This window comes from Coregonus clupeaformis, unplaced genomic scaffold, assembly GCF_020615455.1.
Source record: "Coregonus clupeaformis isolate EN_2021a unplaced genomic scaffold, ASM2061545v1 scaf2425, whole genome shotgun sequence".
Taxonomy (NCBI): domain Eukaryota; kingdom Metazoa; phylum Chordata; class Actinopteri; order Salmoniformes; family Salmonidae; genus Coregonus; species Coregonus clupeaformis.
Genome location: NW_025535879.1, coordinates 1 through 72089, shown reverse-complemented (window position 1 = coordinate 72089; position 72089 = coordinate 1). Strand labels below are relative to the sequence as shown.

At 46.5% G+C, this 72089-nt stretch overlaps 1 protein-coding gene and 1 long non-coding RNA gene across 2 annotated transcripts; both read right to left on the bottom strand.

Moving 5' to 3' along the window:
* Positions 1 to 21969: 21969 nt before the first annotated feature.
* Positions 21970 to 23243, bottom strand: LOC123488677. Its single transcript, XR_006660249.1, has 3 exons — positions 23126 to 23243; positions 22869 to 22988; positions 21970 to 22670 (listed from the first exon to the last, which is right to left on the bottom strand). It is a non-coding gene; the product is annotated as an uncharacterized LOC123488677 (long non-coding RNA).
* Positions 23244 to 23303: 60 nt separating this feature from the next.
* LOC121565099 (tripeptidyl-peptidase 2-like) lies at positions 23304 to 68575 on the bottom strand. Its single transcript, XM_045219526.1, has 9 exons — positions 68465 to 68575; positions 68217 to 68354; positions 58825 to 59069; positions 57642 to 57720; positions 37880 to 37918; positions 37407 to 37588; positions 37015 to 37111; positions 35785 to 35915; positions 23304 to 23493 (listed from the first exon to the last, which is right to left on the bottom strand). The coding sequence occupies exons 2-9, from the start codon at positions 68271 to 68273 to the stop codon at positions 23304 to 23306; spliced, it is 1020 nt and encodes a 339-aa protein (XP_045075461.1). The 5' UTR covers positions 68274 to 68354; positions 68465 to 68575.
* Between the last annotated feature and the right edge of the window lie 3514 nt (positions 68576 to 72089).

Here is a 72089-nt window from a genome sequence, read left to right as displayed (position 1 = left end):
ACACTTTAGACCAGAGCCCTATGACACCCTATGTTCTATCTCTGAGTTCCATGAGCTCATTTCTTTAGCCCCTATTGGCTGAAGGCGTAGGTAACCAATCAATGTGTCCATTACGGCAGAGGCTGGAGCTTTCTACATTAGTTGAATTTTAACTTTTAGATTTTTTATTATTTTAAAATCAGATTTGAATTATTAACCACGTGACAATGATTTTGAGAAATAAATCGGAATTATTTAAATGAAAATGTAAATATATAAATAAAAAAAAGGCCTCCTGTAGCTCAGTTGGTAGAGCATGGCGCTTGCAACGCCAGGGTTGTGGGTTCGATCCCTACGGGGGCCAGTACGAAAAAATAATAATGCAGCTCACTAACTGTAAGTCGCCTCTGGATAAAAAGCCTACAAATTACTAAAATGTAAAATATGAAAATCATAACTGTTACGTAGAAATGGCGGGATAAATCCATAGCTTATGAAACCCACACGCCGCATGACGCTCTATTTCAGCTATACCCAAGTTTGGCGAGGCGTCCGGTATTTTGGAAAAATGCAGATGGTATTTCCTTCTTCGCCATGATTAGCTCAGATCAGCTGACCAATAGGCCTACAACCCTTTGAAATCTTTAGTTATCATGACAATTTATCCCACTGAGTAAAACTCCAGGACAAGCAGTCGTGAGGAGCCTAATTCTATTCCATAGTCTGGGGGATTTATTATTTTTATAATTGATGGGATGACTAACTTAGAAAGAATGCATTCTTGACTGGGCTAATGTAGGTTGTGTCACCTGGCAAGCTGTGATTGATGTGAAGAGCTGTTTTAGGGGATAAGATAAGATAATAATTTATGTCTCCAAATACTAGACAATACTGGTCTTTGTGATCTGTGAACCATCCTTGGACGTAGGAATGGTGTTTTAGGGGAGCTGGCTCTTCTCACTATGACAGGTTGTTATGATAAACGTATGCCTGGAAACAGAGGATGCGCTAAGAGGCGGGGGATAGCCTGTGCGCCAACGGATTGGCTGAGTAAGTCTAAACCACCTAAGCCGCTACCTGATTGGCCAGCAGAGAGGTGGGAACTCTCTCTACTGTCAGAGTATTTGAGGAAGAACATGTAACAATGGATTTAGTTCTTGAAGTGCCCGCGAGGTATTTCAAGGAGCCCGTATATACAAAACATCATATTTACCATTGAAGGTTTTTTGCATTAATTAAAAATAACTAGTATATCTTAGAAGTCGTGGTTGACCTCTTTGTTCCTAATGCCAGATTTGGAATTGACGCAATTTGACAATTGGTGACTTCCGACGTGATTGGTAGAAGGGACTTCGCTGGGTACTGTCCGCCCATTTGGTCACCTCCATTGGACTGTATGTTTCACAAAAATCCGGACCACTGAAAAAGGTAAGCAGAACACCTATTGTTAAATAACAAAAGATCTGGCACATTGGCTTTATCCAAATTAATTTTGTGAAACACCTGTCTGATGTAAGTGGAACTAAATTATGAAACTATTATGAGATAGATAAAGCACAATATTGTGACAAACAAACCTTTGGTGAATGTGATGTTAAACCATTGTACCAGAGAGAGTATTTGTTCCACCGGCAAGGTCCTATAAGGCTAGGTTCAGGAGACAATACTGACATCTACCGGCAAGAGTCCTATAAGGCTAGGTTCAGGAGACAATACTGACACCCACCAGCAAGGTCCTATAAGGCTAGGCTCAGGAGACAATACTGACATCTACCGGCAAGGTCCTATAAGGCTAGGTTCAGAGACAATCTGACATTACCGCAAGGTCCGTAATTGCGACAATACGGCTAAGGTTCGGAGATACAGGGAATAATTGACTAAGTAATTGCTATGGGAAGGTTCGGAATCCACGTGGATACGGCTAGGTTCGAAGAATTACACCGCAAGGTCCATGACTTAGGATAGGGCTGGGTTCGGCAAATTTTAGATAATACTGGTGACTGGCAAGGTCCGTGACTTAGGGTTGCGGTTAGGTTCAGCAGAGTATTTTGAAGAAAATAGAAGCGTTGTGCCCAAATAGATTGTGTGTGGAGTGTGTCATTTGTGACTGTGTGACATATTTGACTGTGTGATAGGATTATGACTGTGTATTGTGAGTGAGTGCGATAACTGTGTACCATTTTTTGGCTGTGAATACAAATAATATTTTAAAACAGTAAATAATGAGAATTACAATTAGGAAATAAGGTTTAAATTGTGCAAACGCTAACAAAAGACACCCATAGGAGGTACTTTAAAAGTTAGACAGAGTGTTCGTATGCATGAGAGTGTGAATGATAAACCTGTATACCTTGATAGAAAACTAATTGGGAATCAAAAGACGCTCTGTGACTGTCCAAACTGTATAATTTGGAATATCTGTTGGATTTGTGGTTACTTAACCGTGATAATCCGGCCAGTGACAATCGAAAAACATAAAATGTAAAGTGATGAATGAGTGTGACTAAACTGAAAACGCTTGAACTGATATACTGAATTGTAATGTTTGGACGTTGATAGCATAACACTGGTATTAAATAAGTAAATTGAAGTGATATGGTGTGGCGCTTGATTTGATATAACAACCATTGGTTAAATAATTGAATCACTTGGGTTTATTTGTTTTGATTTACCATTTGAGTGTGGAACTGTAAGAATACTGCTTTCAAACAATAGACTGAAATAATTCGTATCGCTTAAATATAAACGTGCACCAACTTTAACTAATTAGGTGGGAATTATTTGATTTAAATAAATAGACTAAAGTACCTTAATTAACGCAGAATATTGGAAAACACTAAAACAATTAACAGCTCCTCAGAGGACACGGAAGGTAGAGTTGCGAGGGGAGGGGCTGGAGAGAGCAGTGTGGCTTTTGGAGCCAGGAAAGACTGGGAGTTGGCTGGGAACAGCCACACGGGGTGATTATTTGAGAGGTGCATGTGGGTTTCCGACGAGAGATGTTCTAAACTTGCTCACCCGAACGAGACGCACGCATGGTGAGAAAGTAGAGAATATTTACATTTGCATTTTTATTAGACGCTTTGTCCAGGCGATTTATGGGAGCAATTGGAGGTTGAGTGCCTTGTTTAGGGCACATCGGCAGATTTTTTCACCTGATCGGCTCGGGATTGGAACCGGCGACCCCTCGGTTGTTGGAGCGGCGCTATTGGTCACTAAGCTGCCTGCCGCCCCATATGAGTTTAAGGCTGTGGCGTTGTTGGATCGTGGATGGTGGAATAAACGACCTACTAAGTTTTGATGTAATGTATACTATAGTACAAAGCAAATAGAGGGTTCAACTGAACTAATTATCATGGTAGAGCTAACGTAGTACAGTGGAGGGAACTTCATTTTTGTGTCAGAGGGTAAGATGAGAAATCATTAACGGTGCTATTGGTGGAAATCTATCTATCATTTCAAGGCATGGAGTAACAATCTGCATTTATGAGTGTAACTTCCACTGACTGATGTGTTGATTGAATGGGTACGATGGAGTATTTGGTTGGTTAATGCTAAATGGAAGATTTGGAGCGTGGCTAAGATGTTAAAAACTCACGTATTCAATAGGGAATGGGTGGAGAGAGAGAGAGTTTTACGTTTAAAAGTTGCACAAGATAGGCTTTAGTAGTAGGATTTCTAGATAGGTCCATGAAAGTATGTTACAAGTACGAATGACATTTATTTCCTAAGAAGGAAGTTGGGACATTTCCCCCCTCCCATAATGTAGGAAGGAGCAGGAGAGGGGGAGGAGGTGTAAGAGACAGTACATAGTTCAGATAATAGGAATGTCATTAAGTGTATGCTGATCACGATAGCAAGTATTTGTTTTATTAATTAGGCCTAATCAGAGAGAACAGTTAAAGAAATTGAATAGCGAACTGAAATGGGTTGAAGGGAAATTACAAAAATTGTTGGTACATTCTAGAACAATAATTTATTTTGGTTACGGGGATGCGAGTATGCATTGGCTGTTGTGCTGGGGAAATATCGCCAGCCTGTGGTGGGTTCTGGATTGGTGAAACAGGGGGGACAGGGAACAATAGAAGGGGAGATAGATTTTCTAGGGGGTTGAACAAATAATTGATAATGGATATTTGAGATGAGATCACATGTAGCAGAGTTAGGGTAATCAATTAAATAATCATTGTATACTCTAGGAATTTTGAGTGATTTAATGGATTAGCTAGAGGAATTAGATTGATACAAACAATTATTGATGGGTTAAGACTGGGGGATATCTGTATCATGTTTTGTGTATACTACCATCTTTAGATTATAACCAGGAGAAAGAGATTAGCTCATCTCAGGTAGGCAGTATTTAGGTCATAAAAGTGAGCTACCAAATTAAGTGAGGCCTGGCTATTTGTGGTTGTTGTTTTTCAAATTGGGTAAAATGGGTTCACATAGCCAGAGGCTGTACAGAGAAAGGTGGGGCCCCCATGTTGCCTAGTGAAAGAACTTCAGAGGAATGGTTATCACTAGGTAAATGGATAAAACAGGGGAAAAACATTACTCACTGGCAGAATATACCAAATGGGGATCAGTATGGCCACTCCACTGGGAGATATAGAAGAAAAGTTGAATTGGAGAGGCAAAAACCCCTGTTGGGTCCACCTGGAGATAAGTTTTAACGGATGACAGGAAGAGATTTTCTTAACTCAGGAACAGGAGGCTGAGTTAGCAGCAATCCCTGTTCAAATTATGGTCACAAGGACCAGCCGATGTAGGACTAACTAAGGGGGTAGCTCCAGTACAAGTGATTCCGATCCGAAATAGACCATACCAAAACAACACCCATGAAACCAGAAGCAATAAAAGGGATAACACCTACATTTCAGCATTTACTTAAGGGAGGGATGATAATTCCTGGAGATGAGGCACAATGCAACTCTCCAGTATTTCCTGTTAAAAAAGGCGGCACCTAGCGCCGACTGGAGGATGGTCATGGACTTGCAGGGGGTTAATAGAAACATAATTCCCAGAGCTCCATGTGTACCAGATCCACATACATTGCTGAACCAATTGAAACCAGAGAACTCCTATTTTACAGCGATAGATTTAGCTAATGCTTTTTTAGTATCCCAGTTCATCCGGGATAGTTAGTGGTGGTTTGGCTTACTTTTCAGGGGGACGGAAATGGACTTACGCTAGGATGCCTCAAGGCTACTCGGAAAGTCTTACAATCTTTGTCAAGGCTATAACTAGGAATTTGGGAAAGCTTGAACCTAGGGAAGGAAGCCAAACGTTAGCTTATGTAGATGATATTATATTGGCTAATTCCCACTTAGGAGGGATGTAAGAGGGATACAATCCAATTGTTAACCTTTCCTAGCAGAACAGGGACACAAAGTGAGCAAAAAGAAACTTCAACTTTGGCAGAGCGAGGTCATTTACCTAGGACACACTATAACTCAGGAGGGGCGAATGTTAAACTCATCCAGGAAAACTGCATACTTGAAGCGCCGAAACCGTTAAACAAAAAACAAATGATGAGCTTTTTGGTAACTGCTGTAAAGCTTGGGTACTCCATTATGTACTGCATACTGGGTAAATTAAGTGATCTTATCTATGGGAAGGCAATGGCAGCACATGGTAAAATAATTTGGAACTCTAAGGAGGCATACATACTCAGGGATGTTATCCAAATGGTAGAGAGTAAAGAGGGATATGACATTGGTCGTGATTTAAAAAATGATGAGGTTTTTTTTTGGTGGGCTATTAGATATAACTGGGCTAATCATGAACATAGAGGTTTTTATTCTTTGTTGCTAGACAGAAGACTTAGGCGACCTAAATATGGACTTGTCATGTCCAACAATCAGTCTTAGGTCAAGCCCGGGAGAGCCTGGGTAGAACAGAGTTTGAACTAAACATAAGTGTTTTTACAAGATAAGAGATTGATGATTTGATTACTAATTGATTCTGAACTGAATGAAAGTCGAATCTAGCTGCCATAAAAGACAAAGGAAGTGGGAGGAGCAATAAAGAAGCAAAAAGACAACCTCAAAAAATGAAAGGCATGGCAATTGGATGATAAATTACATAAGGGATTGTTTAGGTAGGAGGAAAAGATTGACACATGGGCAAATCATGTGTCAAAAAGGGGGAGTGATAGGATTAAATAAGAAATATATACGAAGGAGAGGACAAAATACTTTAAAAAAAACAAAACAACAACAATAGAAATTGAGAGCTCAACATGTATGTGTGAAGATAGTTTATTAACCACACCCGTATGTCAGAGGTTTTAGTGCCCCACAGGTGAACTAAAGGAGAAGGTGACCCACTCTATCTCACCAGGAGACTGGGTGTGGATCCAGTCCCTAAAAGAAGAAAAACTGGAAGCAGGCCTGTTGGGAAGGGCCCTATCAAGTCCTATTAGATCCACCTGGGTGCATGTCACACACTGCAAAAAAGGTAAACCCAGTTACACCTGATGAACAAACACAGAGTTAGGGAGAAAGAACCGATCACCACTAGGGCTCGGGGTTGGCTCCTTAACGAAGATTCCCTTACCCTGTCTGATCATCCCTGTGTGAGTTCGATAGAAGGTGAAGCAATGGGTTGGCGTCTGACATGTTCTCAGGGCGAGGGTGGGGATTCACAGGTCTCCTGACTTTGTAGGTAGCTGTCTGATTGTGGGGGCCATATTCCTAACACACTCAGACCCTCCTGATCAGCCAGAAGTAGTAGTTAACCTAACACAAGTTGATAAAATAATACCTGAGCACAGTCTACGAAGGCATAGGAGACAGCTAGACGTAGGGAAAGGGGAAGTACTAGGGACTTTAGGGAAGGACATCACCATATGCATGTCACCATGTACATCCTGGGATTATGTAATTGCTCATACCGAGCGGGGGGGGATATATAAATCTCCATACAAGTTTAGGGACAGGTGTAGTATTGTGAAAGTAGGGGATTACCAGAAATGGCAGTGCGACCCATAGAAGGGTAGGTACTGTCTGAAAGTCTGAAGTACGCAAAAACAGGTTTATCCTCCAGCAAGCCACCTGGGAATGTGGTGAAAGAGTCTTTGTAGTAACTTGAACTATCTGTATCCCCCGATAACAAAGTCATTCCGACTAGGTTGCCTACGCTTGAAGTCTCAGGGGATTCTAATTGTTTTTCTAGGACTAGTAAGACAGGATACAGAGTAGGGCATCTTAGCTCCTGCTCCCACACAGAGAATATCACAACTAAAAGAGACCATGACTAATCTCTCCTCTTTGTTGCAGCCAGAGGATTTTAGGAACCAAAACCAGGCCCGTGATGACATCTGATGGTTGTGTGGTGATAACAGATTGTGAACTCACCTACATACGCAAACAATCAAACGTGTCAGAGACTGGTGAGTTGTCACATAGAAAGTAGGACCTCCTCCCGGGATCCTTTGATGAAAGGATATATATTGATGGGATAGGAGTACCTCGAGGGGTTCCAGAAGAATTCAAAGCTAGAATCAGATCGCAGCTGGGTTTGAATCAAGTATTTTCTGGTGGTCAATGTTACGGATACAGGTATCCTGTGTTTTTGTGTGTTTCTCTCCTTCTGCCCTAATCACAGGTGTCCTGTATGTTCCTGATTGGTGGTCGTTGAGGTGTCTGGCTGATTGACCAATCAGTGAACATTCCTGTGCATTGCACCACCTGTTACTCGTTTGTTCAATCACACATCCCATTGTATAAAAACCAGTCTTGTGTTTGTTGAGAGAGGGAGAGAGAATATTTCCAGTATGTGAGTATGGACACGGTGGTGTCCTGTTTTTGATTACTCACTAAGTATGCTGTTTACTATGATTGGTAATTCTGTTAGACTACTGTTTTGTATGTGAGTAATGGATACTGTGATGTCCTTTGTTTAGAGTACTCACTAAGTTGCTGGTTACTCTGTTTGGTAACTATTGTGTGTTTCTGGGAAAAGGGGAGTTTGAGCTAGCTGCCCTTGGGCATACATTACCCGTAGAAAGAACTGTCTATAAACACTAGTTAGACCTGAGCGGACCACCCACTGTATTTTTGTATGGTAGCAGTAGCCTAGCGGTTCTTGAGGCAGGCAAGATCAGTTTAGGGGTGTTTTACACTATTGTTTCATTTCTTGGGTCCTGTTTAGCCCTTTTTTCCCAATCCTTTACCGTGTGTTCAGAAATAAACCATTTGTGTTTGACGGTAGTTCATGGTAGTTGTGTCATATTTGTTCTCACTGTTCCATGCCACACTTATAATTTACATGCATTATGTTACGGGTCTCATGTCCATCACCCTAGACGTTCAAAGCCACGGGGTTCTAACATAAAGTGGGGGCTCGTCTGGGATATATCCCATGCTACTCATGCAAATTAGTGTGTCTGGTTCAGTGTTGAGCTTGGCAGCTGTACTACCTGTTTTTTTTTGTGTGTTCAGTAGTCGACGGCTCGTGGTTGCTAGTAGGATGGCTACTTTTGAGTTGGAGGCATTTTTGGAAAACCCTACGTGGGAGGTTTTTGAGAATTGCCGTAGAGTGGATCTACAGGTTTTGGCTGACCACTTTTCTGCACCCATACCGAGGGGTTTAGTGAAAGCAGAAGTTAGGGAAGTAGTGCTAGCGATGTTGTTGAACGAGCGAGTGCTTGAGCCGCCGCCTGAGTCTGCTGCTCCTGTAGGGGAGGTGGTGGCTGTTCTGTAAGCCCATCAGTGTCTGAGGACGAGGCTAAGGCTCCAGCCAATTGCCCCGTTATGACCCACTCTCCCCACTGACGGACAGTGATGCCAGGATCGATGTCCGGGCTCGACACGGCTCCAAATGGAGGCGGAAGAGCGGGCACAAATCAGGCAAGACAAGCTGGAGACGCGTAAGCTAGAGGCAGAACAGGAGACTCGTAAGCCAGAGGCAGAACTGGAGACGCGTAAGATGGAACTGAGATGCGTAAGATGGAACTGGAGGTCGTAAAATGGAACTAGAGGCAGAAACAGCGAGGTTAGTCTCTGCAGTACTGCCTGCTAGTGAGCCATCCTCACCAGCTGTGTCGGCTGCTACGTTTGATATTAGTAGGCAGATCACCTGGTACCTGTGTTCAGGGAGTCAGAGGTTGATTCCTATTTCGGTGTGTTTGAACGGATAGCGGTAGCAGTTCCAGTGTGTTAGTACAAGGAATTGAAATGGGATTTGTCCCAGTGCCATTGCACTTTGTGAACGTACACTCTGAGTTAGTCAGTGGATTGTTCAGAGTGGGCGTACGTCCTATGTTGCCAGTAAAGGTGTGACATTTATAATGGGCAACGATATTGCCGGAGGAAAGGTGATACCCATATTGGAGGTATTGGATAAAAGTGACCAGTCTCTCTCCGAGGAGCTGGCACAGGGTTATCCAGATGTGTTCCCCGCTTGTGCTGTCACACGTGCTCAAGCACGACAAGTGGGTGAAGTGATAGATTTGTCGAACACGATTCTATTCGAGATGTGACCCAGAGGATAGTTCGGGTGCTACCTCTGGTAAGCCGGAGTCTGACCAACAGCCCAGAGAAAGGAAGAAGGATGTGGAACTTGTTGCTGAGGCCATACAGTTACCAGTTACTCGTGAGCAGCTGATCGCTAACCAACAGGTTGACATTAGCTCTGGCTAAATGTTTTTCTAGTGTTGTCTCAGAGGAGGAGCTAAAGAAGAAAAAACCTGACATACTTCATTGATGGTAATCTCCTCATGCGTAAATGGACATCCCATGTTGACGCTGGCGGAGATTGGAATGCTGTTTACCAAATAGTGATTCCTACAGCCTTTCGACAAAATGTTTTATCCCTCGCTCATGATCACCAGTGGTCCGGACATCTGGGAGTCACTAAGACTTATGATCGTGTTTTGCGACATTTCTTTTGGCCTGGCTTAAAACAAGATGTGGCTCAGTTCTGTCGGACTTGCCACACCTGTCAAGTAGTTGGGAAACCGAACTAGGTTATTTCCCCGCGCCTCTTTGTCCCATACCGCCATAGGTGAACCCTTCGAACATGTGATGGTTGATTGTGTTGGACCATTACCAAAAACAAAATCTGGTAACCAGTTTATGTTAACAATTATGTGTGTGGCCACCAGGTACCCAGAGGCCATTCCTCTGCTAAGGATTACTGCTCCGGTGGTGAGTAAAGCTGCTGATCAAATTCTTCTCAACTTTTGGGTTACCTAAGGTGATACAAACTGATCAGGGTACGAATTTCCTTTCTACACTGTTCAAACAAGTGTTAAAATCCTTGTCAGTTACACACCATGTGTCAGGCGCATATCACCCAGAGTCTCAGGGTGCGCTTGAACGCTGGCATCAGACCCTGAAGTCTATGCTGCGTAAATATTGTTTGGAATCTGAGAAAGATTGGGATGAGGGAGTTCCTCTAGTTTTGTTTGCTGTCCGTGAGACAGTACAGGAATCCCTAGGGTTCAGCCCAGCTGAACTGGTGTTTGGACACACCATGAGAGGACCTATGAAAGTCCTTAAGGATCAGTTTTTGTCACAAGAGTTGTGTGTAAAGAAAATGTGTTGGACTACGTTAGTCGCTCGTGAGCGCCTACATGCTGCCTGTGCTCTAGCAAAGGAAGCGCTGTCTTCCCCTCACAGAAACGGATGAAACGACACTATGACACACAGGCTGTTTCTCGTTCACTGCAGCCAGGTGACCGAAGTTCTTGTATTGTTGCCTGTGCCAGGAGCGCCATTGTCAGCACGCTTTCTCTGGTCCTTATGTCATTGAAAAGAAACTAAGTGAAACTGACTACGTGATACAGACTCCCTGATAGAAAACGCCAATCTCGTGTGTGCCACGTTAACATGTTGAAGACATACCACACCAGACCCGTCACTCAGGTAGACAGTCCAGAGAAACTGGCCGAGTCGGCTGTCTCTATTGCTGCACGGCTGTAGTGGGGAGGTCATGTTAATGATGGGACGGAGATGGTTTGGAGTTGCGCAATACTCAGCAGCAGTGTGCTAGATTGCCCAATTCAGAGATGCTGCTGTCTCTCCCGTCAAGCTTGATTCATTTAACGGACAGACAGTCAGATGATATTGTGAGACTATTACACAGCTTTCCATGTCTTTTTAATGATGTTCCTACATGTACAAATGTGTTAGAACATGACATTAATGTTGGAAACGCTGCACCTATCAAGCAACATCCTTATCATGTCAACGTCTCTAAGAGAAAGATAATGAGGGGTGAGGTCGGTTATTTGCTGGAGAATAACCTGGCTATGCCAAGTTCAAGTCCTTGGAGTTCTCCGTGCATTCTGGTTCCTAAACCTGATGGGACATCCAGATTATGTACGAACTATCGGAAGGTCAATGCTGTCACAGTGCCCGACTGTTCCCGTTACCCAGACTGGATGACTGTATTGATACTGTTGGTGCTGCTACTTATGTAACCAAACTAGATCTTCTAAAAGGTTACTGGCAGGTGCCGTTAACCCCACGTGCCTCCGACATCTCTGCCTTTGTGACCCCAGATCACTTCCTACAATATGCTGTCATGTGCATTTGGGATGCGGAACGCACCAGCCACTTTCCAACGCCTGGTTAACACAGTATTGGCTGGAGTTCCTAATTGTAGTGCTTACCTTGATGATCTGGTAATTTATTCAATTGAGTGGTCTGATCATGTTAACACTCTAAGGGTAGTGTGTGAACGTCTAGCAACCGCTTCTCTAACCCTGAACTTAGCAAAGTGCGAGTTTGGGAAGGCCACTGTTACTTATCTTGGTAAACAGGTCGGCCATGGTCAGGTGCGCCCTGTAGATGCCAAGGTCTCAGCTATAAACGCATTTCCCGCACCTACCACCAGAAGAGAGCTACGCCCGCTTTTTTAGGGATGGTTGGCTACTACCGTAGTTTCTGTAAAAATTTCTCTGCTGTAGTTGCTCCATTAACGGATTTGCTCAGTCCGGCAGAAAATGTGTATGGTCTGAAGATTGTCGTACTGCTTTCAACACTGCTAAAGCACTCTTATGTAGTACTCCTGTTCTTGCTGCGCCAGATTTTGAACGACCGTTTAAACTGGAGGTAGATGCAAGTGCCAGAGGTGCTGGGGCTGTTCTACTGCAGCAAGACCAGAGTGGAGTGGACCATCCTGTCTGTTATTTTTCACGGAAATTTAACAAATGTCAGACAAACTATTCCACCATTGAACAAGAAGCTCTAGCTTTGTTGTTAGCTCTGCAGTACTTTGAAGTTTATGTTGGTTCCAGTGCATTACCAGTGATAGTTTATACTGACCATAACCCCTTAGTTTTTCTCCACCGGATGTCTAACCAGAACCAACGCCTTATGCGTTGGGCACTCTGTCGTGCAAAATTATAATTTGGAGATCCGCCACAAAAAGGGGGTTGATAATGTGTTGGCAGATGCTTTGTCTCGTGTGTAATGATCTAGGTTTTTTTTTTTGTTATCCCGCAGGATGATTTGTGAATTTGGGTGTTGTGATAGTATCGTGTGTCGCAAAACCATTGTGGTTTGCTCTTTTAAGGGTGGGAGTGTTACGGATACAGGTATCCTGTGTTTTTTGTGTGTTTCTCTCCTTCTGCCCTAATCACAGGTGTCCTGTATGTTCCTGATTGGTGGTCGTTGAGGTGTCTGCTGATTGGACCAATCAGTGAACATTCCCTGTGCATTGCACCACCTGTTACTCGTTTGTTCAATCACACATCCCATTGTATAAAACCAGTCTTGTGTTTGTTGAGAGAGGGAGAGAGAATATTTCCGTATGTGAGTATGGACACGGTGGTGTCCTGTTTTTGATTACTCACTAAGTTGCTGTTTACTATGATTGGTAATTCTGTTAGACTACTGTTTTGTATGTGAGTAATGGATACTGTGATGTCCTTTTGTTTAGAGTACTCACTAAGTTGCTGGTTACTCTGTTTGGTAACTATTGTGTGTTTCTGGGAAAAGGGGAGTTTGAGCTAGCTGCCCTTGGGCGTACATTACCCGTAGAAAGAACTGTCTATAAACACTAGTTAGACCTGGAGCGGACCACCCCCTGTACTTTTGCACGATTAGCAGTAGCCTAGCGGTTCTTGAGGCAGGCAAGATCAGTTTAGGGGTGTTTACACTATTGTTTCATTTCTTGGGTCCTGTTCAGCCCTTTTTCCCAATCCTTTACCGTGTGTTCAGAAATAAACCATTTGTGTTTGACGGTAGTTCATGGTAGTTGTGTCATATTTGTTCTCACTGTTCCATGCCACACTTATAATTTACATGCATTATGTTACGGGTCTCATGTCCATCACCCTAGACGTTCAAAGCCACGGGGTTCGTAACAGTCAACAATTAATAAAAACGTAGATTGGATAAATTATATTAACTATAACCAGCAAAGATTTATAAACCACACTCGTGATGCAATAAAGGGATTGGCTGAGCAGACAGCGGCAACTAGCTTAATGACATGGCAGAATAGCTTTAGATATGCTTTTGGCTGAGCGGGGCGGAGTTTGTGTTCTGTTTGGATCTATGTAGCTGTACTTTCATCCCCAAACAATACAGCACCGGACGGGCCCGTGACCAAAGCGTTTCAGGGACTAAACACGCTGGCGAACGAACTGGCTGAGAACTCTAGTATTGATAGTTCCCTGAACGGTTGGTTTGATAACATATTTGGTAAATGGAAAACTATTGTTGTAACTATTCTGGGTGAAGTTATAGCTTCTATGGGTATACTTGTTCTTATTCCCTGTGTCCGAGGATTGGTGAGCAAGGCGATGGAGAAGGCGGTTTCCCAACAGATGGTGAGATACGGCCCAATCCCGGACTCCGACCTAAGGAATGAAGGATATGACCTACCAGGCTTGGTTGAAGACGACGACGATCCAGTTTGAGACTGGATGTTTTCCTAGAACTATAAATCTCTAGTTTAAAAGTTATTGTAATGATCTTTTGTGTAGTAAAGTCTCGTTTTAAGTATGATGTACTAGTTACCATTGCTAAAAAGTAACGTTACGCTTTTAATCATGGGGTAACCCTGATGAACCTGTAATGTTTTTATATGCAAACCAACTTATATACTTCAATGAGTGTGATTCATTTCTATAACAACATATATTTTGTATGTGTGTAATATTTAGTCAAAGGGTGGAATTGATTGATTAATTATTAATGACTAATTATTACACCCTGAAACTGTGTATAATGTGTTAGAAATGTGTGAGTGTAGGACCAGTAAAGGCTATGGCATTGAGCCACTATTTAGCAATGTGAGTAAGAGTTAGGCCAGACAACAAAGACAACTGAGAAACTAAGATAAAGAGGCCTCCCAATTTAGGGAGGGGAGAAACTGTTATGAAAACATGGTGCAGAATATTGTGAGAACGGCAATAACTGAGTAATGCAGGGAGTAGGGTGTGTGTGTGTGTGTGTGTGTGTGTGTGTATGCATGTGTGTATATGTGTGTGTGTGTGAACTGATGGTCAGTAGAGCCGTTTTAGAGTGGAAAACTACAGCCCGCCTACAGAGGGGAGGGATTTATAAAAGATGGACTCTGAAATTGTGATGGCAGAATTCTCAATGAATAAATATCTCTGACTATGCAGACCGGGACTCTGGCCGTTACTTAAATCCCAAAAGACTTACAACCTTTTGGGAGACGCACAGAGAAACTGAAATAGTTTGTTAAATAATTCACTTAACAACAACGCTCTCCACGGCGTCTCCAGACTCTGTCACGTCTGTCACGTGCTCAGTGTAAACCTGCTTTCATCTGTGAAGAGCACAGGGCGCCAGTGGCGAATTTGCCAATATTGGTGTTCTCTGGCAAATGCCAAACGTCCTGCACGGTGTTGGGCTGTAAGCACAACCCCCACCTGTGGACGTCGGGCCCTCATACCACCCTCATGGAGTCTGTTTCTGACCGTTTGAGCAGACACATGCACATTTGTGGCCTGCTGGAGGTCATTTTGCAGGGCTCTGGCAGTGCTCCTCCTGCTCCTCCTTGCACAAAGGCGGAGGTAGCAGTCCTGCTGCTGGGTTGTTGCCCTCCTACGGCCTCCTCCACGCCTCCTGTTGTACTGGCCTGTCTCCTGGTAGCGCCTCCATGCTCTGGACACTACGCTGACAGACACAACAAACCTTCTTGCCACAGCTCGCATTGATGTGCCATCCTGGATGAGCTGCACTACCTGAGCCACTTGTGTGGGTTGTAGACTCCGTCTCATGCTTCCACTAGAGTGAAAGCACTGCCAGCATTCAAAAGTGACCAAAACATCAGCCAGGAAGCATAGGAACTGAGAAGTGGTCTGTGGTCACCACCTGCAAAACCAGTCCTTTATTGGGGGTGTCTTGCTAATTGCCTATAATTTCCACCTGTTGTCTATTCCATTTGCACAACAGCATGTGAAATGTATCGTCAATCAGTGTTGCTTCCTAAGTGGAGAGTTTGATTTCACAGAAGTGTGATTGACTTGGAGTTACATTGTGTTGTTTAAGTGTTCCCTTTATTTTTTTGAGCAGTGTATATATATATATACACACACAGTTAGGGGAAAAAAGTATTTGATCCCCTGCTGATTTTGTACGTTTGCCCACTGACAAAGACATGATCAGTCTATAATTTTAAATGGTAGGTTTATTTGAACAGTGAGAGACAGAATAACAACCCAAAAAATCCAGAAAAACGCATGTCAAAAATGTTATAAATTGATTTGCATTTTAATGAGGGAAATAAGTATTTGACCCAAACCAAAATATTGTTTTATTGCATCCTCAAAATTCACCCTGGAACACTGGAAGCTAGCTAGCCTTTTAGCTTCACACATCTCCAAGTTGGCTAAACCACAGACCGTTATAAATATATTGTTGGCTAAACACTGGAAGCTAGCTAGCCTTTTAGCTTCACACATCTCCAAGTTGGCAAACCACAGACCGTTATAAATACAGTGGGGAAAAAAAGTATTTAGTCAGCCACCAATTGTGCAAGTTCTCCCACTTAAAAAGATGAGAGAGGCCTGTAATTTTCATCATAGGTACACGTCAACTATGACAGACAAAATGAGAAAAAAAAATCCAGAAAATCACATTGTAGGATTTTTAATGAATTTATTTGCAAATTATGGTGGAAAATAAGTATTTGGTCAATAACAAAAGTTTCTCAATACTTTGTTATATACCCTTTGTTGGCAATGACACAGGTCAAACGTTTTCTGTAAGTCTTCACAAGGTTTTCACACACTGTTGCTGGTATTTTGGCCCATTCCTCCATGCAGATCTCCTCTAGAGCAGTGATGTTTTGGGGCTGTCGCAGGGCAACACAGACTTTCAACTCCCTCCAAAGATTTTCTATGGGGTTGAGATCTGGAGACTGGGCTAGGCCACTCCAGGACCTTGAAATGCTTCTTACGAAGCCACTCCTTCGTTGCCCGGGCGGTGTGTTTGGGATCATTGTCATGCTGAAAGACCCAGCCACGTTTCATCTTCAATGCCCTTGCTGATGGAAGGAGGTTTTCACTCAAAATCTCACGATACATGGCCCCATTCATTCTTTCCTTTACACGGATCAGTCGTCCTGGTCCCTTTGCAGAAAAAACAGCCCCAAAGCATGATGTTTCCACCACCATGCTTCACAGTAGGTATGGTGTTCTTTGGATGCAACTCAGCATTCTTTATCCTCCAAACACGACGAGTTGAGTTTTTACCAAAAAGTTATATTTTGGTTTCATCTGACCATATGACATTCTCCCAATCCTCTTCTGGATCATCCAAAGGCACTCTAGCAAACTTCAGACGGGCCTGGACATGTACTGGCTTAAGCAGGGGGACTGCAGGATTTGAGTCCCTGGCGGCGTAGTGTGTTACTGATGGTAGGCTTTGTTACTTTGGTCCCAGCTCTCTGTAGGTCATTCACTAGGTCCCCCCCATGTGGTTCTGGGATTTTTGCTCACCGTTCTTGTGATCATTTTGACCCCACGGGGTGAGCTCTTGCGTGGAGCCCCAGATCGAGGGAGATTATCAGTGGTCTTGTATGTCTTCCATTTCTAATAATTGCTCCCACAGTTGATTTCTTCAAACCAAGCTGCTTACCTATTGCAGATTCAGTCTTCCCAGCCTGGTGCAGGTCTACAATTTTGTTTCTGGTGTCCTTTGACAGCTCTTTGGTCTTGGCCATAGTGGAGTTTGGAGTGTGACTGTTTGAGGTTGTGGACAGGTGTCTTTTATACGGATAACAAGTTCAAACAGGTGCCATTAATACAGGTAACGAGTGGAGGACAGAGGAGCCTCTTAAAGAAGAAGTTACAGGTCTTTGAGAGCCAGAAATCTTGCTTGTTTGTAGGTGACCAAATACTTATTTTCCACCATAATTTGCAAATAAATTCATTAAAAAATCCTACAATGTGATTTTCTGGAATTTCTTTTCTCAATTTGTCTGTCATAGTTGACGTGGTACCTATGATGAAAATTACAGGCCTCTCTCATCTTTTTAAGTGGGAGAACTTGCACAATTGGTGGCTGACTAAATACTTTTTTTCCCCACTGTATATTGTTGGCTAAACACTGGAAGCTAGCTAGCCTTTTAGCTTCACACATCTCCAAGTTGGCAAACCACAGACCGTTATAAATATATTGTTGGCTAAACACTGCAAGCTAGCTAGCCTTTTAGCTTCACACATCTCCAAGTTGGCTAAACCACAGACCGTTATAAATATATTGTTGGCTAAACACTGGAAGCTAGCTATTCTTTTAGCTTCACACATCTCCAAGTTGGCTAAACCACAGACCATTATAAATATATCGTTGGCTAAACACTGGAAGCTAGCTAGCCTTTTAGCTCACACATCTCCAGTTGGCTAAACCACAGACCGTTATAAATATATCGTTGGCTAAACACTGGAAGCTAGCTAGCCTTTTAGCTTCACACATCTCCAAGTTGGCTAAACCACAGACCGTTATAAATATATCGTTGGCTGAACACTGAAGCTAGCTAGCCTTTTTAGCTTCACACATCTCCAAGTTGGCTAAACCACAGACTGTTATAAATATATCATTGGCTAAACACTGCAAGCTAGCTAGCCTTTTAGCTTCACACATCTCCAAGTTGGTTAAACCACAGACCGTTATAAATATATTGCTTGGCTAAACACTGGAAGCTAGCTAGCCTTTTAGCTTCACACATCTCCAAGTTGGCAAACCACAGACCGTTATAAATATGTTGGCTAAACACTGGAAGCTAGCTAGTCTAATATGCCCTGGCAAATATTGTTCTACTTGCCAGTGTAACCTACAACCTTACCCTGATTTGAAATGTTGATTCAATGTATTCCCATATCAGCTAAAAATAGAATGTCCATTTTTAGTCAAAGCAACAACTAAAAAGCACATGGCTGATAGACATGGCGATCTGTTTTTACATTTTAAAATAGCCTAGAATAATATTATCACTTCTAATCAAAATACATTTTTTGGGGAGATTCTAATGAAGGCAACAATGTTGTTTGGTTTATTGTTTGAACAGTCGCTGAGATTATATTTGGTTTAAATGCAAAATAGGCTGCTTATTTAATGCAGAGCTAAATCAAGACGGCGATCTTGAAGTTGAAGTGAAATTTTGAAGTTGGTTAGCTTCCCACATAGCCATAAAGCGCACAGAGAAACTTTCACAATGTGGGCTGTTGGCTGTCCCAGTTGGCTAGATACAGTTCCTTTAGAAAACAGACAACCAAATTCATCCTCCTCAATTTAAAATGGGAAACAGTCCCTAATCACTGCTAGCTTACTTTAGCAATTCATCTTTTTACAGTCTCTCAGCGTAACGATAGCAGTCTCTCAGCATAATGATAGCAGTCAACTCAGCGTAACGATAGCAGTCAACTCGGCATTAATGTAGCAGTCTCTCAGCGTAACGATGCAGTCTCTCTGCGTAACGATAGCAGTCTCCCTGCGTAACTGATAGCAGTCTCTCTGCGTAACGATAGCAGTCTCTCTGCGTAACGATAGCAGTCTCCAGCGTAACGCATAGCAGTCTCTCTGCGTAACGATGCAGCTCTCTGCGTAACGATAGCAGTCTCCAGCGTGACGATAGCAGTCTCTCTGCGTAACGATAGCAGTCTCTCAGCGTAACGATAGCAGTCTCTCTGCGTAACGATAGCAGTCTCTCTGCGTAATGATAGCAGTCTCTCTACGTAACGATAGTCTCTCAGCATAACGATAGCAGTCTCTCAGCGTAACGATAGCAGTCTCTCAGCGTAACGATAGCAGTCCAGCGTAACGATAGCAGTCTCTCAGCGCATCGACAGCAGTCTCTCAGCGTAACGACAGCAGTCTCTCAGCTGTAACGACAGCAGTCTCTCTCGCGTAACGATAGCAGTCTCCTGCGTAACGATAGCAGTCTCTCAGCGTAACGATAGCAGTCTCTCAGCGTAACGACAGCAGTCTCTCAGCGTAACGATAGCAGTCTCTCAGCGTAACGATAGCAGTCTCTCAGCCGTAACGATAGCAGTCTCTCAGCGTAACGATAGCAGTCTCTCAGCGTAACGATAGCAGTCTCTCAGCGTAACGATAGCAGTCTCTGCGTAACGATAGCAGTCTCTCTGCGTAACGATAGCAGTCTCTCTGCGTAACGATAGCAGTCTCTCGCGTAACGATAGCAGTCTCTCACGTAACGATAGCAGTCTCTCAGCGTAACGATATCAGTCTCTCAGCGTAACGATAGCAGTCTCTCAGCGTAACGATAGCAGTCTCTCAGCATAACGATAGCAGTCTCTCAGCGTAACGATAGCAGTCTCTCAGCGTAACGATAGCAGTCTCTCAGCGTAACGATAGCAGTCGCTCAGCGTAAGGATTGCAGCCGACAGGCAGAAAGAGGTAACCCGTCAAATTTTACAACGTGACGTCACGATCAGAACACGACCAGAACGATTGGGAACTATTTCATGCTGGTAAGATTTTTACATGACATGCTGCACTAACTGTTCATATATTCACAATTCACTAGTTACACTTTAAAAACTGCTTCAACCAACTAGTTCGTAACATTGCTTGCTTGAAGTTTCAGGAGTCCTTGTTTCTCTCCTCTCAATCGCGTCGGACTGTTGTCTAGCAACGGTCCGTCTCCCAAAGTATGTCCCACATACAACACAGAAACTAAAGTGGGTTCCACGATGTAATACTTCATATTTTTCCTTTCTTGGAAAGTTTGGATTGATATTATAATGTGTTGCACTTTGCTGTCTTGTTTCAGTTTCTACGGTCAAATAATAATGTGTTATGGATATAGGAAGTCCTAAGCATTCGATTGGTGGATCTGATAACTACATAAACACACTCATACAATTAATTCTTCCAAATCTTTTTTTATTCATTTGTGACATAATTCCATTAAGAGTTACTGTGTGATAACGAAACAGCGTGTTGGAACTTTTCCATATGTCGCCGAGGAAGAATACGGTTATAAAATAATACTAAGGTATATTTCCTTAACATCTTAATACATTCCGTAAAATATTGTCATTGATGGACTAAAGGTTTTAGTTATAATATAAATACAAGACATCCATCAATATTATTTTGACACCAGCAGAGAGAATGGATAGGTTGCCTCCCAAACAGCACCCTGTTCCCTATGTAGTGCACTACTTTCAACCCCCCCCCCCATAGGGCTCTAGTAAAAAAGAAGTGCACTATATAGGGAACAGGGTGCTGTTTGGGAGGCAACCAGAGCGATATTAGAGGTTGTTCTGACAGATCTGGAGTCAGTGTTGGGGAGGTGCGGACGGTCCTGTGGTTGATAAACGTTAAGGCCATTAGGACACTGTCATTGGCAAGGAGAAGACAGAATGAGATCGCTGAACCCTGAACTTCAGACCGAAACTAAAACCCCTAAAACCCTTTATTTACAGTACAGAGAAGGAAAGGAGGGAGGGGGAGGGAGGGAGGGGGAGGGAGAAGACAGAATGAGATCGCTGAACCCTGAACTTCAGACCGAAACTAAAACCCCTAAAACCCTTTATTTACAGTACAGAGAAGGAAAGGTGGGGGGGGAGGGGGAGGGACGGGGGAGGAGGGAGGGGAGGGAGGGGGGAGGGAGGGAGGGAGGGACGGGGGAGAGAGGGAGGGAGGGAGGGGGAGGGAGGGGGAGGGAGGGAGGGAGGGAGGGAGGGAGGGGGGAAGAGAGGGAGGGAGGGAGGGAGGGAGGGGGGAAGGAGGGAGGGAGGGAGGGAGGGGAAGAGAGGGAGGGGGGGAGGGAGGAGGGTGGGGGGGAGGGGGAGGGAGGGAGGGGAAGAGAGGGAGGGAGGGAGGGAGGGAGGGAGGGGGAGGGAGGGAGGGGAAGAGAGGGAGGGGGAGGGAGGGAGGGTGGAGGGAGGGAGGGGGAGGGAGGGGGAAGAGAGGGGGGAAGAGAGGGAGGGAGAGAGGGGGAAGAGAGGGAGGGAGGGAGGGAGGGGGAAGAGAGGGAGGGAGGGAGGGAGGGAGGGGGGGAAGAGAGGGAGGGAGGGAGGGAGGGAGGGGGGAGGGAGGGGGGAAGAGAGGGGGAAGAGAGGGAGGGAGAGAGGGGGGAAGAGAGGGAGGGAGGGAGGGAGGGGGGGAAGAGAGGGAGGGAGGGAGGGAGGGGGGAAGAGAGGGAGGGAGGGAGGGGGGAAGAGAGGGAGGGAGGGAGGGAGGGAGGGAGGGAGGGAGGGAGGGAGGGAGGGAGGGAGGGAGGGAGGGAGGGAGGGAGGAGGGAGGGAGGGAGGGAGGGAGGGAGGAGGAGTGAAAGAGGTCAAACAAACCTAGGACAGGATCACTGTAATCCTGACAATGATGGAGGCTCTTTCCAGGGATTCCAAAAAAGACGCACAGGGATAACGGACAACAACAACAACAACAACAACAACAAAAGGGGAACTCAGTTGGTAGATGTATCCTACAGAGTACATTTACATATTAGTCATTTTAGCAGACGCTCTTATCCAGAGCGACTTACAGGAGCAATTAGGGTTAAGTGCCTTGCTCAAGGGCACATCGACAGATTCTTTTCACCTAGTCGGCTCGGGGGGATTAGAACCAGCGACCTTTCGGTTACTGGGGCACAACGCTCTTAACCACTAAAGCTACCTGCCTGTCGCCCCAACTGAAGTCAAATGATCAGCTTCCAAACCAAAAACAGGTTTTACTCTAAAAAGACATCCGTCCATTTAAAATACATCAGGGAGAACAATAGCATGAGAAGTAATATTGCCTCTTTATAATGTGTATTATGATGCATGAATATACATTTCTACAAACCGGGGTTCATTCAGGAGGGTGAAACAGTCACAACGTTGAAAAAATAATAATAGAAATGTAACGTAAAAAAAAGATCAAAAAACATTCCAGAAACAAACAATCCAAGCCGTTCTGTACATCACATTTCTATCTACAACTGAGCAACAAGTGGAGGGTTTCACAAGAAAGATCTGAAACGTGGCTGGGTTGAAATCATCCACGTTGAGAGAGAGAGAGAGAGAGGGCAGATTGTTGAGGCATTCAGTCCGACTTGGTAAAAAAAAACGCTGACTGTTTTCAGATGTGTGTTTATGTTTGTGAGGTCAATCCATGACTCTGTGTGTGTGTGTGTGTGTGTGTGTGTGTGTAACCGTGAGTCTAGAAGGGAGTGTAGTCGGCAGGATACATGATGGGCAGCCAGTTCTCTGTGAAAGCGGCACAGTGCATCCAGCCCAAGGACCGCATTAGCTGAAACAAACACAGGACGTGATGTCACAATACAGGAAGTAGACCGCCTCCAGAAAGGCTGCTATGCGAATGTCTCTGAGCTTTAAGGCTCTTATGTTCAAGTGTGCTACCAGACACAGTAAAAATGCTATAAGAAAACTGCTAGTTTAAGTCTTAACAAGGTAGAAGATCTGTCACATAGTTGGACCTCTTTCTGACCTGGATGCAGTTCTTCAAGTTGTCTTTACTGGGTTTGTCTTCTGCGATCTTGGAGGCGTACTTCAGGGCTCTGCCGTACATCTTATTCACTAGTGCATGTTTGTAGGAGAACGTCAACACCTAGAGGGGGAGGGGATCAAACCATCAAACATTGGGGGGGAGAGAGATTGATGATTGATGGATTCACATGTAAGGTTACTGTTGCCATATCATCCACCCGAAACCAAACAAGGAAACAGCTAGCCACGCCTCCTCACCTTCGAGTCAGTTAGCTCCACCCACTTCTGCAGCTCCCAGAAGGTGTCGGTCAAGTCTTTGGCCCTGCCCTGTTGGGCGTCGTCAGAGCTGGTCACCTCCCCCTCTCCAGCCCCAGCCTCTCCCGGTCTCCACCCCTCCCCAGCCTCCCCAGCCTCCCCTAGCCTCCCGCAGCCTCCCCTAGCCTCCCCAGCCTCCCCTCCAGCCTCCCCTAGCCTCCCCAGCCTCCCTAGCCTCCCTAGCCTCCCCAGCTCCCCCAGTTCCCCCAGCCCCGTCCTGGGGTGTAGCCGGTAGCAGCACCAGGTCAGCCAGGGCACAGCCCTTCCTACACAGAGCGTCCAGCAGGGAGGATTTCTGCTTCTCCATGTCACTGTAGGGACACACAGAAACATACAGTTCTATTTGATATAAAATGCGTTACAAATTCTCTATACACTAGAAATTAGTTAAAGAAAGGTTAAAGGATATAAAAGGACTGACAACTGGTTGGAACCGGACTGTCTAAGGGTGCGTCCCAAATGGCAGCCTATTCCCTATGGGCTCTGGTCTAAAGTAGTGTACTATATGGGAATAGGGTGTCATAGGGCTCTGGTCTAAAGTAGTGCACTATATAGGGAATAGGGTGTCATAGGGCTCTGGTCTAAAGTAGTGCACTATATAGGGAATAGGGTGTCATAGGGCTCTGGTCTAAAGTAGTGCACTATATAGGGAATAGGGTGTCATAGGGCTCTGGTCTAAAGTAGTGTACTATATAGGGAATAGGGTGTCATAGGGCTCTGGTCTAAAGTAGTGCACTATATAGGGAATAGGGTGTCATAGGGCTCTGGTCTAAAGTAGTGTACTATATAGGGAATAGGGTGTCATAGGGCTCTGGTCTAAAGTAGTGTACTATATAGGGAATAGGGTGTCATAGGGCTCTGGTCTAAAGTAGTGTACTATAGGGAATAGGGGTGTCATAGGGCTCTGGTCTAAAGTAGTGCACTATATAGGGAATAGGGTGTCATAGGGCTCTGGTCTAAAGTAGTGTACTATATAGGGAATAGGGTGTCATAGGGCTCTGGTCTAAAGTAGTGCACTATATAGGGAATAGGGTGTCATAGGGCTCTGGTCTAAAGTAGTGTACTATATAGGGAATAGGGTGTCATAGGGCTCTGGTCTAAAGTAGTGCACTATATAGGGAATAGGGTGTCATAGGGCTCTGGTCTAAAGTAGTGCACTATATAGGGAATAGGGTGTCATAGGGCTCTGGTCTAAAGTAGTGTACTATATAGGGAATAGGGTGCCATAGGGCTCTGGTCTAAAGTAGTGTACTATATAGGGAATAGGGTGTCATAGGGCTCTGGTCTAAAGTAGTGCACTATATAGGGAATAGGGTGTCATAGGGCTCTGGTCTAAAGTAGTCACTATATAGGGAATAGGGTGTCATAGGGCTCTGGTCTAAAGTAGTGTACTATATAGGGAATAGGGTGCCATAGGGCTCTGGTCTAAAGTAGTGTACTATATAGGGAATAGGGTGTCATAGGGCTCTGGTCTAAAGTAGTGTACTATATAGGGAATAGGGTGCCATAGGGCTCTGGTCTAAAGTAGTGTACTATATAGGGAATAGGGTGTCATAGGGCTCTGGTCTAAAGTAGTGTACTATATAGGGAATAGGGTGCCATAGGGCTCTGGTCTAAAGTAGTGTACTATATAGGGAATAGGGTGTCATAGGGCTCTGGTCTAAAGTAGTGTACTATATAGGGAATAGGGTGCCATAGGGCTCTGGTCTAAAGTAGTGCACTATATAGGGAATAGGGTGCCATAGGGCTCTGGTCTAAAGTAGTGTACTATATAGGGAATAGGGTGTCATAGGGCTCTGGTCTTTAGTTTCTGAGGTAGAAGTTTTTGGTGAGGGAGGCCCTGCTCTCTCCTCTCCCAGATGCTTAGCTCATTTCATTCCGATCTCCTCTGCATTATTGTAGCCATTTGCTACAGCCTGTCAACTATGCCTCTGCCTATCCCTGTTCTCTCCTCTCTGCACAGGCTACACAAACGCCTCACACCGCGTGGCTGCTGCCTCTCTAACCTGGTGGTCCCTGCACGCACCCCCACACCTGGAGTTCCAGGTCGCAGGCAGCCTCTGGAACTGCCGTTCTGCTGCCAACAAAGCTGACTTCATCCCAGCCTATGCTAACCTCCAGTCCCTCGACTTCCTGGCGCTGACGGAAACATGGATCACCACTGAAAACACTGCTACTCCTACTGCTCTCTCCTCGTCTGACCATGTGTTCTCGCATACCCCGAGAGCATCTGGTCAGAGGGGGTGGTGGCACAGGAATCCTCATCTCTCCCAAGTGGACATTCTCAATTTTTCACCTAACCCACCTGTCTATCTCCTCATTTGAATTTCATGCTGTCACAGTCACTAGCCCATTTAAGCTTAATATCCTTGTCATCTATCGCCCTCCAGGTTCCCTTGGAGAGTTCATCAATGAGCTTGACGCCTTGATAAGTTCCTTTCCTGAGGATGGCTCACCCCTCACAGTTTTGGGGGATTTCAACCTCCCTATGTCCACATTTGACTCATTTCTCTCTGCCTCCTTCTTTCCACTCCTCTCCTCTTTTGACCTCACCCTCTCACCGTCCCCCCTACTCACAAGGCAGGCAACACGCTTGACCTCATCTTCACTAGATGCTGCTCCTCTACTAATCTCACTGCAACTCCCCTCCATGTCTCCGACCACTACTTTGTTTCCTTTTCTCTCTCGCTCTCCTCCAACACTACTCACTCTGCCCCTACACAGATGGTAATGCGCCGCCGCAACCTTCGCTCTCTCTCTCCCACTACTCTCTCCTCTTCCATCCTATCATCTCTTCCCTCTGCTCAATCCTTCTCCCTCCAATCTCCTGATTCTGCCTCCTCAACCCTCCTCTCCTCCCTTTCTGCATCCTTTGACTCTCTATGTCCCCTATCCTCCCGGCCGGCTCGGTCCTCCCCTCCAGCTCCGTGGCTTGATGACTCATTGCGAGCTCACAGAACAGAGCTCCGGGCAGCGGAGCGGAAATGGAAGAAAACTAAACTCCCTGCCGACCTGGCATCTTTTCACTCCCTCCTCTCTACATTTTCTTCATCTGTTTCTGCTGCTAAGGCCACCTTCTACCACTCTAAATTCCAAGCATCTGCCTCTAACCCTAGGAAGCTCTTTGCCACATTTTCCTCCCTCCTGAATCCCCCCCCTCCTCTCTCTCTGTGGATGACTTCGTCAACCACTTTGAAAAGAAGGTTGACGACATCCGATCCTCGTTTGTTAAGTCTAATGACACTGCTGGTCCTGCTCACACTGCCCTACCCTATGCTTTGACTTCTTTCTCCCCTCTCTCTCCAGATAAAATCCTGCGACTTGTGACTGCAGGCCGCCCAACAACCTGCCCGCTTGACCCCATCCCCTCCTCCCTTCTCCAGACCATCTCCGGTGACCTTCTCCCCTACCTCACCTCGCTGATCAACTCATCCTTGACCGCTGGCCATGTCCCTTCCGTCTTCAAGAGAGCGAGAGTTGCTCCCCTTCTCAAAAAACCAACACTCGACCCCCACTGATGTCAACAACTACAGACCAGTATCCCTTCTTTCTTTTCTTTCCAAAACTATTGAGCGTGCCGTCTTTAGCCAACTCTCTTGCTATCTCTCTCAGAATGACCTTCTTGATCCAAACCAATCAGGTTTCAGGACTGGTCATTCAACTGAGACTGCTCTTCTCTGTGTCACGGAGACTCTCCGCACTGCTAAAGCTAACTCTCTCTCCTCTGCTCTTGTCCTTCTAGACCTGTCTGCTGCCTTTGATACTGTGAACCATCAGATCCTCCTCTCCACCCTCTCCGAGCTGGGCATCTCCGGCGCGGCTCACTCCTGGATTGCGTCCTACCTGACCGGTCGCTCCTACCAAGTGGCGTGGCGAGAAGCTGTCTCCGCACCACGTGCTCTCACCACTGGTGTCCCCCAGGGCTCAGTTCTAGGCCCTCTCCTTTTCTCCCTATACACCAAGTCACTTGGCTCTGTCATATCCTCACATGGCCTTTCCTATCATTGCTACGCTGACGATACACAACTAATCTTCTCCTTTCCCCTTCTGATAACCAGGTGGCGAATCGCATCTCTGCATGTCTGGCAGACATATCAGTATGGATGACGGATCACCACCTCAAGCTGAACCCTGGCAAGACGGAGCTGCTCTTCCTCCCGGGGAAGGACTGCCCGTTCCGTGATCTCGCCATCACGGTTGACAACTCCGCTGTGTCCTCCTCCCAGAGTGCGAAGAGCCTAGGCGTGACCCTGGACAACACCCTGTCGTTCTCCGCCAACATCAAGGCGGTGACCCGCTCCTGCAGGTTCATGCTCTACAACATTCGGAGAGTACGACCCTGCCTTACACAGGAAGCGGCACAGGTCCTAATCCAGGCACTTGTCATCTCCCGTCTGGACTACTGCAACTCGCTGTTGGCTGGGCTCCCTGCCTGTGCCATTAAACCCCTACAACTCATCCAGAATGCCGCAGCCCGTCTGGTGTTCAACCTTCCCAAGTTCTCTCACGTCACCCCCCTCCTCCGCACACTCCACTGGCTTCCAGTTGAAGCTCGCATCCGCTACAAGACCATGGTGCTTGCCTATGGAGCAGTGAGGGGAACGGCACCTCTGTACCTTCAGGCTCTGATCAGTCCCTACACCCAAACGAGGGCATTGCGTTCATCCACCTCTGGCCTGCTGGCTCCCTTCCTCTGCGGAAGCATAGCTCCCGCTCAGCCCAGTCAAAACTGTTCGCTGCTCTGGCACCCCAATGGTGGAACAAGCTCCCTCACGACGCCAGGACAGCGGAGTCACTCACCACCTTCCGGAGACATTTGAAACCCCACCTCTTTAAGGAATACCTGGGATAGGATAAAGTAATCCTTCTAACCCCCCCAAATTGTAAAGTGGTTATCCCACTGGCTATAGGGTGAACGCACCAATTTGTGAGTCGCTCTGGCTAAGAGCGTCTGCTAAATGACGTTAATGTGCCCTTGAGCAAGGCACTTAACCCTAATTGCTCCTGTAAGTCGCTCTGGATAAGAGCGTCTGCTAAGTGACTAAAATGTAAAAATGTAAATGTAAATGGTCTAAAGTAGTGCACTATATAGGGAATAGGGTGCCATAGGGCTCTGGTCTAAAGTAGTGTACTATATAGGGAATAGGGTGTCATAGGGCTCTGGTCTAAAGTAGTGCACTATATAGGGAATAGGGTGTCATAGGGCTCTGGTCTAAAGTAGTGCACTATATAGGGAATAGGGTGTCATAGGGCTCTGATCTAAAGTAGTGCACTATATAGGGAATAGGGTGTCATAGGGCTCTGGTCTAAAGTAGTGCACTATATAGGGAATAGGGTGTCATAGGGCTCTGGTCTAAAGTAGTGCACTATATAGGGAATAGGGTGTCATAGGGCTCTGGTCTAAAGTAGTGCACTATATAGGGAATAGGGTGTCATAGGGCTCTGGTCTAAAGTAGTGTACTATATAGGGAATAGGGTGTCATAGGACTCTGGTCTAAAGTAGTGTACTATATAGGGAATAGGGTGCCATAGGGCTCTGGTCTAAAGTAGTGTACTATATAGGGAATAGGGTGTCATAGGACTCTGGTCTAAAGTAGTGTACTATATAGGGAATAGGGTGTCATAGGGCTCTGGTCTAAAGTAGTGTACTATATAGGGAATAGGGTGTCATAGGGCTCTGGTCTAAAGTAGTGCACTATATAGGGAATAGGGTGTCATAGGGCTCTGGTCTAAAGTAGTGTACTATATAGGGAATTTTTTTTTTTTTTTTTTCACCTTTATTTAACCAGGTTAGCCAGTTGAGAACAGGTTCTCATTTACAACTGCGACCTGGCCAAGATAAAGCAAAGTAGTGCAATAAAAAACAACACAGAGTTACATATGGGGTAAAAAAAAACATAAAGTCAGAAATACAACAGAAAATATATATACAGTGTGTGCAAATGTAGCAAGTTATGGAGGTAAGGCAATAAATAGGCTATAGTGCAGAATAATTACAATAGTATTAACACTGGAATGCTAGATGTGCAAGAGATTATGTGCAAATAGAGATACTGGGGTGCAAAAGAGCAAATTAAATAACAATATAGGGATGAGGTAGTTGGGTGGGCTAATTTCAGATGGGCTGTGTACAGGTGCAGTGATCGGTAAGGTGCTCTGACAACTGATGCTTAAAGTTATTGGGGGAGATAAGAGTCTCCAGCTTCAGAGATTTTTGCAATTCGTTCCAGTCATTGGCAGCAGAGAACTGGAAGGAATGGCGGCCAAAGGAGGTGTTGGCTTTGGGAATGACCAGTGAGATATACCTGCTGGAGCGCAGACTGCGGGTGGGTGCTGCTATGGTGACCAATGAGCTAAGATAAGGCGGGGATTTGCCTAGCAGTGATTTATAGATGGCCTGGAGCCAGTGGGTTTGACGACGAACATGTAGTGAGGACCAGCCAACAAGAGCGTACAGGTCACAGTGGTGGGTAGTGTATGGGGCTTTGGAGACAAAACGGATGGCACTGTGATAGACTACATCCAATTTGCTGAGTAGAGTGTTGGAGGCTATTTTGTAAATGACATCGCCGAAGTCAAGGATCGGTAGGATAGTCAGTTTTACGAGGGCATGTTTGGCAGCATGAGTGAAGGAGGCTTTGTTGCGAAATAGGAAGCCGATTCTAGATTTAACTTTGGATTGGAGATTCTTTATGTGAGTCTGGAAGTTGAGTTTACAGTCTAACCAGACACCTAGATATTTGTAGTTGTCCACATACTCTAGGTCAGACCCGTCGAGAGTGGTGATTCTAGTCGGGTGGGCGGGTGCTAGCAGCGTTCGATTGAAAAGCATGCATTTAGTTTTACTAGTGTTTAAGAGCAGTTGAAGGCTACTGAAGGATTGTTGTATGGCATTGAAGCTCGTTTGGAGGTTTGTTAACACAGTGTCCAATGAAGGGCCAGATGTATACAAAATGGTGTCGTCTGCGTAGAGGTGGATCTGAGAGTCACCAGCAGCAAGAGCGACATCATTGATATACACGGAGAAAAGTGTCGGCCCAAGAATTGAACCCTGTGGCACCCCCATAGAGACTGCCATAGGTCCAGACAACAGGCCCTCCGATTTGACACACTGAACTCTATCTGAGAAGTAGTTGGTGAACCAGGCGAGGCAGTCATTTGAGAAACCAAGGCTATTTAGTCTGCCAATAAGAATGCGGTGGTTGACAGAGTCGAAAGCCTTGGCCAGGTCGATGAAGACGGCTGCACAGTACTGTCTATTATCAATCGCGGTTATAATATCGTTTAGGACCTTGAGCGTGGCTGAAGTGCACCCGTGACCAGCTCGAAACCGGATTGCATAGCGGAGAAGGTACGGTGGTATTCGAAATGGTCGATGATCTGTTTGTTAACTTGGCTTTCGAATACTTTCGAAAGGCAGGGCAGGATGGATATAGGTCTGTAGCAGTTTGGATCTAGAGTGTCACCCCCTTTGAAGAGGGGGATGACCGCGGCAGCTTTCCAATCTCTGGGGATCTCAGACGTTATGAAAGAGAGGTTGAACAGACTAGTAATAGGGGTTGCGACAATTTCGCGGGCTAGTTTTAGGAAGAAAGGGTCCAGATTGTCTAGCCCAGCTGATTTGTAGGGGTCCAGATTTTGCAGCGCTTTCAAAACATCAGCTGTCTGAATTTGTGTGAAGGAGAAGCGGGGGGCATGGGCAAGTTGCAGCAGAGGGTGCAGAGTTGGTGGCCGGGTTAGTGGTAGCCAGATGGAAAGCATGGCCAGCTGTAGCAAAATGCTTGTTGAAATTCTCGATTATTGTAGATTTATCGGTGGTGATAGTGTTTCCTAGCCTCAGTGCAGTGGGCAGCTGGGAGGAAGTGCTCTTATTCTCCATGGACTTTACAGTGTCCCAAAACTTTTTGGAGTTAGTGCTACAGGATGCAAATTTCTGTTTGAAAAAGTTAGCCTTTGCTTTCCTGACTGCTTGTGTATATTGGTTCCTAACTTCCCTGAAAAGTTGCATATCGCGGGGGCTATTTGATGCTAATGCTGTACGCCACAGGATGTTTTTGTGCTGGTCAAGGGCAGTCAAGTCTGAGGAGAACCAGGGGCTATATCGGTTCTTAGTTCTGTATTTTTTGAATGGGGCATGTTTATTTAAGATTGAGAGGAAATTACTTTTAAGGAACAACCAGGCATCCTCTACTGACGGAATGAGATCTATATCCATCCAGGATACCTGGGCCAGGTCAATTAGGAAGGCCTCCTCGCTAAAGTGTTTTAGGGAGCGTTTGACAGTGATGAGGGGTGGTCGTTTGACCGCGGACCCGTTACGGACGCAGGCAATAAGGCAGTGATCGCTGAGATCCTGGTTGAAGACAGCTGAGGTGTATTTAGAGGGTATATTAGTCAGGATGATATCTATGAGGGTACCCATGTTTAAGGATTTAGGGTTGTACCTGGTAGGTTCGTTGATAATTTGCGTGAGGTTGAGGGCATCTAGCTTGGATTGTAGGATGGCTGGGGTATTAAGCATATCCCAATTTAGGTCACCAAGCAGTACAAACTCTGAGGATAAATGGGGGCAATCAATTCACATATGGTGTCCAGGGCACAGCTGGGGGCTGAGGGGGGTCTGTAGCAAGCGGCAACAGTGAGAGACTTATTTCTGGAAAGGTGGATTTTTAGAAGTAGAAGCTCAAACTGTTTGGGCACAGACCTGGATAGTATGATAGAGCTCTGCAGGCTATCTCTACAGTAGATTGCAACTCCACCCCCTTTGGCAGTTCTATCTAGACGGAAAATGTTATAGTTGGGGATGGAAATTTCAGAATTTTTGGTGGCCTTCCTAAGCCAGGATTCAGACACTGCTAGAACATCAGGGTTGGCAGAGTGTGCTAACGCAGTGAATAACTCAAACTTAGGAAGTAGACTTCTGATATTTATGTGCAAGAAACCAAGACTTTTGCGATTACAGAAGTCAACAAATGATAGCTCCTGGGGAGTAGGAGTGATACTGGGGGCTACAGGGCCTGGGTTAGCCTCTACATCACCAGAGGAACAGAGGAGGACTAGAATAAGGATACGGCTAAAGGCTTTAAGAACTGGTCTTCTAGTGCGTTGGGTACATAGAATAAAGGGGGCAGATTTCCGGGTGTTGTAGAAAAGATTCAGGGCATTATGTACAGACAAGGATATGGAAGGATATGAGTAAAGTGGAGGTAAACCTAAGCGTTGGGTAACACTGAAAGAGATAGTATCTCTAGAGGCATCAATTGAGTCGGTCTCTGAGTGTATGGGTGGAGGGACAAAGGAGCTAACCAAGGCAGGTTTAGCTAGGCTGGGGGGTCTACAGTGATATAGTACAATTAGAAATAACCGAAACAACAATAAACTAACCATGTTTGGGCTGAGGCTAAACATAAACAGGATGTAGTACCGTAAAAAGGAACAGTCCAGCAGATATCAGCTGTATAGCTGAGTTATCATAAGGTCCGGTGGTGAAGCGCCAGTGAGCAAGAGGCCACGGCTAGCGTGTGCCACGTCCGTTTTGTTGTAGCTAGCTGGTAGCGAAGAATCCGGAGTTAAAGGTCCAGTGATTCAGTGATGCCGGCGGAAAAAACTGATATGTTCTGGGTCGATAACACGCAGTGCTGACTGGCCGAATATCCGGTGATCAATGTCCAGTGATTAAAATTAATCCCGCGGAAAAAAATCAAATGTTCTGGGTAAAACACCGCTAGCTGTGGCTAATAGCAAGTAGCTAGTTCAGTTTAGTGAGTAAGCGTGTGCTAACGGGCCAGGGCTAGCAGATGGATGGAATCTTCGTGGTTACGTCGTAACCACATCAGACGACTTCGTCGGCAGACCAGTCGTGCAGGATCGGGCGGGGATCCGTGTCAATACTAGGTGGTCCCGTCCGGTTGATAGAGAGGTAGATAGCCGGGAGATGGGCCCAGCTCAGGTTGATTAGCCAGACCACAGCGTCCGTCCTGTTGTAGCCAGCTGGCAGCGATGAATCCGGAGCTAAAGGTCCAGTGAATCAGTGATTCCGGCGGAAGAACTGATATGCTCTGGGTCGATAACGCGCTGTGCAGACTGGCCGAATATCCGGTGATCAATGTCCAGCGATTAAAATTAATCCCGCGGAAAAAAATCCAATGTTCTGGGTGAAACACCGCTAGCACCGCTAGCTGTGGCTAATAGCAAGTAGCTAGTTAGCTGGCTAGCTAGTTTCAACTGGAGATTCTAGATTCTAGATAAAAGGTAAGTCAATAATAGAATCCGTTCCACATTGAGTGAGGCGGGTTGCAGGAAAGTATATTTTGTAGAAGGATGAAAAGTCTGATAGGGAAACATGTACGAAAAATACAAAAAACTGGGTATTTACAGGCTATTTACAGACACACGACAGAAACAGAACTGCACTACTTCGCCATCTTGGAATCGGAATAGGGTGTCATAGGGCTCTGGTCTAAAGTAGTGCACTATATAGGGAATAGGGTGTCATAGGGCTCTGGTCTAAAGTAGTGTACTATATAGGGAATAGGGTGCCATAGGGCTCTGGTCTAAAGTAGTGTACTATATAGGGAATAGGGTGCCATAGGGCTCTGGTCTAAAGTAGTGTACTATATAGGGAATAGGGTGTCATAGGGCTCTGGTCTAAAGTAGTGCACTATATAGGGAATAGGGTGCCATAGGGCTCTGGTCTAAAGTAGTGTACTATATAGGGAATAGGGTGTCATAGGGCTCTGGTCTAAAGTAGTGCACTATATAGGGAATAGGGTGTCATAGGGCTCTGGTCTAAAGTAGTGCACTATATAGGGAATAGGGTGTCATAGGGCTCTGGTCTAAAGTAGTGCACTATATGGGAATAGGGTGTCATAGGGCTCTGGTCTAAAGTAGTGCACTATATAGGGAATAGGGTGTCATAGGGCTCTGGTCTAAAGTAGTGTACTATATAGGGAATAGGGTGTCATAGGGCTCTGGTCTAAAGTAGTGCACTATATAGGGAATAGGGTGCCATAGGGCTCTGGTCTAAAGTAGTGTACTATATAGGGAATAGGGTGTCATAGGGCTCTGGTCTAAAGTAGTGCACTATATAGGGAATAGGGTGCCATAGGGCTCTGGTCTAAAGTAGTGCACTATATAGGGAATAGGGTGTCATAGGGCTCTGGTCTAAAGTAGTGCACTATATAGGGAATAGGGTGTCATAGGGCTCTGGTCTAAAGTAGTGCACTATATAGGGAATAGGGTGTCATAGGGCTCTGGTCTAAAGTAGTGCACTATATAGGGAATAGGGTGCCATAGGGCTCTGGTCTAAAGTAGTGCACTATATAGGGAATAGGGTGCTCTGGTCTAAAGTAGTGCACTATAGGGAATAGGGTGCTCTGGTCTAAAGTAGTGTACTATATAGGGAATAGGGTGCTCTGGTCTAAAGTAGTGTACTATATAGGGAATAGGGTGCTCTGGTCTAAAGTAGTGCACTATATAGGGAATAGGGTGTCATAGGGCTCTGGTCTAAAGTAGTGCACTATATAGGGAATAGGGTGCTCTGGTCTAAAGTGGTGCACTATATAGGGAATAGGGTGTCATAGGGCTCTGGTCTAAAGTAGTGTACTATATAGGGAATAGGGTGTCATAGGGCTCTGGTCTAAAGTAGTGTACTATATAGGGAATAGGGTGTCATAGGGCTCTGGTCTAAAGTAGTGCACTATATAGGGAATAGGGTGTCATAGGGCTCTGGTCTAAAGTAGTGCACTATATAGGGAATAGGGTGCCATAGGGCTCTGGTCTAAAGTAGTGCACTATATAGGGAATAGGGTGCTCTGGTCTAAAGTAGTGTACTATATAGGGAATAGGGTGCTCTGGACTAAAGTAGTGCACTATATAGGGAATAGGGTGCTCTGGTCTAAAGTAGTGTACTATATAGGGAATAGGGTGCTCTGGTCTAAAGTAGTGTACTATATAGGGAATAGGGTGCTCTGGTCTAAAGTAGTGCACTATATAGGGAATAGGGTGTCATAGGGCTCTGGTCTAAAGTAGTGCACTATATAGGGAATAGGGTGTCTAGCTCTGGTCTAAAGTGGTGCACTATATAGGGAATAGGGTGTCATAGGGCTCTGGTCTAAAGTAGTGTACTATATAGGGAATAGGGTGTCATAGGGCTCTGGTCTAAAGTAGTGCACTATATAGGGAATAGGGTGTCATAGGGCTCTGGTCTAAAGTAGTGCACTATATAGGGAATAGGGTGTCATAGGGCTCTGGTCTAAAGTAGTGCACTATATAGGGAATAGGGTGTCATAGGGCTCTGGTCTAAAGTAGTGCACTATATAGGGAATAGGGTGTCATAGGGCTCTGGTCTAAAGTAGTGCACTATATAGGGAATAGGGTGTCATAGGGCTCTGGTCTAAAGTAGTGCACTATATAGGGAATAGGGTGTCATAGGGCTCTGGTCTAAAGTAGTGCACTATATAAGGAATAGGGTGTCATAGGGCTCTGGTCTAAAGTAGTGTACTATATAGGGAATAGGGTGTCATAGGGCTCTGGTCTAAAGTAGTGCACTATATAGGGAATAGGGTGCCATTTGGGACACAGTCTAAGACTCAGTGGTGTACCTCTTGATGGTGGCAGCGTCGGGGCGAGGGTCGGTCTTTATGGTGAGGTAGACCGCCAGGGCAGTCTGGTCAATCCGAGACAGAACCATGTCAGAGGCCGTCACGATGTCACCCAGGCGCATCAAACGCTCCTACAGAGCGAGAGTACAGGGTTAGACACGACTAATCGATAGCAGAGAGAGATCAGGGTTAGACGCGACTAATCAACAGCAGAGAGCTCACGGTTAGACGCGACTAATCAACAGCAGAGAGATCAGGGTTAGACGCGACTAATCGACAGCAGAGAGAGCTCAGGGTTAGACGCGACTAATCGACAGCAGAGAGAGCTCAGGGTTAGACGCGACTAATCAACAGCAGAGAGAGATCAGGGTTAGACGCGACTAATAATCAACGGCAGAGAGAGATCAGGGTTAGACGCGTCTAATCGACAGCAGAGAGAGTACAGGGTTAGACGCGACTAATCGACAGCAGAGAGAGCTCAGGGTTAGACGCGACTAATCGACAGCAGAGAGAGCACAGGGTTAGACGCGACTAATCGACAGCAGAGAGAGCTCAGGGTTAGACGTGACTAATCAACAGCAGAGAGCGTTAGACGCCATCCAGCAGAGCGCTCAGGGTTAGACGCGACTAATCGACAGCAGAGAGCGCTACAGGGTTAGACGCGACTAATCAACAGCAGAGAGAGCACAGGGTTAGACGCGACTAATCGACAGCAGAGAGGCACAGGGTTAGACGCGACTAATCAACAGCAGAGAGAGCTCAGGGTTAGACGCGACTAATCAACAGCAGAGAGCCAGGGTTAGACGCGACTAATCGACAGCGAGCAGAGAGAGCTCAGGGTTAGACGCGACTAATCGACAGCAGAGAGCTCAGGGTTAGACGCGACTAATCGACAGCAGAGAGTCAGGGTTAGACGCGACTAATCAACAGCAGAGAGGCTCAGGGTTAGACGCGACTAATCAACAGCAGAGAGAGCTCAGGGTTAGACGCGACTAATCAACAGCAGAGAGCTCAGGGTTAGAGCGACGACAGCAGAGAGTCAGGGTTGACGCGACTAATCGACAGCAGAGAGAGCTCAGGGTTAGCGACTAACGCACAAATCACAGCAGGAGTACAGGGTTAGACGCGACTAATCGACAGCAGAGAGAACTCAGGGTTAGACGCGACTAATCGACAGCAGAGAGAGCACAGGGTTAGATGCGACTAATCGACAGCAGATAGTGTGTGTACCTTCTCAGAGTCCAGCTGGTGCAGCCTCTGGACATGCAGTGGCAGGTAAGAAGAGAAGTTCTCCTTCAGTTCATCATACAGGGAGCTGGTGTCTAACCTGGGGAGGGGAGGGAGAGAGAGAGGGAGGGAGGGTGAGAGAGAGAGAGAGAGAGAGAGAGAGAGAGAGAGAGAGAGAGAGAGAGAGAGAGAGAGAGAGAGAGAGAGAGAGAGAGAGAGAGAGAGAGAGAGAGAGAGAGGAGAGAGAGAGAGGAGAGAGAGAGAGAGAAGCGAGAGAGAGAGAGAGAGGCGAGAGAGAGAGAGGGCGAGAGAGAGAGAGAGACAGAGAGAGGGCGAGAGAGAGAGAGAGAGAGAGACAGTAGGGTAGAGACCCAAACAGACACAGAGAGACTGACTTGGTCATCCACTGGATCTTCAGGTCTCTGAGAGCCTCTGCAAACTCCTCCTTCACATCCTTCTCCTTCGCTCCATCCTTCTCCTTCGCTCCATCCTTCTCCTTCTCTCCCTCCTTCTCCTTCGCTCCGTTCTTGGTCTTGTTGGGTGCAGGGATCAGGTGGTAGACCACTGGCACAATGTCCTGATCAGAGAAAGACACAAAACACTGGTTAACCCTCTAGGACTACATTACCCAGAAGCCTCTACAACAGTTCCCTGCTGACTGTCCAATCCCTTGTTCACGTCGAGTTAGAATTACTTCCTGGTGATGATAGAACACAGCTTCGCTGCCATATTGACCACCAGGAGAAAATAACATCTAACCTAGTAAGCAGAAATATCTACACACGTTGGGCTAGCAAATACCTTCATTCTTCCCCACAGTGATTCAGAACATTAAAAAAACAGCAGAGTGATTCTATCCCAGCAGTACCTTTTTTAATTTTCCTTGTCGTTTTGCAGAGGCCTGTCCCTGGTGGTCAGAATAACACACAGTGAGAGAGAGAACACAGGAAGGTACAGCAGCATATCGCTTCTCTTTCTTCCTTACCCTTCCTCATCTATCCCCCGTCTCTCTTCTCTTTCTTCCTTACCCTTCCTTATCTATCCCCCGTCTCTCTTCTCTTTCTTCCTTACCCTTCCTTATCTATCCCCCGTCTCTCTTCTCTTTCTTCCTTACCCTTCCTCATCTATCCCCCGTCTCTCTTCTCTTTCTTCCTTACCCTTCCTTATCTATCCCCCGTCTCTCTTCTCTTTCTTCCTTACCCTTCCATATCCATCCCCCGTCTCTCTTCTCTTTCTTCCTTACCCTTCCTTATCTATCCCCCGTCTCTCTTCTCTTTCTTCCTTACCCTTCCTTATCTATCCCCCGTCTCGCTTCTCTTTCTTCCTTACCCTTCCTTATCTATCCCCCCTTCTCTCTTCTCTTTCTTCCTTACCCTTCCTTATCTATCCCCCTTCTCTCATCATTTACAACAAGCAGTCACTTCATCCTTGTCAGTTGGAGCTCATTTCATCGCTTAGTTCCACAGATTGAATGAAACTCCTAGCTGGCTGTGTTTTTCCACAGAGATGGATACTTGTTCACCAGGATGAAGCCCAGTCAGTCAGTCAGTAACCCTGCATGTTATCCCCTCATTACTGACCAGGATGAAGCCCAGTCAGTCAGTAACCCTGCATGTTATCCCCTCATTACTGACCAGGATGAAGCCCAGTCAGTCAGTCAGTAACCCTGCATGTTATCCCCTCATTACTGACCAGGATGAAGCCCAGTCAGTCAGTCAGTAACCCTGCATGTTATCCCCTCATTACTGACCAGGATGAAGCCCAGTCAGTCAGTAACCCTGCATGTTATCCCCTCATTACTGACCAGGATGAAGCCCAGTCAGTCAGTAACCCTGCATGTTATCCCCTCATTACTGACCAGGATGAAGCCCAGTCAGTCAGTCAGTAACCCTGCATGTTATCCCCTCATTACTGACCAGGATGAAGCCCAGTCAGTCAGTCAGTAACCCTGCATGTTATCCCCTCATTACTGACCAGGATGAAGCCCAGTCAGTCAGTCAGTAACCCTGCATGTTATCCCCTCATTACTGACCAGGATGAAGCCCAGTCAGTCAGTAACCCTGCATGTTATCCCCTCATTACTGACCAGGATGAAGCCCAGTCAGTCAGTAACCCTGCATGTTATCCCCTCATTACTGACCAGGATGAAGCCCAGTCAGTCAGTAACCCTGCATGTTATCCCCTCATTACCGACCAGGATGAAGCCCAGTCAGTCAGTCAGTAACCCTGCATGTTATCCCCTCATTACTGACCAGGATGAAGCCCAGTCAGTCAGTAACCCTGCATGTTATCCCCTCATTACTGACCAGGATGAAGCCCAGTCAGTCAGTCAGTAACCCTGCATGTTATCCCCTCATTACTGACCAGGATGAAGCCCAGTCAGTCAGTCAGTAACCCTGCATGTTATCCCCTCATTACTGACCAGGATGAAGCCCAGTCAGTCAGTCAGTAACCCTGCATGTTATCCCCTCATTACTGACCAGGATGAAGCCCAGTCAGTCAGTCAGTAACCCTGCATGTTATCCCCTCATTACTGACCAGGATGAAGCCCAGTCAGTCAGTAAACCCTGCATGTTATCCCCATCATTACTGACCAGGATGAAGCCCAGTCAGTCAGTCAGTAACCCTGCATGTTATCCCCTCATTACTGACCAGGATGAAGCCCAGTCAGTCAGTCAGTAACCCTGCATGTTATCCCCTCATTACTGACCAGGATGAAGCCCAGTCAGTCAGTCAGTAACCCTGCATGTTATCCCCTCATTACTGACCAGGATGAAGCCCAGTCAGTCAGTAACCCTGCATGTTATCCCCTCATTACTGACCAGGATGAAGCCCAGTCAGTCAGTCAGTAACCCTGCATGTTATCCCCTCATTACTGACCAGGATGAAGCCCAGTCAGTCAGTAACCCTGCATGTTATCCCCTCATTACTGACCAGGATGAAGCCCAGTCAGTCAGTCAGTAACCCTGCATGTTATCCCATCATTACTGACCAGGATGAAGCCCAGTCAGTCAGTCAGTAACCCTGCATGTTATCCCCTCATTACTGACCAGGATGAAGCCCAGTCAGTCAGTCAGTGACCCTGCATGTTATCTCCTCATTACTGACCAGGATGAAGCCCAGTCAGTCAGTCAGTAACCCTGCATGTTATCTCCTCATTACTGACCAGGATGAAGCCCAGTCAGTCAGTAACCCTGCATGTTATCTCCTCATTACTGACCAGGATGAAGCCCAGTCAGTCAGTAACCCTGCATGTTATCTCCTCATTACTGACCAGGATGAAGCCCAGTCAGTCAGTCAGTAACCCTGCATGTTATCCCCTCATTACTGACCAGGATGAAGCCCAGTCAGTCAGTCAGTAACCCTGCATGTTATCTCCTCATTACTGACCAGGATGAAGCCCAGTCAGTCAGTCAGTAACCCTGCATGTTATCCCCTCATTACTGACCAGGATGAAGCCCAGTCAGTCAGTCAGTAACCCTGCATGTTATCCCCTCATTACTGACCAGGATGAAGCCCAGTCAGTCAGTAACCCTGCATGTTATCCCCTCATTACTGACCAGGATGAAGCCCAGTCAGTCAGTAACCCTGCATGTTATCCCCTCATTACTGACCAGGATGAAGCCCAGTCAGTCAGTCAGTAACCCTGCATGTTATCCCATCATTACTGACCAGGATGAAGCCCAGTCAGTCAGTCAGTAACCCTGCATGTTATCCCCTCATTACTGACCAGGATGAAGCCCAGTCAGTCAGTCAGTAACCCTGCATGTTATCCCCTCATTACTGACCAGGATGAAGCCCAGTCAGTCAGTCAGTAACCCTGCATGTTATCCCCTCATTACTGACCAGGATGAAGCCCAGTCAGTCAGTCAGTAACCCTGCATGTTATCCCCTCATTACTGACCAGGATGAAGCCCAGTCAGTCAGTAACCCTGCATGTTATCCCCTCATTACTGACCAGGATGAAGCCCAGTCAGTCAGTAACCCTGCATGTTATCCCCTCATTACTGACCAGAATGAAGCCCAGTCAGTCAGTCAGTAACCCTGCATGTTATCCCCTCATTACTGACCAGGATGAAGCCCAGTCAGTCAGTCAGTAACCCTGCATGTTATCCCCTCATTACTGACCAGGATGAAGCCCAGTCAGTCAGTAACCCTGCATGTTATCCCCTCATTACTGACCAGGATGAAGCCCAGTCAGTCAGTCAGTAACCCTGCATGTTATCTCCTCATTACTGACCAGGATGAAGCCCAGTCAGTCAGTCAGTAACCCTGCATGTTATCCCCTCATTACTGACCAGGATGAAGCCCAGTCAGTCAGTCAGTAACCCTGCATGTTATCCCCTCATTACTGACCAGGATGAAGCCCAGTCAGTCAGTCAACCCTGCATGTTATCCCCTCATTACTGACCAGGATGAAGCCCAGTCAGTCAGTAACCCTGCATGTTATCCCCTCATTACTGACCAGGATGAAGCCCAGTCAGTCAGTCAGTAACCCTGCATGTTATCCCATCATTACTGACCAGGATGAAGCCCAGTCAGTCAGTCAGTAACCCTGCATGTTATCCCCTCATTACTGACCAGGATGAAGCCCAGTCAGTCAGTCAGTAACCCTGCATGTTATCCCCTCATTACTGACCAGGATGAAGCCCAGTCAGTCAGTCAGTAACCCTGCATGTTATCCCCTCATTACTGACCAGGATGAAGCCCAGTCAGTCAGTCAGTAACCCTGCATGTTATCCCCTCATTACTGACCAGGATGAAGCCCAGTCAGTCAGTAACCCTGCATGTTATCCCCTCATTACTGACCAGGATGAAGCCCAGTCAGTCAGTAACCCTGCATGTTATCCCCTCATTACTGACCAGAATGAAGCCCAGTCAGTCAGTCAGTAACCCTGCATGTTATCCCCTCATTACTGACCAGGATGAAGCCCAGTCAGTCAGTCAGTAACCCTGCATGTTATCCCCTCATTACTGACCAGGATGAAGCCCAGTCAGTCAGTAACCCTGCATGTTATCCCCTCATTACTGACCAGGATGAAGCCCAGTCAGTCAGTAACCCTGCATGTTATCCCCTCATTACTGACCAGGATGAAGCCCAGTCAGTCAGTCAGTAACCCTGCATGTTATCTCCTCATTACTGACCAGGATGAAGCCCAGTCAGTCAGTAACCCTGCATGTTATCCCCTCATTACTGACCAGGATGAAGCCCAGTCAGTCAGTAACCCTGCATGTTATCCCCTCATTACTGACCAGGATGAAGCCCAGTCAGTCAGTCAGTAACCCTGCATGTTATCCCCTCATTACTGACCAGGATGAAGCCCAGTCAGTCAGTCAGTAACCCTGCATGTTATCCCCTCATTACTGACCAGGATGAAGCCCAGTCAGTCAGTAACCCTGCATGTTATCCCCTCATTACTGACCAGGATGAAGCCCAGTCAGTCAGTCAGTAACCCTGCATGTTATCCCCTCATTACTGACCAGGATGAAGCCCAGTCAGTCAGTAACCCTGCATGTTATCCCCTCATTACTGACCAGGATGAAGCCCAGTCAGTCAGTAACCCTGCATGTTATCCCCCTCATTACTGACCAGGATGAAGCCCAGTCAGTCAGTAACCCTGCATGTTATCCCCTCATTACTGACCAGGATGAAGCCCAGTCAGTCAGTCAGTAACCCTGCATGTTATCCCCTCATTACTGACCAGGATGAAGCCCAGTCAGTCAGTCAGTAACCCTGCATGTTATCCCCTCATTACTGACCAGGATGAAGCCCAGTCAGTCAGTAACCCTGCATGTTATCCCCTCATTACTGACCAGGATGAAGCCCAGTCAGTCAGTCAGTAACCCTGCATGTTATCCCCTCATTACTGACCAGGATGAAGCCCAGTCAGTCAGTCAGTAACCCTGCATGTTATCCCCTCATTACTGACCAGGATGAAGCCCAGTCAGTCAGTCAGTAACCCTGCATGTTATCCCCTCATTACTGACCAGGATGAAGCCCAGTCAGTCAGTCAGTAACCCTGCATGTTATCCCATCATTACTGACCAGGATGAAGCCCAGTCAGTCAGTAACCCTGCATGTTATCCCCTCATTACTGACCAGGATGAAGCCCAGTCAGTCAGTCAGTAACCCTGCATGTTATCCCCTCATTACTGACCAGGATGAAGCCCAGTCAGTCAGTCAGTAACCCTGCATGTTATCCCCTCATTACTGACCAGGATGAAGCCCAGTCAGTCAGTCAGTAACCCTGCATGTTATCCCCTCATTACTAACCAGGATGAAGCCCAGTCAGTCAGTCAGTAACCCTGCATGTTATCCCCTCATTACTGACCAGGATGAAGCCCAGTCAGTCAGTAACCCTGCATGTTATCCCCTCATTACTGACCAGGATGAAGCCCAGTCAGTCAGTAACCCTGCATGTTATCCCCTCATTACTGACCAGGATGAAGCCCAGTCAGTCAGTCAGTAACCCTGCATGTTATCCCCTCATTACTGACCAGGATGAAGCCCAGTCAGTCAGTCAGTAACCCTGCATGTTATCTCCTCATTACCGACCAGGATGAAGCCCAGTCAGTCAGTAACCCTGCATGTTATCCCCTCATTACTGACCAGGATGAAGCCCAGTCAGTCAGTCAGTAACCCTGCATGTTATCCCCTCATTACTGACCAGGATGAAGCCCAGTCAGTCAGTGTAACCCTGCATGTTATCTCCTCATTACCGACCAGGATGAAGCCCAGTCAGTCAGTAACCCTGCATGTTATCCCCTCATTACTGACCAGGATGAAGCCCAGTCAGTCAGTCAGTAACCCTGCATGTTATCCCCTCATTACTGACCAGGATGAAGCCCAGTCAGTCAGTCAGTAACCCTGCATGTTATCCCCTCATTACTGACCAGGATGAAGCCCAGTCAGTCAGTAACCCTGCATGTTATCCCCTCATTACTGACCAGGATGAAGCCCAGTCAGTCAGTCAGTAACCCTGCATGTTATCCCCTCATTACTGACCAGGATGAAGCCCAGTCAGTCAGTCAGTAACCCTGCATGTTATCCCCTCATTACTGACCAGGATGAAGCCCAGTCAGTCAGTCAGTAACCCTGCATGTTATCCCCTCATTACTGACCAGGATGAAGCCCAGTCAGTCAGTAACCCTGCATGTTATCCCTCATTACTGACCAGGATGAAGCCCAGTCAGTCAGTCAGTAACCCTGCATGTTATCCCCTCATTACTGACCAGGATGAAGCCCAGTCAGTCAGTAACCCCTGCATGTTATCCCCTCATTACTGACCAGGATGAAGCCCAGTCAGTCAGTAACCCTGCATGTTATCCCCTCATTACTGACCAGGATGAAGCCCAGTCAGTCAGTAACCCTGCATGTTATCCCCTCATTACTGACCAGGATGAAGCCCAGTCAGTCAGTAACCCTGCATGTTATCCCATCATTACTGACCAGGATGAAGCCCAGTCAGTCAGTCAGTAACCCTGCATGTTATCTCCTCATTACCGACCAGGATGAAGCCCAGTCAGTCAGTAACCCTGCATGTTATCCCCTCATTACTGACCAGGATGAAGCCCAGTCAGTCAGTCAGTAACCCTGCATGTTATCCCCTCATTACTGACCAGGATGAAGCCCAGTCAGTCAGTCAGTAACCCTGCATGTTATCCCCTCATTACTGACCAGGATGAAGCCCAGTCAGTCAGTCAGTAACCCTGCATGTTATCTCCTCATTACTGACCAGGATGAAGCCCAGTCAGTCAGTCAGTAACCCTGCATGTTATCCCCTCATTACTGACCAGGATGAAGCCCAGTCAGTCAGTCAGTAACCCTGCATGTTATCCCCTCATTACTGACCAGGATGAAGCCCAGTCAGTCAGTCAGTAACCCTGCATGTTATCCCCTCATTACTGACCAGGATGAAGCCCAGTCAGTCAGTGAACCCTGCATGTTATCCCCTCATTACTGACCAGGATGAAGCCCAGTCAGTCAGTAACCCTGCATGTTATCCCCTCATTACTGACCAGGATGAAGCCCAGTCAGTCAGTAACCCTGCATGTTATCCCCTCATTACTGACCAGGATGAAGCCCAGTCAGTCAGTCAGTAACCCTGCATGTTATCCCCTCATTACTGACCAGGATGAAGCCCAGTCAGTCAGTCAGTAACCCTGCATGTTATCCCCTCATTACTGACCAGGATGAAGCCCAGTCAGTCAGTAACCCTGCATGTTATCCCCTCATTACTGACCAGGATGAAGCCCAGTCAGTCAGTCAGTAACCCTGCATGTTATCCCCTCATTACTGACCAGGATGAAGCCCAGTCAGTCAGTAACCCTGCATGTTATCCCCTCATTACTGACCAGGATGAAGCCCAGTCAGTCAGTCAGTAACCCTGCATGTTATCCCCTCATTACTGACCAGGATGAAGCCCAGTCAGTCAGTCAGTAACCCTGCATGTTATCCCCTCATTACTGACCAGGATGAAGCCCAGTCAGTCAGTCAGTAACCCTGCATGTTATCCCCTCATTACTGACCAGGATGAAGCCCAGTCAGTCAGTAACCCTGCATGTTATCCCCTCATTACTGACCAGGATGAAGCCCAGTCAGTCAGTCAGTAACCCTGCATGTTATCTCCTCATTACTGACCAGGATGAAGCCCAGTCAGTCAGTAACCCTGCATGTTATCCCCTCATTACTGACCAGGATGAAGCCCAGTCAGTCAGTAACCCTGCATGTTATCCCCTCATTACTGACCAGGATGAAGCCCAGTCAGTCAGTCAGTAACCCTGCATGTTATCCCCTCATTACTGACCAGGATGAAGCCCAGTCAGTCAGTCAGTAACCCTGCATGTTATCCCCTCATTACTGACCAGGATGAAGCCCAGTCAGTCAGTCAGTAACCCTGCATGTTATCCCCTCATTACTGACCAGGATGAAGCCCAGTCAGTCAGTCAGTAACCCTGCATGTTATCCCCTCATTACTGACCAGGATGAAGCCCAGTCAGTCAGTCAGTAACCCTGCATGTTATCCCCTCATTACTGACCAGGATGAAGCCCAGTCAGTCAGTCGAACCCTGCATGTTATCCCCTCATTACTGACCAGGATGAAGCCCAGTCAGTCAGTCAGTAACCCTGCATGTTATCCCCTCATTACTGACCAGGATGAAGCCCAGTCAGTCAGTGAACCCTGCATGTTATCCCCTCATTACTGACCAGGATGAAGCCCAGTCAGTCAGTCAGTAACCCTGCATGTTATCCCCTCATTACTGACCAGGATGAAGCCCAGTCAGTCAGTAACCCTGCATGTTATCCCCTCATTACTGACCAGGATGAAGCCCAGTCAGTCAGTCAGTAACCCTGCATGTTATCCCCTCATTACTGACCAGGATGAAGCCCAGTCAGTCAGTAACCCTGCATGTTATCCCCTCATTACTGACCAGGATGAAGCCCAGTCAGTCAGTCAGTAACCCTGCATGTTATCCCCTCATTACTGACCAGGATGAAGCCCAGTCAGTCAGTCAGTAACCCTGCATGTTATCCCCTCATTACTGACCAGGATGAAGCCCAGTCAGTCAGTCAGTAACCCTGCATGTTATCCCCTCATTACTGACCAGGATGAAGCCCAGTCAGTCAGTCAGTAACCCTGCATGTTATCCCCTCATTACTGACCAGGATGAAGCCCAGTCAGTCAGTAACCCTGCATGTTATCCCCTCATTACTGACCAGGATGAAGCCCAGTCAGTCAGTCAGTAACCCTGCATGTTATCTCCTCATTACTGACCAGGATGAAGCCCAGTCAGTCAGTAACCCTGCATGTTATCCCCTCATTACTGACCAGGATGAAGCCCAGTCAGTCAGTCAGTAACCCTGCATGTTATCCCTCATTACTGACCAGGATGAAGCCCAGTCAGTCAGTCAGTAACCCTGCATGTTATCCCCTCATTACTGACCAGGATGAAGCCCAGTCAGTCAGTCAGTAACCCTGCATGTTATCCCCTCATTACTGACCAGGATGAAGCCCAGTCAGTCAGTAACAGTGCATGTTATCCCCTCATTACTGACCAGGATGAAGCCCAGTCAGTCAGTAACCCTGCATGTTATCCCCTCATTACTGACCAGGATGAAGCCCAGTCAGTCAGTAATCCTGCATGTTATCTCCTCATTACTGACCAGGATGAAGCCCAGTCAGTCAGTAACCCTGCATGTTATCCCCTCATTACTGACCAGGATGAAGCCCAGTCAGTCAGTCAGTAACCCTGCATGTTATCCCCTCATTACTGACCAGGATGAAGCCCAGTCAGTCAGTCAGTAACCCTGCATGTTATCCCCTCATTACTGACCAGGATGAAGCCCAGTCAGTCAGTCAGTAACCCTGCATGTTATCCCCTCATTACTGACCAGGATGAAGCCCAGTCAGTCAGTCAGTAACCCTGCATGTTATCCCCTCATTACTGACCAGGATGAAGCCCAGTCAGGTCAGTAACCCTGCATGTTATCCCCTCATTACTGACCAGGATGAAGCCCAGTCAGTCAGTCAGTAACCCTGCATGTTATCCCCTCATTACTGACCAGGATGAAGCCCAGTCAGTCAGTCAGTAACCCTGCATGTTATCCCCTCATTACTGACCAGGATGAAGCCCAGTCAGTCAGTCAGTAACCCTGCATGTTATCCCCTCATTACTGACCAGGATGAAGCCCAGTCAGTCAGTCAGTAACCCTGCATGTTATCCCCTCATTACTGTCCAGGATGAAGCCCAGTCAGTCAGTCAGTAACCCTGCATGTTATCTCCTCATTACTGACCAGGATGAAGCCCAGTCAGTCAGTAACCCTGCATGTTATCTCCTCATTACTGACCAGGATGAAGCCCAGTCAGTCAGTAACCCTGCATGTTATCTCCTCATTACTGACCAGGATGAAGCCCAGTCAGTCAGTAACCCTGCATGTTATCCCCTCATTACTGACCAGGATGAAGCCCAGTCAGTCAGTCAGTAACCCTGCATGTTATCCCCTCATTACTGACCAGGATGAAGCCCAGTCAGTCAGTAACCCTGCATGTTATCCCCTCATTACTGACCAGGATGAAGCCCAGTCAGTCAGTCAGTAACCCTGCATGTTATCCCCTCATTACTGACCAGGATGAAGCCCAGTCAGTCAGTCAGTAACCCTGCATGTTATCTCCTCATTACCGACCAGGATGAAGCCCAGTCAGTCAGTAACCCTGCATGTTATCCCCTCATTACTGACCAGGATGAAGCCCAGTCAGTCAGTCAGTAACCCTGCATGTTATCCCCTCATTACTGACCAGGATGAAGCCCAGTCAGTCAGTCAGTAACCCTGCATGTTATCCCCTCATTACTGACCAGGATGAAGCCCAGTCAGTCAGTCAGTAACCCTGCATGTTATCCCCTCATTACTGACCAGGATGAAGCCCAGTCAGTCAGTCAGTAACCCTGCATGTTATCCCCTCATTACTGACCAGGATGAAGCCCAGTCAGTCAGTCAGTAACCCTGCATGTTATCCCCTCATTACTGACCAGGATGAAGCCCAGTCAGTCAGTCAGTAACCCTGCATGTTATCCCCTCATTACTGACCAGGATGAAGCCCAGTCAGTCAGTAACCCTGCATGTTATCCCCTCATTACTGACCAGGATGAAGCCCAGTCAGTCAGTAACCCTGCATCTTATCCCCTCATTACTGACCAGGATGAAGCCCAGTCAGTCAGTAACCCTGCATGTTATCCCCTCATTACTGTCCAGGATGAAGCCCAGTCAGTCAGTCAGTAACCCTGCATGTTATCCCCTCATTACTGACCAGGATGAAGCCCAGTCAGTCAGTCAGTAACCCTGCATGTTATCTCCTCATTACTGACCAGGATGAAGCCCAGTCAGTCAGTCAGTAACCCTGCATGTTATCTCCTCATTACTGACCAGGATGAAGCCCAGTCAGTCAGTCAGTAACCCTGCATGTTATCTCCTCATTACTGACCAGGATGAAGCCCAGTCAGTCAGTCAGTAACCCTGCATGTTATCCCCTCATTACTGACCAGGATGAAGCCCAGTCAGTCAGTCAGTAACCCTGCATGTTATCCCCTCATTACTGACCAGGATGAAGCCCAGTCAGTCAGTAACCCTGCATGTTATCCCCTCATTACTGACCAGGATGAAGCCCAGTCAGTCAGTAACCCTGCATGTTATCCCCTCATTACTGACCAGGATGAAGCCCAGTCAGTCAGTCAGTAACCCTGCATGTTATCCCCTCATTACTGACCAGGATGAAGCCCAGTCAGTCAGTAACCCTGCATGTTATCCCCTCATTACTGACCAGGATGAAGCCCAGTCAGTCAGTAACCCTGCATGTTATCTCCTCATTACTGACCAGGATGAAGCCCAGTCAGTCAGTCAGTAACCCTGCATGTTATCCCCTCATTACTGACCAGGATGAAGCCCAGTCAGTCAGTCAGTAACCCTGCATGTTATCCCCTCATTACTGACCAGGATGAAGCCCAGTCAGTCAGTCAGTAACCCTGCATGTTATCCCCTCATTACTGACCAGGATGAAGCCCAGTCAGTCAGTCAGTAACCCTGCATGTTATCTCCTCATTACTGACCAGGATGAAGCCCAGTCAGTCAGTAACCCTGCATGTTATCTCCTCATTACTGACCAGGATGAAGCCCAGTCAGTCAGTCAGTAACCCTGCATGTTATCCCCTCATTACTGACCAGGATGAAGCCCAGTCAGTCAGTCAGTAACCCTGCATGTTATCTCCTCATTACTGACCAGGATGAAGCCCAGTCAGTCAGTAACCCTGCATGTTATCCCCTCATTACTAACCAGGATGAAGCCCAGTCAGTCAGTCAGTAACCCTGCATGTTATCCCCTCATTACTGACCAGGATGAAGCCCAGTCAGTCAGTCAGTAACCCTGCATGTTATCCCTCATTACTGACCAGGATGAAGCCCAGTCAGTCAGTCAGTAACCCTGCATGTTATCCCCTCATTACTGACCAGGATGAAGCCCAGTCAGTCAGTCGTAACCCTGCATGTTATCCCCTCATTACTGACCAGGATGAAGCCCAGTCAGTCAGTCAGTAACCCTGCATGTTATCCCCTCATTACTGACCAGGATGAAGCCCAGTCAGTCAGTCAGTAACCCTGCATGTTATCCCCTCATTACTGACCAGGATGAAGCCCAGTCAGTCAGTCAGTAATCCTGCATGTTATCTCCTCATTACTGACCAGGATGAAGCCCAGTCAGTCAGTCAGTAACCCTGCATGTTACCCCCTCATTACTGACCAGGATGAAGCCCAGTCAGTCAGTAACCCTGCATGTTATCCCCTCATTACTGACCAGGATGAAGCCCAGTCAGTCAGTAACCCTGCATGTTATCCCCTCATTACTGACCAGGATGAAGCCCAGTCAGTCAGTCAGTAACCCTGCATGTTATCCCCTCATTACTGACCAGGATGAAGCCCAGTCAGTCAGTCAGTAACCCTGCATGTTATCCCTCATTACTGACCAGGATGAAGCCCAGTCAGTCAGTAACCCTGCATGTTATCCCCTCATTACTGACCAGGATGAAGCCCAGTCAGTCAGTCAGTAACCCTGCATGTTATCCCCTCATTACTGACCAGGATGAAGCCCAGTCAGTCAGTCAGTAACCCTGCATGTTATCCCCTCATTACTGACCAGGATGAAGCCCAGTCAGTCAGTCAGTAACCCTGCATGTTATCCCCTCATTACTGACCAGGATGAAGCCCAGTCAGTCAGTAACCCTGCATGTTATCCCCTCATTACTGACCAGGATGAAGCCCAGTCAGTTCAGTAACCCTGCATGTTATCCCCTCATTACTGACCAGGATGAAGCCCAGTCAGTCAGTAACCCTGCATGTTATCCCCTCATTACTGACCAGGATGAAGCCCAGTCAGTCAGTAACCCTGCATGTTATCCCCTCATTACTGACCAGGATGAAGCCCAGTCAGTCAGTCAGTAACCCTGTATGTTATCCCCTCATTACTGACCAGGATGAAGCCCAGTCAGTCAGTCAGTAACCCTGCATGTTATCCCCTCATTACTGACCAGGATGAAGCCCAGTCAGTCAGTAACCCTGCATGTTATCCCCTCATTACTGACCAGGATGAAGCCCAGTCAGTCAGTCAGTAACCCTGCATGTTATCCCCTCATTACTGACCAGGATGAAGCCCAGTCAGTCAGTAACCCTGCATGTTATCCCCTCATTACTGACCAGGATGAAGCCCAGTCAGTCAGTCAGTAACCCTGCATGTTATCCCCTCATTACTGACCAGGATGAAGCCCAGTCAGTCAGTAACCCTGCATGTTATCCCCTCATTACTGACCAGGATGAAGCCCAGTCAGTCAGTCAGTAACCCTGCATGTTATCCCCTCATTACTGACCAGGATGAAGCCCAGTCAGTCAGTCAGTAACCCTGCATGTTATCCCCTCATTACTGACCAGGATGAAGCCCAGTCAGTCAGTCAGTAACCCTGCATGTTATCCCCTCATTACTGACCAGGATGAAGCCCAGTCAGTCAGTCAGTAACCCTGCATGTTATCCCCTCATTACTGACCAGGATGAAGCCCAGTCAGTCAGTCAGTAACCCTGCATGTTATCCCCTCATTACTGACCAGGATGAAGCCCAGTCAGTCAGTAACCCTGCATGTTATCCCCTCATTACTGACCAGGATGAAGCCCAGTCAGTCAGTCAGTAACCTTGCATGTTATCCCCTCATTACTGACCAGGATGAAGCCCAGTCAGTCAGTAACCCTGCATGTTATCCCCTCATTACTGACCAGGATGAAGCCCAGTCAGTCAGTCAGTAACCTTGCATGTTATCCCCTCATTACTGACCAGGATGAAGCCCAGTCAGTCAGTCAGTAACCCTGCATGTTATCCCCTCATTACTGACCAGGATGAAGCCCAGTCAGTCAGTCAGTAACCCTGCATGTTATCCCCTCATTACTGACCAGGATGAAGCCCAGTCAGTCAGTAACCCTGCATGTTATCCCCTCATTACTGACCAGGATGAAGCCCAGTCAGTCAGTCAGTAACCCTGCATGTTATCCCCTCATTACTGACCAGGATGAAGCCCAGTCAGTCAGTAACCCTGCATGTTATCCCCTCATTACTGACCAGGATGAAGCCCAGTCAGTCAGTCAGTAACCCTGCATGTTATCCCCTCATTACTGACCAGGATGAAGCCCAGTCAGTCAGTCAGTAACCCTGCATGTTATCCCCTCATTACTGACCAGGATGAAGCCCAGTCAGTCAGTAACCCTGCATGTTATCCCCTCATTACTGACCAGGATGAAGCCCAGTCAGTCAGTCAGTAACCCTGCATGTTATCCCCTCATTACTGACCAGGATGAAGCCCAGTCAGTCAGTCAGTAACCCTGCATGTTATCCCCTCATTACTGACCAGGATGAAGCCCAGTCAGTCAGTCAGTAACCCTGCATGTTATCCCCTCATTACTGACCAGGATGAAGCCCAGTCAGTCAGTAACCCTGCATGTTATCCCCTCATTACTGACCAGGATGAAGCCCAGTCAGTCAGTCAGTAACCCTGCATGTTATCTCCTCATTACTGACCAGGATGAAGCCCAGTCAGTCAGTCAGTAACCCTGCATGTTATCCCCTCATTACTGACCAGGATGAAGCCCAGTCAGTCAGTAACCCTGCATGTTATCCCCTCATTACTGACCAGGATGAAGCCCAGTCAGTCAGTAACCCTGCATGTTATCCCCTCATTACTGACCAGGATGAAGCCCAGTCAGTCAGTAACCCTGCATGTTATCCCCTCATTACTGACCAGGATGAAGCCCAGTCAGTCAGTCAGTAACCCTGCATGTTATCCCCTCATTACTGACCAGGATGAAGCCCAGTCAGTCAGTCAGTAACCCTGTATGTTATCCCCTCATTACTGACCAGGATGAAGCCCAGTCAGTCAGTCAGTAACCCTGCATGTTATCCCCTCATTACTGACCAGGATGAAGCCCAGTCAGTCAGTAACCCTGCATGTTATCCCCTCATTACTGACCAGGATGAAGCCCAGTCAGTCAGTCAGTAACCCTGCATGTTATCCCCTCATTACTGACCAGGATGAAGCCCAGTCAGTCAGTAACCCTGCATGTTATCCCCTCATTACTGACCAGGATGAAGCCCAGTCAGTCAGTCGTAACCCTGCATGTTATCCCCTCATTACTGACCAGGATGAAGCCCAGTCAGTCAGTAACCCTGCATGTTATCCCCTCATTACTGACCAGGATGAAGCCCAGTCAGTCAGTAACCCTGCATGTTATCCCCTCATTACTGACCAGGATGAAGCCCAGTCAGTCAGTCAGTAACCCTGCATGTTATCCCCTCATTACTGACCAGGATGAAGCCCAGTCAGTCAGTCAGTAACCCTGCATGTTATCCCCTCATTACTGACCAGGATGAAGCCCAGTCAGTCAGTATAACCCTGCATGTTATCCCCTCATTACTGACCAGGATGAAGCCCAGTCAGTCAGTCAGTAACCCTGCATGTTATCCCCTCATTACTGACCAGGATGAAGCCCAGTCAGTCAGTAACCCCTGCATGTTATCCCCTCATTACTGACCAGGATGAAGCCCAGTCAGTCAGTCAGTAACCCTGCATGTTATCCCCTCATTACTGACCAGGATGAAGCCCAGTCAGTCAGTAACCCTGCATGTTATCCCCTCATTACTGACCAGGATGAAGCCCAGTCAGTCAGTCAGTAACCCTGCATGTTATCTCCTCATTACTGACCAGGATGAAGCCCAGTCAGTCAGTCAGTAACCCTGCATGTTATCCCCTCATTACTGACCAGGATGAAGCCCAGTCAGTCAGTCAGTAACCCTGCATGTTATCCCCTCATTACTGACCAGGATGAAGCCCAGTCAGTCAGTAACCCTGCATGTTATCCCCTCATTACTGACCAGGATGAAGCCCAGTCAGTCAGTCAGTAACCCTGCATGTTATCCCCTCATTACTGACCAGGATGAAGCCCAGTCAGTCAGTCAGTAACCCTGCATGTTATCCCCTCATTACTGACCAGGATGAAGCCCAGTCAGTCAGTCAGTAACCCTGCATGTTATCCCCTCATTACTGACCAGGATGAAGCCCAGTCAGTCAGTCAGTAACCCTGCATGTTATCCCCTCATTACTGACCAGGATGAAGCCCAGTCAGTCAGTCAGTAACCCTGCATGTTATCCCCTCATTACTGACCAGGATGAAGCCCAGTCAGTCAGTCAGTAATCCCTGCATGTTATCCCCTCATTACTGACCAGGATGAAGCCCAGTCAGTCAGTAACCCTGCATGTTATCCCCTCATTACTGACCAGGATGAAGCCCAGTCAGTCAGTAACCCTGCATGTTATCCCCTCATTACTGACCAGGATGAAGCCCAGTCAGTCAGTCAGTAACCTTGCATGTTATCCCCTCATTACTGACCAGGATGAAGCCCAGTCAGTCGGTAACCCTGCATGTTATCCCCTCATTACTGACCAGGATGAAGCCCAGTCAGTCAGTCAGTAACCTTGCATGTTATCCCCTCATTACTGACCAGGATGAAGCCCAGTCAGTCAGTCAGTAACCCTGCATGTTATCCCCTCATTACTGACCAGGATGAAGCCCAGTCAGTCAGTCAGTAACCCTGCATGTTATCCCCTCATTACTGACCAGGATGAAGCCCAGTCAGTCAGTCAGTAACCCTGCATGTTATCCCCTCATTACTGACCAGGATGAAGCCCAGTCAGTCAGTAACCCTGCATGTTATCCCCTCATTACTGACCAGGATGAAGCCCAGTCAGTCAGTCAGTAACCCTGCATGTTATCCCTCATTACTGACCAGGATGAAGCCCAGTCAGTCAGTCAGTAACCCTGCATGTTATCCCCTCATTACTGACCAGGATGAAGCCCAGTCAGTCAGTAACCCTGCATGTTATCCCCTCATTACTGACCAGGATGAAGCCCAGTCAGTCAGTCACCCTGCATGCTATCCCCTCATTCCTGACCAGGATGAAGCCCAGTCAGTCAGTGTAACCCTGCATGTTATCCCCTCATTACTGACCAGGATGAAGCCCAGTCAGTCAGTCAGTAACCCTGCATGTTATCTCCCTCATTACTGACCAGGATGAAGCCCAGTCAGTCAGTCAGTAACCCTGCATGTTATCCCCTCATTACTGACCAGGATGAAGCCCAGTCAGTCAGTCAGTAACCCTGCATGTTATCCCCTCATTACTGACCAGGATGAAGCCCAGTCAGTCAGTCAGTAACCCTGCATGTTATCCCCTCATTACTGACCAGGATGAAGCCCAGTCAGTCAGTCAGTAACCCTGCATGTTATCCCCTCATTACTGACCAGGATGAAGCCCAGTCAGTCAGTCAGTAACCCTGCATGTTATCCCCTCATTACTGACCAGGATGAAGCCCAGTCAGTCAGTAACCCTGCATGTTATCCCCTCATTACTGACCAGGATGAAGCCCAGTCAGTCAGTCAGTAACCCTGCATGTTATCCCCTCATTACTGACCAGGATGAAGCCCAGTCAGTCAGTCAGTAACCCTGCATGTTATCCCCTCATTACTGACCAGGATGAAGCCCAGTCAGTCAGTCAGTAACCCTGCATGTTATCTCCTCATTACTGACCAGGATGAAGCCCAGTCAGTCAGTCAGTAACCCTGCATGTTATCCCCTCATTACTGACCAGGATGAAGCCCAGTCAGTCAGTCAGTAACCCTGCATGTTATCCCCTCATTACTGACCAGGATGAAGCCCAGTCAGTCAGTAACCCTGCATGTTATCCCCTCATTACTGACCAGGATGAAGCCCAGTCAGTCAGTCAGTAACCCTGCATGTTATCCCCTCATTACTGACCAGGATGAAGCCCAGTCAGTCAGTCAGTAACCCTGCATGTTATCCCCTCATTACTGACCAGGATGAAGCCCAGTCAGTCAGTCAGTAACCCTGCATGTTATCTCCTCATTACTGACCAGGATGAAGCCCAGTCAGTCAGTCAGTAACCCTGCATGTTATCCCCTCATTACTGACCAGGATGAAGCCCAGTCAGTCAGTCAGTAACCCTGCATGTTATCCCCTCATTACTGACCAGGATGAAGCCCAGTCAGTCAGTAACCCTGCATGTTATCCCCTCATTACTGACCAGGATGAAGCCCAGTCAGTCAGTCAGTAACCCTGCATGTTATCCCCTCATTACTGACCAGGATGAAGCCCAGTCAGTCAGTCAGTAACCCTGCATGTTATCCCCTCATTACTGACCAGGATGAAGCCCAGTCAGTCAGTAACCCTGCATGTTTCCCCCTCATTACTGACCAGGATGAAGCCCAGTCAGTCAGTCAGTAACCCTGCATGTTATCCCCTCATTACTGACCAGGATGAAGCCCAGTCAGTCAGTCAGTAACCCTGCATGTTATCCCCTCATTACTGACCAGGATGAAGCCCAGTCAGTCAGTCAGTAACCCTGCATGTTATCCCCTCATTACTGACCAGGATGAAGCCCAGTCAGTCAGTCGAACCCTGCATGTTATCCCCTCATTACTGACCAGGATGAAGCCCAGTCAGTCAGTCAGTAACCCTGCATGTTATCCCCTCATTACTGACCAGGATGAAGCCCAGTCAGTCAGTAACCCTGCATGTTATCCCCTCATTACTGACCAGGATGAAGCCCAGTCAGTCAGTGTAACCCTGCATGTTATCCCCTCATTACTGACCAGGATGAAGCCCAGTCAGTCAGTCAGTAACCCTGCATGTTATCCCCTCATTACCGACCAGGATGAAGCCCAGTCAGTCAGTCAGTAACCCTGCATGTTATCCCCTCATTACCGACCAGGATGAAGCCCAGTCAGTCAGTCAGTAACCCTGCATGTTATCCCCTCATTACTGACCAGGATGAAGCCCAGTCAGTCAGTAACCCTGCATGTTATCCCCTCATTACTGACCAGGATGAAGCCCAGTCAGTCAGTCAGTAACCCTGCATGTTATCCCCTCATTACTGACCAGGATGAAGCCCAGTCAGTCAGTCAGTAACCCTGCATGTTATCCCCTCATTACTGACCAGGATGAAGCCCAGTCAGTCAGTAACCCTGCATGTTATCCCCTCATTACTGACCAGGATGAAGCCCAGTCAGTCAGTCAGTAACCCTGCATGTTATCCCCTCATTACTGACCAGGATGAAGCCCAGTCAGTCAGTAACCCTGCATGTTATCCCCTCATTACTGTCCTGCTGCCATTCCTACAACACCAATAAATAAACATGGCCCACGAAGGCACAGCCATGTTCACAGAGCAGCAAGAGGAAGCAGGAAATTCAGTACAGATCAGAACTAAACACAACCAACAGAACTCCTGAACACAAAACACCAGAGTGACAGACAGCAACATCTACCAATCACAGACCACCGAGTCGTAGGCAGGAAGTAGAAAGCCCCTCCCACCACACAGTGAAAAGAGCATCAAAGCAACGTGCAACTAAAACTGGTGACGCTAGCAAAAGCTTGTGATTGGTTGAGAAGGACGAGGAGCGGGGCTATAAAAGGGGTGAGCCAATGAGAGCGTTAGAGAGCTGTTTGATGACAGGAGAAAGAGCCACTCACTGCTTTCTTGCCGTACTCTCCCTTAGGTACGACCAGGGAGCCGGTCAGATAGCATCCTGGACACGTTCCTTTAGGAACCCTGGAGAGAGGTAGTAAGAGAGGAAGAGATGGAGAAGGGGGTCAGACAGAATCACTATTAGGATGGAGAAGGGGGTCAGACAGAATCACTATTAGGATGGAGAAGGGGGTCAGACAGAATCACTATTAGGATGGAGAAGGGGGTCAGACAGAATCACTATTAGGATGGAGAAGGAAGGGGGTCAGACAGAATCACTATTAGGATGGAGAAGGAAGGGGGTCAGACAGAATCACTATTAGGATGGAGAAGGAAGGGGGTCAGACAGAATCACTATTAGGATGGAGAAGGAAGGGGGTCAGACAGAATCACTATTAGGATGGAGAAGGAAGGGGGTCAGACAGAATCACTATTAGGATGGAGAAGGAAGGGGGTCAGACAGAATCACTATTAGGATGGAGAAGGAAGGGGGTCAGACAGAATCACTATTAGGATGGAGAAGGGGGTCAGACAGAATCACTATTAGGATGGAGAAGGAAGGGGGTCAGACAGAATCACTATTAGGATGGAGAAGGAAGGGGGGTCAGACAGAATCACTATTAGGATGGAGAAGGAAGGGGGTCAGACAGAATCACTATTAGGATGGAGAAGGAAGGGGGTCAGACATAATCACTATTAGAATGGAGAAGGAAGGGGGTCAGACAGAATCACTATTAGGATGGAGAAGGAAGGGGGTCAGACAGAATCACTATTAGGATGGAGAGGGGGGGTCAGACAGAATCACTATTAGGATGGAGAAGGAAGGGGGTCAGACAGAATCACTATTAGGACATCGTTTCTGTTTTTAGTCTAGCTTAAGGAGAAGAGAAGGAGAGAAACCCACATCAAACTACTGACCATTACATTTCTCTAAACACTGAGTGTCACACCCAGCACTGTGTTGGGTCTCCAGGGTGATGGATGGGTACTTCCCAGAGAGGTCAGGTTCAGGCTTATGGTTAGAGCCTCTAGCCCAGGGATACTCACTTGTCACCGGGTAGTGGAGGTGACATAGAAGGGCTGAGTAGCTCCAGGGGTGAGGGTCAGGGGTACTCACTTGTCACCGGGCAGTAGAGGTGACATAGAAGGGCTGAGTAGCTCCAGGGGTTAAGGGTCACGGGTACTCACTTGTCGTCAGGCAGGGCTGTAACATAAAAAGGCTGGGTAGCTCCAGGGGTGAGGGTCAGGGAGTTGGTCTTCTTCTTAGCCACGAGGGCAGCGCGGTGAGACTCGTACACATCCAGGGTCAGAGCAGTGGACAGACGGTGGGACACCACAAACGGAAGGTCTTTCAGACGCTCCAGCTCACAGGCCTGCTCATGACGCACCTGCAGACGCACCGTGTAGTCGCCTTTCTCTAGTTTGAGAGAGTACTGATGGAAAGAGAGAGAATAAACATACGACATTATAAAATCCACGTATACAAACAATTAGTGTTCAGTTAAAATTGGCAATAAACACACAGATTTCTTTCCTCAGGGCCGTGGGGTGAGACAGGGATGCAGCTTGAGCCCCACCCTTTTCAATATTTATATAAATGAATTGGGCGAGGTGTTACACCCCTGAAAGGGAGAAATAATCCGAACGTGACTGAGTTATGTTTCCTCACTGACAAATTTATGTAATGATTTTACAAAAAATACCACATTTTACAGAACAACAGATCTACAGGAACCAGAGATTTGTAGGGTACAAAGCTTATTCAAGTCACAACAGCACTAAACTGTAAATTCACAAAACATATACAAATGTTTCAATATAACTGTCAAACACAAAAGTAGCTTTAGCTCAGTAACCCATAACTACATTTATCAACCATGTCAACAAAGTATTCAAACACATTATACAAATAACCCCAAATATTATATTAATAACGCACTATCATTCACAATTAGCATAAAATGGCAGCTCCTCTCAGTACGAAGCTATCGCTGCAACCAAGCAGATTACAGTCACACACGCACCTAATAACTCTCTTCAACTTAACTCTAACTTCCTCAAGATGTTTCTAACACATACCTTAAACTCTCTTCACAGGTTAGCAAGTTATTACATTCAAATTAACTCGTTTCATATCAATAACGATACCTGAAAAAAGGGGAGAAATAATCACGAACGTGACGCAGTTATGTTTCCCTCACTGACAAATTTAGTGTAATGAGAAAAAGACCGCGATTCCCCCAGGAAGTTGGGTGGAGACCAGAGCAATCGATCTCAGGCTCATAGATTAAGAGCATTTAGTAGATCACAGATGAACACTTTTACCCTTAAATTAGGCACCACAAACTAAAGTAGTCAATATAACATTTATACATTCTCTTACAATATTAACCTTTGACTCTTGACGGATTTTAAACACATTTATGCATTTTATCAATCTCTGTGAACAGTACTGGATGCATAATCTTTTTTAACCTAGATATTTTAAGATCCTTACATACCATGAACTTACTAATACTTTTTAGTGTATAACAGGCTATGAATATGTCCTTTAACCTGTCACACTCTCCCCGACAAAATAAATGCTGTCCCAACATTACCAACATTATCTTCTTAAACAGTCTATAAGCACTGGACGAGAAAATCCTCTTCTGAAGCTAGTCCTTGAGCAGAGGTCAAAGTTCACAGTTCAAATAGAACCAAGAAGTTATATTCACAGTCCATATCTGTTGACCAGCTGTATAAACAGTCCATAAGCAGTCTTTCTTTCATTTACTATTGTCAACAGTCCATCAGTTTTAATGATCGCATAGTCTGCTAATTGTCTTGTGAAAGTCTATGCAAATCAGTCAGTAGTCCATGGTCAAACATGTCAACTCTCTGTGGCCTCAAGTTTGCTGAAGTCCATACATGTAGGGTGGCTGAAGGTAATATCACAGTAGTGATGGCAGCCATGGAACCAGTCCTGGTGCAGGGGTAGACAGGGAACAACTGTGGCCGTGGCTGTATACTGTAGCAGGAAGGGATACCAAGCTGATCATAGGTGATACGTGCTTTGGAGGGTGTCTCTCTTTGTGGCAGCTGGTGCTGGTTCCTCAGTTCAGCAGCAGCAGTTAGGCAGAAGGAAAGGCACCTAGTGGACGATCATCAGGCACATTTTCAGCAGGAATATCATCTCCTCAGCAGGCAGTTCTTTAACTGTTGTTTTTCCTCCTAGCTGATTTTCAACAAGCTGGCTGTGCTGGTAGCATATCAGGAACTGGCACCGCAACTGTTTGTTTCACTGGTGGGGGCCTGTTTTCCGACTCTCTCGCTGGTTCAGCAACCTCTCAGGTACTGTAGGAAATGTGGGGACCTGTAGCGGCTCATGATGAAGGTCATATTCATCCCCGCTGTCTTCATCAGAATCTAGAGGCTGTGATCCAGGCTGATGTCTCTTTTCTTACTTTTGTCATCTTTAGTCATTTCTGGTTGTGTCTCAAAAGGTAAGTGGTCACAGGACATGAGCAGGTTTCTGTGCAGGACCCGAGCGTCCCCTACCCTTTTCTGGTCTCAACTCAACCGGGGCAGGTCTGAACCCATTTGTCCTCACACTGTGTGAATTTGATCTTCCCAATAGTTACGGAGTTTGCCTGGTCCTCCCTCTTGGTGTCAGGTTTTTTAATCAGAACTCGCTCGCCAGGGCTGTAGCACTGAACTCCTAACTTTAGTGTCATAGTACTTCTTACTTCTTTCAGCAGCTTTCTGAGCATTTTCTATTTGCAATGGCGTATATTTCTTCCATTCCTCGTTTCCAGTTCTCCACGTAGTCTCGCTGGTTACTGGAACCTGCCTCTGTGCACAATCCAAAGAACATATCAACTGGAAGCCTGGGTGATCTCCCAAACAGAAGATAAAATGGTGAAAGCCAGTCACTTCAACGGGTGCAGTTATAGGCATAAACCAGTTTGTTTAGAGACTCCTTCCAGTTTGACTTTTGTGTCTCAGTTAGTGTCTTTAGCATTTGCAACAATGTTCTGTTCATTCGTTCCACTTGACCGTTCCCATCGGGTGGTAGGGTGTTGTTCTGGACCCCGCCATGCCACTGAGTTTCTTTAACTGATGGAACAACTGATTTTCGATTTCTCCCCTTGGTCATGGTGGATGCGGAGGGGGAACCCAAACTTCAGGGCAAAGTCATTGAAGATGAGATTGCAGTTTTTCCTGACTTTGATGTGGTGGCGTAGGCTTGAGTGTAACGTGCTAAAATGATCAACAATCACGAGGATGTACTCATATCCCCCTTTGCATCTGTCGAGATGGAGAGAAATCTATACATACCAGTTCAAATGGCTGTGTTGTTGCAATGTTTGTCGGAGGAGCTCTTGTTTCATGGCCTGGCTTTTTTCTGCTTGACACAGCTACAAGTTTTAGTCACATAGTGCTCAATGTCAGATTGCATATAAGGCCAGAAGAAGCGGTCACGTACTAGTGATACAGTGCGGTCAGTACCTTGGTGTCCCATGTTATTGTGCAACTCTTCCATCACTTTACCTTTGTACTGCTCTGGTAGAACTAACTGCTTATGTGGCTGTAGTGATTCTGTACAGAATACCATCACTGTCGATTGTCAATTTGTCCCATTCTCTGAATAGGCATTTTGTCTTTGGACTGAATTCCTTTTGCTCTTTAACTGGCGGTTTGGAACCAGACAGCTTGAAACGAGCACAGGACGGATGACCGGATCAGACTCTTGGCCATCTCTTATCCTCTTTTTGGGATCGAGCTGATTGTTGCTGTAGTTGCCTCACCTTCAGCTGATACTGACATAGATGCAGCTGAAATTGACCAAGGCACAAAAAGCTTTCTTTCTGACCTCTACTGCTTGTGGATAGTGGCGGCAATGGTGTCTGGTGGAGCTCCTCTGAACATTCTCTCATCAGTGACTCTACATCCAGTGGCATCCGACCAAAGCATCCATCACCGTCTCTGCCTGGCCTGTACTTTATTGTAAGTGAAATCGAGCTAATTCGCAACCCACCTGGAAGTGGTTGCGTTCAGTTTTGCAGTAGACAGAATGAGCTGAGCGGGTTGTTATCACTGTATACAGTGAAGGTCGAGCATAGTACAAATAATCATGGAACTTATCAGTGATTGCCCATTTTAGAGCTAAGAAATTCTAGCTTGCCAGAGTGGTAGTGATAGTTCTTCTCAGCTGCTGTTAAGGTTCGAGAGCCATAAGCAATGACCCTAAGCTTCCCATCTTGCTCTTGATAAAGAACTGCCCCCAAGCCTTGGTGTGACGCATCAGTGTGTACAACAAATGGCTGAGTGAAGTCAGGGAAACCCTAAGACTGGTGGGTGAAGCTGACACTCAATCAGCTGTTCAAGTGCCTGTTGATGCTGGTCAGTCCACAGGATTGGCTTGTTTGAGGGCACCATGACTTACTTTCTTTGTTTTTGCTTTCCGTGGGTGGTCAGGTAATTTCTCTGAATCTGCTTTCAGGAGGCCATACAGACAGCTGGCCCTCCTAGAAAAGTCTTTGATGTACTGTCTGTAGTAAGTGAGTAAAACCAAGCATTTTTTTCTGAGCTGGCCCACAGTCTGTGGTCTGATCTCTTTCAATGCTCTTACTGCTTCAAAATCGCTGGGTCAACTTTGCGCCGTCTGCAGACACTATTCTCGCCCAAATAACGGACCTGGGGTTTAAAGAGACACACTTACTTGGCTTGAGTTTGATGCCATTACTCTGAGACGCTGCAAAACCTTTTGCACATCATTCACATGGCTGTCGTAAAGTTTTACTGAAAACTAGCGTGTCGTCCAGATAAGGAATGCAGATGTTGTCCCGGAGCCCTTCCAAACATTCCTCCATACAACGCTGAAAAGCTGCAGGAGCGTTCATGAGGCCGAATGGCATACGTATCCACTCGTAGAGTCCCCATGGGGTCACAAATGCTGTCAGTGATCTGCTTTCTTCAGAGATGAACCCCTTGGTGATATGCTTTCCCTGATCTAAAAGGGAGAACCAGGAATTACCACCTAAACTGTCCATGATGTCCTGGACCCGAGGGATGGGCTGGCGGGTCGGGATGTGTCTTTCTGTTCAGGTCTCTGTAATCTATACACAACCGAGGGTCCCGGTCCTTCTTCCTAACGCACTCGACAGGTGAAGAATATGAAGAGTTTGACTTCCTAACCCAACCCTGGGCTATGAGGTCAGAAGGTAACCCTTCATCTCCTGATACAGTGGCCTGGGCACTGACATGTATGTGCGCTTGACTGGTTCAGAGTCCTTTAGAGAAATAGTCATTTTCAATCGCTCAATGCAGCCAATGTCATTGTCTGATCTGGAGAAGGAGTGACACTCTTCTCTAAGCATTTTCCTAACAACCTCTCTCTGTTCTTCGGTTAGGGTGACTTAAACCTACTGGTGGACCCACTGTTCAGTAGCAGTACATGGAGTTTGAACACTAGTGTGATTCACTGTGGCTGGGGTGACAGCTTTTTCAAAGACTTGGGCAGGTAACACAGTCATAATGGTTTGTACTGTACCGATTATGGTGCGCCCTAGCAGGGCAATGTCGTGGTCAGTGGGGTTAGAGACATCAAGCATGACAACTGAAAAACACCTTTCTTAACTCTGACTAGTGTCAAAGAACTCAAGTTCATCTGGCCACTGCGGGTTCAGGTCTGGCTGGAAAAGCATTGTCATGTCATCTTTGAAAAAGGCTGGGAAGCTACCCGGCACTCAATCTGAATGCTACTGTGTTTTGGTACAGCAACCTTCTCTTTCTTGGTCTTCACTGCGTATTCATCTGTCTGTTCTGCGCTAACAGCCTGTATAAAAGCCCTCACCTTATTTCTTTTGGAGGCTTGGGAAAGCTTTTTCACTGTACTGTACCGCTTTAGTCTTTTCGGTCCTTTGTCAGGATGTGCTCAATAACATTGAAACCTATGATGGGATGAGATAGGTGACAGCCTTTCATTACCAGCACTGGGATGATCGGTTCTTCGTTGGTCAGTTTCAGAGGCTATGGAAAAGTTGTTTCAATATCATGGTCAGTTTGCCCTGTCTTGCTATCTATGCCACTGATCATCTCTGTCTTCTGTCTTTAAGCCTAACAATAATTCCGACATGCCGCCATCTTCTAACTCCTGCAACTTCCTCTCTTTCAAGGAACATCATAATGTGAGTCATCAATGATATGCGGGATTTGTCTTGAACAACTCTTCTCTGTTCGCCTGATATGTCAAGGAAATCACATACGCCTAGTAACTTGTCTTTAGTCAGGGGTTTGCAATTCTCCTACTACCTCTTCCTGTAGTTCTTCCAAGGCGGTTGTCATGTTGACAGGACAGGGGGAACCTTTACTGTGCAGGAGTTGACTCTGAATTAGATGGTCCCTTACTGCCTCTGATGGTCTCTCAAACGGCCTCAGTTGACACGTACTTAACCCCCAACTTCCAGCTCCCCTCGAACAGCAACACTTTCCTCACTGCAGCCTGCCTGGGTTGTTATGTAGGGATTTAGCTGGCTCGAATTCAGCGACTCAGGATGTGGAAGCCGGACATCTGAGCAGCAATCTCAGTGGAGCCTCCAAAATGTACAACCCCTGAAAAAGGGGAGAAATAATCACGAACGTGACGCAGTTATGTTTTTCTCACGACAAATTTAGTGTAATGATTTTACAAAAATACCACATTTTACAGAACAACAGATCTACAGGAACCAGAGATTTGTAGGGTACAAAGCTTATTCAAGTCACAACAGCAAAACTGTAATTCACTAAAACATATACAAATGTTTCAATATAACTGTCAAACACAAAGTAGCTTTAGTTCAGTAACCCATAACTACATTTATCAACCATGTCAACAAAGTATTCGAAACACATTATACAAATAACCCCCAAATATTATATTAACAACGCACATATTCATTCACAATTAGCATAAAATGGCGAGCTACTCTCAGTACATGAGTTATCGCTGCAACCAAGCAGATTACAGTCACACACGCACCTAATAACTCTCTTCAACTTAACTCTAACTTCCTCAAGATGTTACTAACACATACCGAAACTCTCTTCACAGGTTAGCAAGTTATTACATTCAAATTAACTCGTTTACATATCAATAACGTACCTGAAAAAGGGAGAAATAATCACGAACGTGACGCAGTTATGTTTCTCACTGACAAATTTAGTGTAATGAGAAAAAGACCATGATTCCCCAGGAAGTTGGGTGGAGACCAGAGCAATCGATCTCAGGCTCATAGATTAAGAGCATTTAGTAGATCACAGATGAACACTTTACCCTTAAATTAGGCACCACAAACTAAAGCAGTCAATATAACATTTACACATTCCTCTTACAATATTAACCCTTTGACTCTTGACCGGATTTTAAACACATTTATGCATTTTATCAATCTCTATGAACTAGTACTGGATGCATAATCTTTTTAACCTTAGATATTTTAAGATCCTTACATACCATGAACTTACTAATACTTTTTTAGTGTATAACAGGCTATGAATATGTCCTTTAACCTGTCACAAGGGCACTGAACAGTCTGCAGCACCCGGCCTCACCCTACTAGAATCTGAAGTCAAACGCCTACTGTTTGCTGATGATCTAGTGCTTCTGTCCCCAACCAAGGAGGGCCTACAGCAGCACCTAGATCTTCTGCAGACAGATTCTGTCAGACCTGGGCCCTGACAGTAAATTTCAGTAAGACAAAAATAATGGTGTTCCAAAAAAGGTCCAGTTGCCAGGACCACAAATACAAAATTCCATCTAGACACCGTTGCTCCAGAGCACACAAAACTATACACCCTCTGCCTAAATATCAGTACCACAGGTAACTTCCCACAAAGCTGTGAACGATCTGAGACAAGGCAAGAAGGGCCTTCTACGACATCAAAAGGAACATAAAATTCGACATCCCAATTAAGATCTGGCTAAATAATACTTGAATCAGTTATAGAACCCATTGCCCTTTATGGTTGTGAGGTCTGGGGTCCGCTCACCAACCAAGAATTCACAAAATGAGACAAACACCAAATTGAGACTCCGCATGCAGAATTATGTGGTTACTACCTGGTGTGGATAGGGGTCTCCAGAGCCCAGTAGTCTCTTGTTCTGGTTATGTTCTGGTTGTGTTCTGGTTATGTTCTGGTTGTGTTGTGGTTGTGTTGTGGTTGTGTTGTGGTTGTGTTCTGGTTATGTTCTGGTTGTGTTCTGGTTATGTTCTGGTTGTGTTCTGGTTATGTTCTGGTTGTGTTGTGGTTATATTCTGGTTGTGTTGTGGTTATGTTCTGGTTGTGTTGTGATTATATTCTGGTTGTGTTCTGGTTATGTTCTGGTTGTGCTGTGGTTATGTTCTGGTTGTGTTGTGGTTATGTTCTGGTTGTGTTCTGGTTATGTTCTGGTTGTGTTGTGGTTATGTTCTGGTTGTGTTCTGGTTGTGTTCTGGTTGTGTTCTGGTTGTGTTCTGGTTATATTCTGGTTGTGTTCTGGTTATGTTCTGGTTGTGTTGTGGTTATGTTCTGGTTGTGTTCTGGTTGTGTTCTGGTTGTGCTGTGGTTATGTTCTGGTTGTGTTCTAGTTGTGTTCTGGTTGTGTTGTGGTTATGTTCTGGTTGTGTTGTGGTTATATTCTGGTTGTGTTGTGGTTATATTCTGGTTGTGTTGTGGTTATGTTCTGGTTATGTTCTGGTTGTGTTGTGGTTATATTCTGGTTGTGTTCTGGTTGTGCTGTGGTTGTGTTCTGGTTGTGTTCTGGTTGTGTTCTGGTTATATTCTGGTTGTGGTTATGTTCTGTTTGTGTTCTGGTTATGTTCTGGTTGTGTTCTGGTTATATTCTGGTTGTGTTGTGGTTATGTTCTGGTTGTGTTGTGGTTATGTTCTGGTTGTGTTGTGGTTATGTTCTGGTTATGTTGTGGTTATGTTCTGGTTATGTTCTGGTTGTGTTCTGGTTGTGGTTATGTTCTGTTTGTGTTCTGGTTATGTTCTGGTTGTGTTCTGGTTATATTCTGGTTGTGTTGTGGTTATGTTCTGGTTGTGTTGTGGTTATGTTCTGGTTGTGTTCTGGTTATGTTCTGGTTGTGTTGTGGTTATGTTCTGGTTGTGTTCTGGTTGTGTTCTGGTTGTGTTCTGGTTATGTTCTGGTTGTGTTCTGGTTATGTTCTGGTTGTGTTGTGGTTATGTTCTGGTTGTGCTGTGGTTATGTTCTGGTTGTGTTCTGGTTATGTTCTGGTTATGTTCTGGTTGTGTTCTGGTTATGTTCTGGTTGTGTTCTGGTTATGTTCTGGTTGTGCTGTGGTTATGTTCTGGTTGTGCTGTGGTTATATTCTGGTTGTGTTGTGGTTATATTCTGGTTGTGTTCTGGTTATGTTCTGGTTGTGTTCTGGTTATGTTCTGGTTGTGCTGTGGTTATGTTCTGGTTGTGCTGTGGTTATGTTCTGGTTGTGTTCTGGTTGTGTTCTGGTTGTGTTCTGGTTATGTTCTGGTTGTGTTCTGGTTATATTCTGGTTGTGTTGTGGTTATATTCTGGTTGTGTTGTGGTTATATTCTGGTTGTGTTGTGGTTACTACCTGGTGTGGGTAGGCGTCTCCAGAGCCCAGTAGTCTCTTGTTCTGGTCAAACAGCATCCAGAGCTGAGAGTCAAACTCTGATTCATACAGCAGCTCACACAGTAGTGGACAGCTGGGGGTCACCTCTCCTGACTTAGGCTGGGGGGAGAGGGGGGAGAGGTCACACACACACACAGACACACACACACACACACACACACAATATAGAGCGCTGTAACACAGACCTACACACACACACACACACTCACCTGGTGGAAGCTGTAGGTGAGGACGATCTCATAGAGCTGTCTGTTGTTGGGGAGAACATCTCTGTGACCCAGAGCCTTGGTCTTAGAAGTCAGAGGTCTGGAAGAACAGGAAACACCCAGATGTTAGGGGGATGCTCGGGGCTAGATCAACTGCTGTGGGCCGATTCTGACCGTACGGTGAGACAATCTGCCAGGATGCGTGAGATCTGAGCAGCATTAGTTATGTTTTTTTTTTTTTGGGGGGTTTCATCACTGGTTATTTGGACGTATTAGGATTGGGCGAAGGCAGTGTTTAAACTGCGTCGTCCCCAGTGCTTGGCCCGTGTGCCCACATGGATCAGAAAGGAAGGGGGGTTTGGCATTGAGAGTTTCCTTTGAGAGGGTGGAGACTGGCTGAGAGTTTCCTTTGAGAGGGTGGAGACTGGCTGAGTTTCCTTTTTGAGAGGGTGGAGACTGGCTGAGAGTTTCCTTTTGAGAGGGGTGGAGACTGGCTGAGAGTTTCCTTTGAGAGGGTGGAGACTGGCTGAGAGTTTCCTTTTGAGAGGGTGGAGACTGGCTGAGAGTTTCCTTTTGAGAGGGTGGAGACTGGCTGAGAGTTTGCTTTTGAGAGGGTGGAGACTGGCTGAGAGTTTCCTTTTGAGAGGGTGGAGACTGGCTGAGAGTTTCATTTTGAGAGGGTGGAGACTGGCTGAGAGTTTCCTTTTGAGAGGGGTGGAGACTGGCTGAGAGTTTCCTTTGAGAGGGTGGAGACTGGCTGAGAGTTTCTTTTTGAGAGGGTGGAGACTGGCTGAGAGTTTCCTTTTGAGAGGGTGGAGACTGGCTGAGAGTTTCATTTTGAGAGGGTGGAGACTGGCTGAGAGTTTCCCTTTTTGAGAGGGTGGAGACTGGCTGAGAGTTTCTTTTTGAGAGGGATGGGGGCACGTGTTGGGCGAGGTCTCCACCCTCTCAAGGCCATCCACCCTGCGAAACTCTCAGCCGCTCACCCTCTCAAAAAAACTCTCACCTACAAAACTCTAAGCCAATCTCCACCTATTATTTCAACAATCACCTCTCAAAAGAAGCGTCTCCACCTATAAGCGTACCCTCTCAAGAAACTCGTAATCCCACCTACAAAAGAAGCACTCGGCAATCTCCACCTGTTCCCTCTCAAGAAACGCTCCACCTGAGGCTTCTCATGTTCCCAAGAAGGCTCTCATCCACAAAAACTCTCTAAGCCAGCGCCTCTGCGGTCCCGTGTGAGCTGCAGACCCAAGCACTAGGGGCAAGCAGTTTAAACACTGCCTTCGCCCAGTCTAATACGTCCAAATAACCAGTGATAAACCCCCAAAAAAAAACATAACTAATGCTGTCAGATCTCACGCATCTGGCAGATTGTCTCACCCGTGCGGTCAGAATCGGCCCCAGCAGTTGATCTGGCGAGCATCCCCCATCTGGTGTTCCTGTTCTTCAACCTCTTTGACTTTAAGACCAAGGCTCTGGGTCACAGGGTATTCTCGCAACAGACAGCTCTATGAGATCGTCTCACCTACCTTCCACCCAGGTGGAGTGTGTGCTGTGTGTGTGTAGGTCTGTGTTGGCGCTCTATATTGTGTGTGTGTGTGTGTGTCTCTGTGTGTGTGTGACCTCTCCCCCTCTCCCCACCTAAGTCAGGAGGTGACCCCTTTGTCCACTACTGTGTGAGCTGCTGTATAGATCAGAGTTTGACTCTCAGCTCTGAATGCTGTTTCTGACCAAACAAGGAACTACTGGGCTCTGAGCTACCACCAGAGGTAGTAACCACAGCACAACCAGAATATAGCAACCAAATATAACCTATACAACAGAATATAACCAGGCTGTGAACATAACCAAACACAACCAAACACAGCAGAACACAACCAAACAAAACCACAGCACAGCAGAACATAACCACAGCACAACAGAACATAGCAAACACGCAGACATAGCAGAACACAACCAGAATATAACCACAACACAACAGAGGAATATAACCACAGCACAACCAAACACACGCACAGCAGGGAACATAAGCAGAACACAGCAGAACATAGCAGAACACAGCAGAACATAACAGAACATAACCAAACCAGCAGAACATAGCCACCAGTGTAGAACATAGCTAGCACAGCAGAACATAGCAGAAACACAGCAGAACATAACCAAACACAACCAAACCCACAACCGAACACAGCAGAACATAACCACAACACAGCAGAACACAGCAGAGCCACAACCCCAGAACATATACAACACACCAAACACACAACTTTTAACCAAATATAACCAAACTAGCAGAACATACAGAACACAACAGAACATAACCACACCAAACAACCAAACATAACAGAACATAACCACAACATAGCAGAACATAACCACAACACAACAGAACATAACCACAACACAACCAGAACATAACCCCAACACAGCAGAATATAACCAGAACACAACCAGAACACCAACCAGAACACAAACAAACATATACACTTTGAATATAACCAAACACAACCAAACACAACCCAGAACAACCACAGCACAGCAGAACACAACCAGAATATAACCACAACACAGCAGAACATAACAGAACAACCACAACACAACAGAATATAACCACCTTTGTAGAATATAACACAACACAGCAGAACAACTACAACACAACCAGGAGCACAACTAAACACCTTGAGAACATAACTTCACAGCACAACCAAACACAACCAAACACAGCAGAACATAACCACAACACAGCAGGGCATAACAGAACACAATAGAGTATAACCAAACACAACCAGAACACAACCAAACACAACCAACACAGCCAAAACATAACCACAGCACAACCAGAACATGCAGAACACAACAGAACATAACACAACACAACCAGAACATAACACAGCACAACAGAACATAGCAGAACACAGCAGGAATATCGTCACATACAACCAGAACATAACCACAACACAACCAGAGATATAACCACAACACAACCCGAACATAACCAAACACAGCAGAACATAACCAAGTACAACCAGAGACATACAGAGCACAACCATAACACAACCCACAACACAACCACAACACAACCAACATAGCCAAATTACAACCAAGAACATAACCAGAACAAAGAATTTCTGGGCTCTGGAAACCCTATCCACACCAGGTAGTAACCATAATTCTGCATGCGGAGTCTCAATTTAGTGTTTGTCTCATTTGTGAATTCTTGGTTGGTGTAGGCGGACTGAACCTCATGAGGGCAATGGGTTCTATAACTGGTTAAATTATTATTTGTAGATCTTAATTGGGATGTGAATTACATGTTCCTTTTGATGTAGGCAGAGGCCCTTCTTGCCTTGTCTCTCAGATCGTTCACAGCTTTGGAAGTTACCTGTGGTACTATTTAGGCAAGTGTGTATAGTTTTTTGCTCTAGGGCGGTGTCTAGATGAATTTGTATTTGTGGTCCCTGCAACTACTTTTTGAACACCATTATTTTTGTCTTACGAAATTTACTGTCAGGGCCCAGGTCTGACAGAATCATACAGAATCTAGGTGCTGCTGTGACCCTCACCCAGTTTGGGGACCAGAAGCACCAGATCATCAGCAAACAGTAGGCGTTTGACTTCAGATTCT

What these genes read in the sequence shown, in the direction of transcription:
- LOC121565099 (XM_045219526.1), bottom strand. Translation starts at nt 68,273, where the DNA reads ATGCTGTTTGACCAGAACAAGAGACTACTGGGCTCTGGAGACGCCTAC. An exon ending in GAGACGCCTACCCACACCAG is followed by an intron (nt 59,070 to 68,216) that starts GTAGTAACCACA and finishes TCTTTCCATCAG; the next exon opens with TACTCTCTCAAACTAGAGAA. An exon ending in GAGAGTACGGCAAGAAAGCA is followed by an intron (nt 37,919 to 57,641) that starts GTGAGTGGCTCT and finishes TCTGACCACCAG; the next exon opens with GGACAGGCCTCTGCAAAACG.